The sequence below is a fragment of the Thalia democratica genome, chromosome 2, assembly GCF_965202585.1.
Source record: "Thalia democratica chromosome 2, ktThaDemo2.hap1.1, whole genome shotgun sequence".
Classification (NCBI taxonomy): Eukaryota; Metazoa; Chordata; class Thaliacea; order Salpida; family Salpidae; genus Thalia; species Thalia democratica.
The window spans coordinates 85,294,484-85,366,572 of record NC_139166.1 but is presented as its reverse complement, the minus strand read 5'-3'; the positions used below and the strand labels follow the sequence as shown (position 1 = coordinate 85,366,572).

Genomic DNA, 72,089 nt, shown 5'->3' with positions numbered 1-72,089 from the left:
AAACTTGCGATTTTTTAATAATTGTTTGCTTGTGGAGAAATTACGGTTTTACTTGTTTTAAAATTTAGTTGCCAATACAAGCTTTATAAAAATTAAATATTGTTTTGTGATTAAAAATATTTCTAAAGTATGTTTTAGCTAAATTGGTGAATGAAAAATCGTCTTCCGGTATTCTTACTATACAACTAAGGTTCAACTGTGCTAAGCTTAATAACTTTAAAATTAAACTTTAAAGTACTTAAAAAGTTTATAAGTAAACCAAAAATCTTATTTGTAAAAGTAGAAAATTACTAGATTTTTAGAACTTTTTAAAGTTTTAATTTTTACGAAGAATTAACCTTTTCATTTTATTTTGTCTCAAATAGTTTTATTTATTAGTTTTTATTAAGTTATTATTTTTCTATTAAGTTAGAATTAATACAAGAATTGTGTTTATTACAAAATAGATTGAAATATGCGTTGTTATAATAAGTAAAAGAAAAAGCTACAAAGTTTATGATTTATAATGCATTGTTTTTAGAATTCCAACTTTAAGCTAGATTAAAAGATTTCATTGTGTGAAAGGATTTTTTCTACGATTTTGACCGGTCGTAGGTTGTCTCGGATGCTGTTTCTGTTGGTTTTGCGGTAAAATCCATAATAAATTGAAGTTTAAGACAGCAATAGGTTTTTAGTGGCTATTTAAGAAATTTAATACTAAAAAATAATTAAAATGTTATACTTAAAAATAATTTAATTTTAATATTTTAGAAAGTATGTATTTCCTTTCGAAGGAATAAAAAAAAAACTGCAAGTATTAGCAGAATTGAGAGTTTTAGTAAAAATGAAAACATTTTTAACAAAAAACATTCTAATTTACTTTCAAATATAACATAATATGATTGAATTCTTTCAGAACGATTTAGCTTTTAATAACTACGTTTTAAATCAGATATCAAAAAGAATATATGTTAAATTAAACTTAAAAATTTGTAACAAACATATACTTCAATCCTAAACAAAAATTAAAACATATATTAACATCTAAGAAAACATCTAAAGAAAAAACTCAAATGAAGATTTAATAGTAGATTTAGTTACCAAGGGTTTTTTGATGAAAAAAGTTTGGTCTAAAAAACTGCAAGTTCCCGTTTTTTCGAAATAAATTAAAAAAAAATAAACAGTACTTACAAGCAACTAAAGTAACATTAAAATAAACCTTAAATAAGCATTAAATATAAAAAAAAGCTTAAATAATTAAAAGCCTTTATTTTTCAATTTTTTTTTGCGACTTTTTATTATATCAAATAGTACTTACAGTATTTAAAATTAAAGTCGCAAAAAATAAAAACATTTCTCAAGTGTTAAAAACTAGACAAGTACAATCTTTAAAGTATAAAACAAGTGTTCCATTAAAAGAAGACTTTGTATTTAAACTATTTTCTCCATTTATACATAAAGACAGTTAAATGAAGCATCATGAAGCGTATTTAAGGTGTTAACGCTACAATGTAACAAGTAATTCCCGACTTTTACATAAACCTTTTACAATGCGCTGGCTATATCCTTTACTATTTTGCCTTTTTATAAGCATATAGATTCAAGCATATCTTCGTAGAAAACAGTATTACAGATTTCAGTAACAAGTTGCATAAAGTAATGGAGTTTTCTTATTTATTAGCTTTTTGTTCATGATTTTAAACAAAATCCGTACTTTGTTTTACAATTAAAGTTTCTATGCAAAACTTTTGTTAGTTTTATTGTGATTATTTTGGTTAAAACTTAACACTTTTAATATGAGAAAAAATTATATTATTGTTTATTTTTAAGGCTTTTAAAAATTTCAAATGTAGTTTTTTTTTCATTTTGTAATGTAAGTTTGTTTTAGATTCTAGAAAAATAGAAATTATATTTTGTTTTAAAAATTCAAACAATTATTTTTAATCTAATAATTTATAAGCATGCATTTTTTTTTGTTTCATGAGCTCAAAGACTTAAAGACTTATTAAGTAGCTTTTTGTTCATAATTTTAAACAAAATGCATTTTTGTTTTACAACTAACGTTTTAACACAAAGCTTTTGATTTTCTATTAATATTAAACTTAAAAACACTTTTATCTAAAAAAGTTTTTGGATTATTATTTAACTTAAGGTCTTTCACAGTATCAAATGTAGTTTTGTTTCACATTTCGTTGTAGTTTTGTTAAAAATAAAAAGCTTTTTAACAAGTCAAACTATTATCAATAGTCTAATAGTTTTTAAGAAGCATACTTTTGTTTCATTAGCTCTAGGACAGCTAATAGACAGCTAGTTTTATTTTTAGTCTTTATGCAAATATAAGCTCATAACTTTAGTATACATTTAAAGCTATAAAAAATAAAAAATTAAAACTACAGTAGAACTAAGCTACAAAAATATAAATTAGGACATAATCCTTTTACAAAAACGGACTAAGTTCTTAAGTCAAAAAACTTCGCAGGCGGTTTTTCGTAGCTGTATACAGCAAAGCTACCAAAATATACAAAACTTAAATTATAGTAAACTCAACGTTAAGTGACAAATATGTACTTTAAAGATAAACGTAAAAGCTTAAAGATGTTTACAATTTTTGAACAAATAGCAAGTTTTTAATCAACTATTTTTTATAAATATTTGGCGTGTCAGGACATTAAGGTTCGCTCGATTAGTTTTAAGCTTTAAAGCCGATTTAAGCTTTAAAAATTGACCAGTATAGTTCTTGGTTACAAACGTTTTTAACAGTATATCGTAGCTAAAGTAGCACGATACCAATAAGCTTCCTTAATATACAAATAAATTGTATTTAATGAATACTAGTTTATTCCATTATTTTTTATCAAATAGTTTAGAAACATTCTAAACAAACTTTTTATTTTACGCTGCTATGTAGTATCAAAAATATGATATCTGAATTCAAAACTTTTTAAACATTTGTTTAAAATTTATTTAATACAAAAAACATTCTTTTAGTTGTACTTAATACAAAATTGAAGGTAAACTTTAGATCAAGTTTAAAACAAAAAAAAAACATTTTTTTAATTTATTCATAAAATTTTATATATCTTATTGTATTGTGGTCAGTAACTTCTTTAGTTTTTCTAAACAATTAAATACTTTTTTCATTTTAATATTTGTAGTACTTACAACACAAACTACTAAAAACAGTTTTAAGTTTGTGGCTATACTGCGCATTCTCATTTTGTTAAAATAAGTTTTAAATTAATAAGCATTTATAAAAATTTCTAAAAGTTTGCTAGGTGTTTGCTAAGTTTTTTTACTTTAAAACTTGGAATAAAAAACTTTAAGTACTTAAAAAGTTATAAATATACAAAAAAATTTAGATATAAGTATAGCAAAATTGTTATATTTTATTTATATACTTTTTCTAAGTTGGAGTTTTTATAAAAAAATGTTTTATTAAGCCTCTTATATTGGTTTATCTCAAATAATTACGACTGTAACCTTTATTATTTAAAAATGATACAGAAAATATGTTTTATTATTAACAAAAACCATGCATTGTTTTAAAAGTTAAAAAAAAAGCAACGATTGTTTATGTTTAAAAATGCTATATTTCTTATTTATTTTTAAGCTCCTAAGTTAGAGTTCTAACTAAAAGCTAGATAAAACTATCTTATTGTGTGAACACATTTTAGTTTTCAAACATGCATGAACTTTAATATTTGACTTCCATAAAACATACGACAATACATCTTTGTAGTAACAAAAATGACGAAACAGTTAAGCAAGCAAATACGAATAGTGAATGTCAATAAATGTTTACAATGGTTTCCAAAATATTTTACTGAATATTTGTTTAAAAATAAAATAGCGTGAGATAGTTCATTAATAAATAACTTTTTTGTAGAAAAGCACTAAAGGTTGACAAATTAAATAATAAATTTTAACATTTGTTAGTTTAAACATTATGTTTATAATTCTTTTTCGTTGTTAGTTTTATTTAAAATAATAGATTCAGGATAAAATTCAAATTATTTAATGAAAGATTTTAAATTCGTAAAAATAATAATATTTGATAAAACTTTATAAGTTTTGAAGAATAAAGTGTGTAGTAAATATTTTACTATAATTCTATTATAGTAAAATTACTATTAATATACTTATTACTATTAATTCTAAAAATAACATAAAAAATACAGATATTGTTGTGTTTAAGGTAGTTGTGAAACATAGGTCTTATTCAACAATCATGGAACGACTTATAACAACTTTCTGCATGTGTTTAGTACAAATGTAAAACAACTTATAATGTATTTGATATAAAAAATAACTTTCAAAACATTTTTTTTTTCCTGCAATAATATAATTCAAGCTATCTAAAAAGAAAACTTAAACTGAACTTGGTTATAGTTTGATGTTTTAATTATTAAACAAAATAATTAAACAGTATATTTATTCTTAAAGTTTTTTTTGCACTTAATTATGAAAATATATCAAATAGAAAACAAAAATAAAGCTTAGTTCAATATAGTTTACGAAGTAAGAATATTTTGTTCCGTATTTGTTACTTTTGAATCACAAAAAACTGAAACTTAATCTAAATGAGAAAATGAAACCGATTTTTAATACATAATCCAGCACTTATTTAAGATAGTTAATGCTATATTAGTAATTCAAATTTTGATATACACAGCAAGTTATCGACACAAAAAATAAAAAATTAAATCAATGCAAGTTTTTTGTGTTTCAAATTGTTTATTTTTCATTAATTACAGAAAAAGTTTACAAAACGTGATTTTTTTTCCTAATGAGAAAAACAAATTACTCGTGAAGTAAATAAAAAAAATGAACAGAAAATAAAGAAAAGTTTTTCAAAACACCGTGAACAATTAACTGCAGTGGCCTTTATTTACAAATCCATTAAAAAAACTATTTAGTGCGAGCAAGAAATGTTTATAAAACTTATAAAAATAACTTGCACTCATTAATATTTTAAAAAACAGTTATAAGTTATGTTGGTTATTGCTAGATTTAGGAATTGACCACAAAAAATAAATTTTATTTTCATACAGTAATATAACTTAAGCTATCAAAAAGAAAATTTTAACTAAATTTGGCTTAAGTTTAATGTTTAAAATAACAAAAAAAGTAATTCGAAATTTATTGTAGAACTTTGTTTGTACTTATTTATGCAAACAGACTAAATAAAACTTAGTTCGTTATAGTTTACGAAATAAGAATTATTTTTGTTCCGTTTTTATTGTTTGGTATTTTGCTATTTTTCATTCGCAAAAAACAAACTGCAACCTTAATAATTTCAAACGAGAAAACTAAACCGATTTTTATTACACAATCAACTTTTTAAAGATATTAAATACTATATTAGTAATTCGAATTTCGATAAACATAGCAAATTAGCGACAAAAAAACTAAGTTAAATCAGTGCATTTTTTTTGTAACAAATCGTTTTTTATTAATTACAGTAAAAGTTCACAAATTTTTTTTTTTCCTAATGAGTAAAACGATCAAAACTCATCAGTTATTTTTTCTAGCTTTAATTTTAACTTGAGTTGTGTTAGTATAAATATAAATTGACGCTTAAATTACATTTATAACATGATTTTTTATTTAAAACAAGAATAAAGTTTTAGTGGCTTTATAATCTGAACTAGGTAAAAAATATTTTTTAGTGTTTAAATTACTTTTTGATATATACTTTGTTTTTTTAAGTAGTATAATCTGTTCTAATAACAGAACAGTTTATTTAATTTGCTTCTCAACTGTTTAATGGTTCAATAGTTTAGCCTTAACTATAATTTTAGGTAAAAATTTAAGCTATTGGCAACTAATTTCTTCCTTAAAAAAAATAAAGGCAAACTCTCATTAAAAAAAGTTAAAAGTAAAACAACATAAAGCATTTAAAGTTATATAGTTTTTGATTAATTTGCTTAAATATTCTTTTGTTTAATTTTTTCTAGCTTTGTTATTTAGTACAACTGACTTTTAATAGTTTTGAATTATCTTTTTGAAAAACAACTATAACTTTTTTTTTAGTTTTTTTTTAGTTTTATTTAGTTTAAACCAAACCTTTTTAATTTCTTTTAGCATTTAAATTAAAGAAATAAGTGAAAAAAGAACGAATGCTACAGTAAAACAATTGTAAATTCTTACTCAATTATAGTCAAAATTAGCTTAAGACTTGTTTAGCTTTTAAAACAGTACGAATTGTCATTTGATAAAAGTTAGAAGTCTCTATACTGAATTACGAAATTTAAGCAATTTTAATTTTGTTAACAAATAATAAGTTAGTTTCAGTAACAAAATAGACGCGTACTGAATTAACATAGTGAGCAGAACACTACAGTTTCAAGCAGTTTAAGTAACCAAACAAAAGAAAATGTGCAACAAAGTAAGCTTGAAATGGACATTCTTTTTTTGACAGTCTAAACTAGCATTGCTTTTAAAATTTTATTTTAAAAAATATGAATCATTCTTCACTGTATCAGTTTCACTGAAACTAGCATAAAATAAGCAGCATTTTTACTGATAAACTAAAACTAGCACGTTTTTAACTTTTAAAAAATAAAACCTGGAGCATGTTTTTAATGCACCGGTTTTTTTTCTCTAAAAAGCATATCAGTTTTTCTGTTAAACGCACAATTTTACGTCATCACGTTAAAATAACTAACTTGGTGTTACCTCAGTCATTAGTTTGTTACGAAAACAAGTAAATTAACATGGTGTTTGGATGTAATTGCTTTTACGACATTTGTAGTAACCAGTATAGAAAGCAGATTTACTTATTTTTATTTTAGTTTGGCATTAAATTTTTATTTTGTATCCTTATTGCATCTTTTGTTAATTTGGAATATTACAGTCGCGTTTGTGGTTAAGCATTTAGTTTATAATTTCAAGTTTCTGTATTACCAATCTATTAAAATATTGATTTGAGTTTGTTTAAAAAATAATAGCTCAATACTTTTGATAGATAAGAAAGTACGTTATGTTTAAAAGAAAATACTAATATATGTATTCTGTTTTGATAGAAATAAGTTTAGCAAAATTTTATTTTTCAAGCAAGACATCATTTTAGTGATAATTGTTTTAAATTTTGATAGATAAAAACGTTTTGTTTTACAATAAGAATTTTAAAAAGTTCAAAACTAAAAAAGCAGTTATTGTTGGATTTGATCTTTTGAATTTATAAATAGCGTGCATTTTTGAACTAAGACAAAGTTTCTTCAAACTAGTTGTAATTGCAGAAATTTAGTCTTTTGTTAAAACTAAAAAAGGAAAACTGTTTTAGATAAACAAACTAATAAACATAAGCACATCAGTCGGTTATGATGTGATAAGACCATTACATGCTGACTATCTCACCGAGAGAAGCCATACAATAAGCAATACAGTATATGTAAACACATCTGTGCTTAGTTATGTAACTTCAGCCCATATACCAACACATTGAAATCTATACTAAGTTTAAAAAGATATATACAGCTGTTTTTTATTAGTTTTCGAAAAAGCTATTCAATAAATGAGCTGTTTTTTATATATCTAATAACTAAACCAGGTTTTTGTATAATAACCATGAAAAGGCACCAAAAAACAAAATTTATAACAGTCATCGGAATGATAACAACTATCGGATTTTGCTTCATTCAATCCAGCCTTTACTACTTAGAAACTTTTAACTTTATTAACAAACTCTACTTCGACGTAAGTTAAAAGTTTTTAAATTTAAATTTTTAATGTTTGTTGAAAAACTTATTTTAAAAGACAAACATTTTATATAACAAAATTTAAATAAGTTAAAAGCAAATTTATCTTATACTCATTATAACGATTAACAATTTTCTTAGTAAAAATTTTTTTATAGTAACTTTATAAACAATTAATTTTTAGCAGTCTATTTCTAAATATTATATTACATTTTTTTTCTAACAGGATGACTTTATTTTGGAAGGAAATGAAAACGTTAGTTACTAACCTAGTTTCATACAAAACACCTATTAGTTCAACATATACTTTAAACCTGTTTATACAAGTTTTTATAAAGCTTTTAAGGTTTAAAAAACACACAAACAGAATCAATTTTATAATTTATTAGAATGAGTTGCTGGTCATTATACTTGTAGTATCTTTAGAAAAACAGATGTTTATAGTTTTATTACGTATTTCTGCTAAGTAGTAAAGAGTAAACAACGTGCGTTATAAGCTGAAACAGCTTAACAGGGTGTAAAATTTGATTTTATTTACTTGATAAAACAACACTTATGTACGTGTGTACTATGCACAGACTTATAAATCAATAAGTTTTGTTGAAAGGTGGCTAAGCAAACATGCTTATCGCGAAAAAACAAATATTGCATTTGAAAATTAAGTTATGTTGTTTACCAAACCAGCATTTTGTTTACTATTTACATATAATGTTTATACAAAAGGATTTTAAAGGCAATGGTTTTTTTAATTTTTAAAGCTGATCAAAAAATAAATGGCGAAGACTATCCATAAAAATTTGAGTGGTTTAAGTAAATGAAAATAAACAAGCGTTTAGTATTTTGTATTAAAAAAACTACTGATTTTTATATAACATTGTGGTTTGTTTCATAGAAATAAATATTAAACAAATTAATATGTGGTTTGATTCTAAAGTTTTCTAATTTGATTATTACGTTTTATTGTAGTAGAAGATACTGACATAAACACAACTTATACGTTTAGTATTTTATATTTTATAAAATTTTATAATAAGATTTATTATGTAGTTTTTTTTTTAGGATTGGAACTTATATAAATATAGAAAACAAAATACTAAAATTTTACTTTTTTCAAGTACTGCAAGTACAATTGAACCCTAAGAAAAAGTAATACTTACAAAAAAACTTTACGTAAGAATATTAAATCTAAACACCAGAACAAACATTGTAATAAATAATCTTTTTTACTTAATTTTCTCCCGTTTGTATATTATCATTAAACAAACACATTTAAGCAGTAATAAAAAATATCTACTATTAAAAATGTTTACTATATAAAATATTACTATTACCTAATTTAAAAAAAAAACTTAAATTTACAAAAACATTTCAAAAGTAACGCTTTTTTTAATTTTCAAAAGTGATCAGAAAATTAATGGCGACGACTGTACACAAAGGTTTGAGTAAGTGAATGACAATAGATAAGAGTTAAGTTTTTAATGTTAAAAAAACTACTGATGTTTTTAAAACATTAAAGATTGCTCCATAAAAATAACTAGTAACACAGTTAATGTCTGTTTTTATTTCAAAATATTCTTATTTAATTGATATTTTTTATTATAAATGCAAAAAAAAAGACATTTTATAAATTTATTCGTAAAATAGTTTAGATCTTTAAACTTTGTGAAGTAAGGCTTCAGTAATAAGTATTTTTAAAGGTTGAAACTTGAAGAAAAAAAATATATATACACGTTAATTTTTCTTTTCTCAAGTATTGAAAGTGTAATAGAACAAACCGAAAAAGTAGTATTCTTATAAAAAAGATATTACGCAAGAATGTTACATCTACAAACCAGTATAAACATTGTAAACATCATTTTTGATCTTCCTTCCTCTATGTACACTAAAGTTAAAGCAAACACATTTAAGTAGTAACAAAACATTTCAATAAATACAACCTTATTTAATTGTTTACACAGTTTTTGAAAGCTATAAAAAATATTGAAAAGCCAAAAAGACAATTAGTAAAGGAAAAGAATAAAAAGACCTTTGAAGTTTAAAAAAAATATATGTTTAAAACTTTTTAAGTACAACTCATTTAAATGATAGATAATATTTAGATAACAGATGTTAACCCAATAAAGTACAGTTTTATCAACAAAATAATTTCAGATAATAGTTTATTGGTATCGTCCTTGGGGAAGCCCCGTTCATAATAAATTGGGGTCAGAATGTGGTGGCTGCATGGTTACTGACAGCAGAAGGAGGGTTTGTAACAATCTAACTTTAACTACATCATTTTTGACTCAAATAGCCAAAAATTGTTGCTGTTTCTAAAACGTGTACAAATTGTGTGTATAACATGATATGTAGTTTGCTAACAAGGCTTATTTTACATGTTTCAACCTAAATGATACTTGTATTTTAAACTATGAAGCTTCTTTTTTTACATGTCATAAAAATTTAAAATATTAATATAAACAAAGCTAATAAAGAATATTTTAAACTTAACTTTGAAAATTTTAAGCACATATTTTCAATATTTTTAAAATAATTTTAACAGATGGAAGATAAAGCAACTAAAGCTGTTGTATTTCACTACCAAGAACTAGACTCAAGAGATTTGCCAAGAAAACAAAGGTTATCATTAAGTTTAAACTAATATAGACAAATAACAAAACATATATCTTATTAGAAAACGCAGTTGGTGAATTTTACTTTGATATTTAATTATATGACTTTTTAAGTATAAAGTTGATTTTTCTTAAAAAAAACCGAAAACTGTGAGGATAAGATAAGTTTTTTCTCAAAAATAGTAAAAAAAATTTATTGTATAAATAAGTTGGATTTTAAAATATGATCTATTAGAATAAATTAACTTAAATCATTGCGCCTAATATAATCACAAATATTTTACAATTTTTTATACTAGTTTCATGTTGAAATAAGTCGTATTAATAATTGATGTATGCGTGTTTTAAAATGAATAACTTAAAAAAGTAACTTTTAGAAATTTAGACATAAAATTTGATTTCGCTATTATTACAATAAAACTATTTTTTAAAGGAATAAAAGTTTTTCATTCATTGTTTGTTAATTTAAACTTCACTCATTGTTACCTAAGGAATAGTTTTTAATTTTATTTGACTTGAATTGTATTTCAACAAAATAAAAAGAGAGAAACAGTTTAAATTTATGAAATTTAGATTAAAAAAAAATACCCATAGAAGACTTTTGTAAATGGCCTCAAAATAAATGAAACTTATGGTGATAGTGATTAACTTAGCATAATTTTAGGCGGGCAGACCAATACTACATATTTTATTCATTGGAAAGCCCAGCTTATGTGAAATATGAAAAAGGAAGCTTGAAAAATTACGACGAATACTTTAATTTAACTATGACCGTAAGGTTTCAATACTTTTTGTTGTTTTAGATCATTGATTTGTTTCAATTTTTATGTTAGAAAATAATACTTAAAAATACTTCTAGTAGTCTGTGCTTAACACTTCAACAAATCATGCATTTTGATACTTTTAATTGCAATTTTTATTTAAAAACATTTTTACTAAATTAACACTACAAAATTTAAAATATAAATTAAACTTTTTTTAATTCTCTTACTAACTTTGTACTTATCTTTCTAGAAGAGACGGAGATATATATTATCCCTACCACAATATGTACGATATCGCAATGCAAGTAAAACAGAAAAACAAAAGCTTAGAAGAAATAAGGAAAAATAAGAAAAATTTAGCCACATGGTTTGCAACCAACTGTGGATATACTGAAGGTGCTAAGAAGAGGTTTAATCTCGTGCAAGAACTGGTTGATATGGGACTAGATGTGGACCGTAGGTTGAACTTAAATTTTATCTAATAAATATTGGTTATTTAATTTTTTAGTTCTTTAGTAAAGTCACAATGTGTAATGTAGAGTATATAAGAGTTATTACAAAAAGTATAAAATATAAATAACTTCAAAATTCAAATTTTCTGTAGGGATACTAAAATTAATGTTTTGTAAATATTTAGTCATTATGATAAAAAAGCATTTTATTTACTAAACTTAACGATAAAATATTAACAATTTTAAGGGGATCATGTTTTCCTGACGCCCCTGTTGTGAGCCCACGTCAAGAATATATGGGGAAAGTAATGCTGGGTTTTATATCAAAGTATAAATTCTACCTCGCATTTGAAAATGCTCACATGTGCAAGGATTACATCACTGAAAAGTTGCACAAAAACTGTTTCTTAAGTGGGACTGTACCTATTATCTATGGTGCACGTAAGGTAGTTTTGTTGTTTGTATACCTTTGATAGGTTAAATTTCATTAAGCAAGCTTTTTAAAAAGGTTTCACGATAGTTTAAATACACATAGCACTATTAATGATCTACCGGGTCTAACCGGTTTCAAGTTAAGATCTGGCCAGTTATGGATACAATTTAAAAACTAATAAATTTAAAAAGGCAATACTCAGCCGAATCCGGTTACTGAATTTGGTAGTTTACCAATCACTATGCTTAATTATATTTGCTCAAGTTCATTTGAAAACTAAGCTTGAAGTTGTAAACATAACTAGAAATACTTATTGTGCTTATATTAAAACTTTGCAAAGTACTGAAGTAAATAAAAATTGTAGCAAGACTACGAAGCGGTGATTCCGAAGAAAAGCGCCATTTTCGTCGACGATTACGCCGACCTGGGACAATTGATCGACCACATCAAGTACCTGGACAAAAACGACACCGCCTACATGGAGTACTTGGAGTGGAGACTGGACGACCCGAAGAAGTTTTACGGGTACAACATGGCGACGGGGGAGTGCGAACTTTGCTTGAAGTTGACAAAGTCGTCAGGTGGGGAGGGGAAGAAGTTTGCGAACGGAAGAAGAGAACTGCCGACGAGTAAGATTGTCAAGTCGCTTGATGAGTGGATTTACAATGAAGAAGATGAAGAGTGTCTTCTGTGATCTTGTTGAGAAGTTGATAACAATCTTAACTGTTTAAAGTTGAATGTTGGTTAAGCTGTAAACTTCAGTTGAATTGAATTAGTTATAGTTTTGAAAACTTTTGTTTTCGGTTATATATAAACCAAAAATGTTCGTTTTAGTTTGTTTTACCTGTTAAGTGCTCAAAACGTTTCTACCAAAGTTATGCAAACAAGTTAAAACCATTTATTATTTTTCATTAATAAAGCAGTTTTAGAAAAATGAAGATTGAAATACCAAAAGCTAAAGAGATCTTATTAAATACTAAAGTTCGTATTTTCTATAAACACTTTTCATTACATAAAAATGCAATTGTTTAGTAAACATTGATTGTCAATTCGCTTGATGAATGGATTTACAATGGAGAAGATGAGGAGTGTCTTTTGTGATTTTGATGAGAATTTGATGACTATTTGAAGTTAAATTTTGCTTAACTGTAAACTTAAGTTAAATTGAAATATTTATTGTATTGAAAACTTTTGTTTTCGGTCATGTATGAACCAGCGTTTTAGATCAGCGTTTTAATTTGTTTTACCCAAAGCTGTTGTTTCGTATTCAAAATGTTTTCTACCAAAATTAAGCAAAAAAGTCAAATTATTTATTACTTTTCATTAATAAAACAGTTCTAGAAAAATGAAAATTGAAATACCAAAAGCTAAATATCTTTTTTTAAGGAATTAAGTGCGTATTTTTATAAACACTTTTCTTTTCATAAAAAATACAATTTTTTAGTAAACTTTATTCACGCAATGACTTTGAATTTTAAATAGTTTAAAGTTTTTGTTTTATGTTTATAACTAATTATTTTTTAAGTTAGCAGCCATTGATTGAGGTTCAATTATTTTGATAATAAACATTTCATCAAAAACCTTACAATATTAAAAACTGTTAGGTAAAAGATGTTGTTAAATACTCAAAAAGTTGTTTAAAAGTGTCGCAAATGTTCAAGTTTACCATACGCAGAAGTGTCTTATCAATCTTCGTTTTAAAAGTAAGTTTTTTAAAGCTTTTAAATTGCTAGCGAACATTCAACTATATTAGCTTTAATTTTTTTCTAAAGTAAAACTTTTTTTTTTTAAGTACTATATACAGTTCTGGTTATAATTTTAATTTGTTGAATACGTTTTTTAAAGCTGATACTAAACTTTTAAATAGATTAAAAACAAATAGAACACTTAGATGGTTTTTTAGTATTACATTCGTTTAATAACTAGTAAAATAACTAATATTTTTCTTTAGTCTTTAAATATACTTTCAATACATTTATAACATTTATACATAATATGTTTTTCTTTGACTTTTTGAAATTTTATGCATAATATTAAGTCTATATTATTGGTTTACTTATTTATAGCTAATGAAGTTTTTTTCATTTATATTCAGAAAATTTATTTTTTAATTTATTTTAATACCATGTTTTACTGTTTGTAAGTAAAAACCTTACAAAAAAAGTGTTTTTTTTTTCAGATAATTTTTTATAGTTATTTCGTTAAAAGTTTACGATACGTTAAAAAAAAAACTTAGTTTGTTTCTACTAAATATAGATTGTAGCTAAAGTCTTTATATTTCGCTTCAGACATATTTTTATGGCTTTTAACTTAAAAAAAAAATTTATATATAATATAACTTGTCTTACTTGAATTAAAAAAAAATAATACTCTGTTAAAATTAAAATTCTTGTTTGATGGTAATATGTTGATTATTCAATTAAAAGTGCAATTTTATGCAGTATTCTCACGGAATAAACTTTATTAAAACAATAATCTGAAATTAAAAAATTATTAACTTGATAATTTTAATTTATTAACCTAATTTAAATATATGCAACATCTATAATTTTAACTGTATGAATTATACTCGGTGTGTTTAAATTTGACTATTTTAAACTGGATTATTACAAACTTTACATTTTTAACTACGAAAACATACATAAGCTATCAAATGTTTTAAATAAAATAAACTAAGCAATACTGTAAAAACTAATATTTTATACCAGAAAACTAAACTATAAAAAGGCTTTTTAAACTAACAAGGCATTAACTTTTAATTAAAATAAGCTTTATTGCAATTCATTTATAACATAAAGTTCTCTTCTAATTCCAAACAATGAACAAACTCTACTTTTTTTAAAGAGCTTTGTTGTATAAATTGTTAGTAGGTTAGTATAACTAAACATTGAAAGTAGTACAATAGTTTTAGTATAGGTTTATTATAAAAATACTTAAAGAGGTTATTCTCCTTGAACTAGTACATAAAGTTGTTTATTAAACGTTAAAAAAGACGCTTAAAACATTTGATCTTAGGACTTGGTGCACGAAGAACCTTTCGTTTTTTGAGTCGCACACTACGGGCACACTACTTTTAACGTCTTGTCCAGTGCAGTCTTTGTTTATTTAAAACATTTTTGTAAAGAAAGTTTAGAAGAAAAAAAATCCTAATCTTTTTAATAAACTCATAAAGTAGCTATGAAAACAAAACAAAGCACTACAAATAACAAATTAATGTTAAAGAAAATCACATAATTGGGTGGTTTATTATGTGAACACTGAATAACATATTAATTTAAGTTTAAAATAAGCTATCTAAATTAATACCAGTTCAAATTTTCATTAACAAAAATTAAGCTGTTTTTGTATATATTTATAAGCACATCCATGATTCATACCATTAAAACTTACCTCGTTTTGATAAATTGTTACAATTAAACTAATGGTCTGTTTATCATTTAAATAGTCTGTTTAACCAAACAAAGTATAAGTTTAATATCTGGTCTTTATTAAAACATGATTTTTCGGACATTTTAAAACCTAAAAACAAATCTTTTCTCTTAACGTTAGTTGTTTTTATTATTAACTGAAATTGTTTTAATTTCTATAAAAGTTTTTCAGTACGATTAATAGTTGACTTGTCAAGTTATTTGTTTACAGATTCTTAATGCGCTTTAATTGAATGATTTTGTTCAAAATTCTGTGTAACTGAAACTAATAGTTAGTGACAAAAAACTGTAGTAAATTAAAAGGAAGCAAATCAACCTGTTTTTTTTTTTACTTATTTTAGTTACATAGTTTAGAGTAAATCATTAGTTAAAATGCTTTAAAACAGATTTTTTGTTGTAACAATTCTATAATTTTTAATGAAAATGACATGAAAACGATTTTCAGAAAAAAAGTAGAGACTAAGATAGTGTTTAAATTTTTGTTTTAGTATATCCATATTTAAGTAATTTGAAAAATATTATTCAAATTTTCTGTTCACAGATTATCCATTAAAGCAGAGTTCTGCAGCACAGTCGCCAGAATTTTTCAGTTATTTATTGCCCTCCTATAAGCTTTGTATGAAAGTTGATGTATGTCATATTCTAAGCGCTGACTGTCACTCAAGAGCTTGTATAAAAATCTGAAATGTCACAATTTGAATTGTATTAATTTGAACAATCACATAACTATTTCGACTACAACATATGGACTTCTGAAGAATTATAAAAAATATGTAAAAAAGTTTTTGAAGCTTTTGAACTTTAGTTTAGCTAATTTTTCAAAAAATTGCTTATGACAAACTTACAGCAATTAAGAAATAAAGCAGACCTTAAAACAAATATTTCAATGTTTAAGCTATTTGGGTTTTACTGTCGGCAGGCATTTGGTGGTCGCAGGCCATATTTCAAAAATAAAATAATTGCGGGCTGCAGTTGTAGTGTTTACTATCCGTAAAAGACCCAAAGTGTTTAGTAAACTTTTTTTTATCAGGTGACATTTTAGTGAAACTTAGCAAGTTTTACACGTAAGACGTTTATAAAGTTACTAATTTATGTATATGTACAGTTATAAAACTTATTTTTTTCTAAATCCTCTTTACGTATGTAATTAAATTATAATATTATGATTTTAAAATTTTATATTCATATGCAAAATTATGTATTTCTAATAATGAAAAACACAGTACTATTAAATTCTTTAAATAAGAGAAAAGAAACGTAAAACTTTTAATTTTTTGTTAGCGGTTGAAATAGAATTGTTATTACATTATTAAAAAAATAACTCAGTTGTTCTAGAGTTAGCTTAATTAACATTTTAGTTGAAAATTAGAAATTTTGAAGAACTCATTTTGTATGTTTTCAAGGTAATAAGTTCAACAAAATTATTACTCATTTGTGTAGATATTTTATATTTATCTCAATGGCTACAAAACTATTGTATTCTAAATCGGAGCTTTAATTTAAAATATATTATAAGTATTTCTTTTTAAATACATTTTAAAGTTATTGTCTGAATATAATTTATTCTGTAAAAATACCGCATAAAAACTTAATCGTCATTGAAAAATCTATATTTTACTAATAAATAAACATTGTTGGTTTTAACAGAATATGTCAAGTATTTTTAAATATAATTGAGCATTAAAACCTAGTTTCTATTATATTACGACTTTTTTAAAAGTTTTAAACCAAAAAAGTATAAGATGAAGCTAAAAAAACATTTTATACAAACAAACTAAAATTAAGAAAAAACTTTTTCGTATTTAAAAATGTATCATAAACTTTTAACAAAAGAAAAAAAAAAGACACTAACTTTATCTTTTTATATGGTATATAAGTTAAAATCAAGTAACAGAGGACATTAAAGAGAAGTTTTCATTTTCATAAAACAAGTTTTAGTATTATAGCTTTAAACTTTTCACATGAAATGAATAAAATAAAACAATAACATAAACTTGAAGTTATGTTGAAAAGTAACAGTGCAAAAATCACATAAAAAATATTTCCTATATAAATGTATTGAAAGTTTACTTAAATTAAAAAAAAACATAGATCTTTGAAAGTTGCTATTAAAAGAATGTAATACTAACAAAAGTCTAAAAAATCAACTTATTTTTTATTTAATTTATACCTTGTAAGAAGTTTGAATACCTTTAAAAAATATTAAAAAAAACATTAGCAAAATTATAACTAATAGTAAAAAAAGGTAGTTTAATATGTTTTTAATACGTTCTTAACATGATTGAATATTTGTTAGTGTTTTCAAGCTTTATAAAACAAAGTTTTATAGAAAAACTTTAAAAGAAATTTCTGCATAGTTAAAATTTCAAAAAATTTTCAACACATTTAAAATACTTTTTGAGTATTCACTTACACTAATTACGTAGAACATAAAAACAAAAACTGAATACTGCATAACATTTTTAAAACATACAGTGTTTTTCATTTGAAAATGTGCAAAGAAACTAATAAAATATAAGTTAATATTTTACTAATAAATAAAAGGAGTATAGAATTCTTCAAAAAATCAAAACAAGTTAAAATTTAGCAAGTTAAATGCAGTTTTAAATTTTGTAAAAAAGTTTTTTCAAATCGACAACCCTCAACCTTTATAATTAAATACTAAAGAAAGATTTTCTAGTTTGTTTTAATTAAAAAAAAATTAAAAAAAATTAGAAAAGTTTTACTTAAGAATAAAAAAAATGTTTGAAATTGTTTGTTTAATTTTGATAGAAGTCGTTTTAATAATAAACAGTTGAAAACTTTAAATAAAACAAACTAAAAAGAATATCTTAGGTTCATTAACAACCAAAGCATACATTTCAAAGTCTAATGTTAACTTATTCCAACTTAGCTTTACAGTTAACCAACATTTAACTTCTGATAGTTAATTTTATCATCAACTTCTCAACAACATCACAGAAGACACTAATGTAAAAACGAATTAGTTATGAACATAAATCAAAAACTTTAGACTGTTTAAAGTTTAAAATCAATGCGTAAACAATGTTCACTAAACAATTGCATTTTTTATGTAATGAAAAGTGTTTATAGAAAATACGCACTTTAGTATTTAATAAGATCTCTTTAGCTTTTGGTATTTTAATCTTCATTTTTCTAAAACTGCTTTATTAATGAAAAATAATAAATGGTTTTAACTTGTTTGCATAACTTTGGTAGAAAACGTTTTTAGCACTTAACAGGTAAAACAAACTAAAACGAACATCTTTGGTTTATATATAACCGAAAACAAAAGTTTTCAAAACTATAACTAATTCAATTCAACTGAAGTTTACAGCTTAACCAACATTCAACTTTAAACAGTTAAGATTGTTATCAACTTCTCAACAAGATCACAGAAGACACTCTTCATCTTCTTCATTGTAAACCCATTCATCAAGCGACTTGACAATCTTACTCGTCGGCAGTTCCCTCCTTCCGTTCGCAAACTTCTTCCCCTCCCCACCTGACAACTTTGTCAACTTCAAGCAAAGTTCGCACTCCCCCGTCGCCATGTTGTACCCGTAAAACTTCTTCGGGTCGTCCAGTCTCCACTCCAAGTATTCCATGTAGGCGGTGTCGTTTTTGTCCAGGTACCTGATGTGGGAGATCAATTGTCCCAGGTCGGCATAATCGTCGACGAATATGGCGCTTTTTTTCGGAATCACTGCTTCGTAGTCTTGCTGAATAATTTTACTTATTTAAGACAAAAGAATTCTATGCTTAGTTATTAACTTTATTTATACTTAGAACTGCAAGTTTACTGTTAAAAAAATTTCATATTTTTTAAAAATTTATCATAGTATTATGTGCATTAAAGCTGTTTAGAAATATATGTAAACAGCTTGCTAGAAAAAAAAACTAACCTATCAAACATTTATAAACAACAAAACTACCTTACGTGCACCATAGATGATAGGTACAGTCCCACTTAAGAAGCAGTTTTTGTGCAGTTTTTCAGTGATGTAATCCTTGCACATGTGAGTGTTTTCAAATGCCAGGTAAAATTTGTAATTTGATATAAAATCCAGCATTACTTTCCCCATGTATTCTTGACGTGGGCTCACAATAGGGGCTTCAGGAAAACATGATCCCCTTAAAATTTGTTTATTTAATTACAGTATACTGATTTAATCTCTTAATAAACATAGTTATCAAATGTTTCAGAGATTTACTTAAGTATTCTTTACCTAGGATATTTGTCAAGATCATCAATTATAGACAATTATAACAGATGTTCCTAACCCTGAATTTTCTAGTTCTTAACTACTTTTACTCGATATATTTATGACCTAAACTTTTTACTTTTTAGTAAAGGTTCCTACATTTATTAAACTTTTCTACCCAGTTGTCTTTAGAAAGTAAACCAACATATGATACTTTAATTTAAACTTTAGTTTTATTTTTTCATACTCCACTATTTAACTTCTCAACTTATCTTTAGTGACTTCTTTATTACGATTTTCACCTAAGTTTTTAGCGTTGAACTTTATGGCTCATTACTATCACTACTTAATTTAACTTTCGACCACACTGTAAACAACGCGTAGTACCTAATCTACCCCTTATTCTTAGGTCACTTAACCTTTTTAACTGTTCTGCATCACATTTCTGTAAAGACAGCCTGCGCATAATATTTTAATTGGCGAATAGTTGATAGTATTATCCGCAAAAAATACTCATCACAGCAAAAAACCTTTACAAAAGTGAACTCTTTAAATCTGTCCTAATTCCTTTCAGTTAACGCTGTGTAAATGATTTAGAGATTTTTTTTTTACTTTAAAAAGTTTTTAAGTTGAAAAGTCATACCTAAAAAGTACTTTTAAGTAAAGTCCTTAAAGCAAATTTTTATAGTGGGAGTATATAATATTTTGAACAAACTGGGAATTAATTCAATAAGTACTACTATTACAGTTTTTATACAATTTTAGCATCCAAACTATTGTTTTTAGACTAACCTACGATCCACATCTAGTCCCATATCAACCAGTTCTTGCACGAGATTAAACCTCTTCTTAGCACCTTCAGTGTATCCGCAGTTGGTTGCGAACCATGTGGCTAAATTTTTCTTATTTTTCATCAGTTCTTCAACACTTGTGTCTTTCTGTTTTACTTGCATTGCAATGGCGTACATAGTATTGTAAGGGAAAAACGTATCACCGTCCCTTCTGAGAACAATACTTGAACTTAAAATAAAACTTTGAATGTTATTTAGATATATACTAAATTATATATTTATATAAACAATTTTTTAAAAAGTATAACTTTTTTTAAAGCGGCTACATGACAACTCAAACTCTGACTATTCTAATTCTTTAAAAAAAATATTAGGCCACACATATCTAAAACTAGTGTAAATTCCAATGAATGAAATGTGATGTAGATTTAAATAACTAAAACAAAAGACAATAAATTACTACTATTAGTGTGAAACTTGTCGAAAATTGAACCGTCAGAGTTTTAATTATCATGCAAAAAAACAAAAAACAATACATAATTTCAACAATACCCTATAAAGGCAATAAAATATACATGAAAACAATAGTTAAAAAGATTTTGATTATAAATAATGTATTGATTGTTCAACTCAAGAGAGTTATAAAGAAAGATTATTCGGTGTACGTTTTGACGTTTTCGCAAAAATTTTTGCTTTCTTTATCGTTTAGAAAAATCAGTTATATTAAGATATTAAAATTTAAATCAACCTTAAGTGCTAAAAAAAAACGTTAGAACAATCCTTTTATAACGAGATACTCAAGTTTATATGTATTAAGGTTTAACTGATACTGTTAATAAAAACACTTTAACACGAACCTTGTCGTCATTGTCAAGTTAAAGTAGTTGTCGTAACTTTTAAAACTTCCCTTTTCTCTTTTTAAAAACGAGGGGCTTTCCATTGAGAGAAATCCATAATATTGATCTTGCCGCCTGCAAATTTTTGGAAAACTTTATTAAACAATGATAAAAGTGCGAATTAACTTTTCTACCTTTTACCTGGTTTCAGTGGGAAAAAATCCAACCTTATCAAATATTAATAAAATAGTAAAAAAACAAAAAGAAAATTGCTATAGAAAATTATCTAAAAACAAATTGAGATTTTGACCGAGTGTAAACTTTTTTGAAGGAAATATTTATTTATATTAGGAACGACTAAAACTTTGTTTTTTTTTTATTATTATTGATGATGTTGATTTTGGTGTCAGCAAATTTTTGCAAGATATAAATAGAAGCTTGCATAAGGATAGCTCAATTAAAATGTTTGGTGATTTTGAGAACTTACAGGAATTTCCAAGCATGTATTTACTTATATCAAAAACACTTAGCATTTTGCCTTTTTTTAGTTTTTTTATAATAAATGTTAACTTTGCGAAAATTAATAAAACTTTTATGATTTAGAGAAAAATCAACAATGTTGCATCATGTATTTAAACATAAATAGAGCATCTAGAATTTTGTGTTTGTCTTGTTTAGTTTTTATTACAAAAACCAAACTTTTTAGATATATAAAAAACTATTTGTAATTTCAAAACTTTAGCTTGGTTCATTTATCGTTTAATTTGAGTTTAAATTTGTTTAAACCAAATAAAGTTTTTCTGACCATTAAACCTAAAAAATCTAAAATAACTTTCACAGTTGCTCACAATTGCGGGCTTATTAAGCAAGTTTTATCATTAAAGAAAAATTTAATCAACAACTTTAATAAAATAGTTAAACACGGCACTTGTATTTAGATCCACTAGTCTTATAACCAGAACTACTAATTTTTTACATTCTAAATAAAGTACTTAAGTTTGTTTTTAAATTAGTAAGTTGCTTTTGAAGAGCTAGCTTCGTAATTACAATAAGTTTTACTCATTTCAAAAATTTGAAATACATTGACATTAGTCTTTCCATTTATAGTTTATATTTTTTTTACAATGGAAAACAACTGTATTGCAAACAATTTTTGCACTGCACTTTTTGCCCTAAAATCAATACTAATCTGATTTGACAACACACAAACAGAATAAAAATTTTTGGCTTTACTTTTGAAACAAAAAACTGTGACAGTATAATCCAATAAGCTTTTTTTAAGAACAGCTAAATCCAATTTGACTGCAATCTATATTAATTGTGGTATACGTATTAGAGTCAAGCTAATAAAAACATTATTTGTTTCGAGCTACAATATAGGTGGAATTAAATTTAGCTGTAATAAAAAAAACGCTTTATTTAGTAAAAAAAAAAACTTTTAAAGCTTAGGTCGTGTTGACAAAATTATTTTTTTAGATTCTTAAACGCTCTCTATAAAGTTACAATATTTTTACGGATTTATTAGTCAAAAGCTTACAAATTTAATATAAGTGTTACGTGCTACAAAATTTAAGTTTTACATACAATGAAACTTATTTTCAAAATGTATAATGTTATCTTATAGAAAATCTAATGACTTTAACACACTACAATCTAGTTTATTACAAACGGTCACAGATAACTTAAACTTTATATTTTTATGTACTCTATTAGGTTACGCTAATAAATTGAATTAAAATTACCTTTTTTCAGGTAGGTCTCGAGTTGTCAGTTCTTGATAATGAAACAAAACAGCTTTGGTTGCTGGATCATTTACCTAAAAAATAGTCAAATTAGTAAAAAATAACTAATTTAAAACTTTTTCGAATACTAAGAATTTAAAGTAAGTAAAACAAATTTAATCATAAAAAAAAAATACATTACATTCAAATCTATTTTCGTATTTGAGTTAGTAAGTCCAAACAAAAAAGTTAAACAAAAATAAGAAGCTTATTTCACTTGACTGTAACTAAATACGTTGTAAGAGCAAAGCCATAAAGTTTGTTAGTTTAATAAAAACTAAACATAAGTTATTTACTTAATACAACGTCCATTTTTAACAATTTAATTCTAGTTAAAATAAAAAATCCTCTAACCTTATATCTTTTATCGGTTACCACGCAACCTCCACATTCCGGTCCCAATTTCGTGTTTCTCGGACTTCCCCAAGGCTGATACCAGTAAAGTATTATCTGTAAAATTATATTCTTAAAAAAAAGAATACATGATTTGAAGATTTTTATTGGTACTTTTCATTTTGGTTAGAAGACTCACGAAATAATATTTGTGATCTAAACAAAAGTAAAATAATTTCATAAAGCAAGTAAAATTAAACCAATTATCCTGTGGCTAAAAACAAATATTTTTTATTTAATTTCAGAAAATTATCATAACAATTTTCAAAACTATATTTGCAAAAAAAGAGAAAACTAAGTTCAAACACTAACTTTTAACATTTTGAAAAAGTGTCAAAAGCTTACAACTAAACAAAATAAGCTTTTAATCTATATCAAACCCTTTATAAACACAAATAATATTAACTTTTATTTTGAAAAAATATCATATTGCTTATTTTTCCTCGTTACAGTTTTAAATGTCAGTATTCTAATTTATACACGGTGTTTATTGTTATCTTAGTATAAAACCAGTCATTCAAATCAAAAGTAAAAACAAAAATGACAACTTATTTTTAGATGCACAAAAGATTAAAATTCAAGTTTAACAATACTTTACATAGTAGTGATTAATTCATACTTTTATTTTCTAATAAATTTACGTAAGAATTTTTTCTAAAGACAGTAGTTCCAACTAAAGTTATTAAAATTTGTAACAAAACAGTCTAAAAAATGATTCTTTTTAACTTGGTAGTTTAAGCTTAAAACAAACTTGTGCTTATTACAATTATACTAATATTTTTTAGATTCTACTAAATAAATTTTTAAATAAATTATTCTTTTAAGTAAAAAAAACTACAGCACTTATTCTAAGTTTTAAAGGAGATTTCTTAGCAACAGAAAAACAGCTAACTTTACAACTATAAAGTCACTAATCAATTAATAATAATAAACTTAACCAAACTAAGATTTATTATACTTTATAACATAAATTTATTAAGTATATTACACATAGTTGTTTTATTTTAATAAAAACTGAATAATAAACAGGTATTCGTTTAACCTAGGGGTGGGCAGCTACGGCCCGCGGGCCAGATCCGGTCCGCAGAGTGAAAATGACCTGCCATCGACGGTTTTTTAAATTTCAATGGGATCCGGCCCACAAATGAAAATGACTGGACCGCGAGCGAAGTGACAGGCCCGCAATAGGTCAATATTACAAGTTTTTTTTAAGTTTGTATCATATTTTTACAAAACAAAATGTAAGAATTTGACTTCAAAAACATGCTAAAAAATTACCTTATTAATTAGTTTGTACTAACAAATACACCATTTTGTCCTAATATTTTTTTGTTGTTCTAACTTAGTTGGAATATCTTTTTGTAAAATTACCCTTTGCAAAGTGTTTTTTTAAGTACGATATTTTACATACGTACCTTAGTCAATTACAATGTTAATTCTATTTATAGACATTATTTAAACATATGACATGTCTCAATCTGCATCTTAAGTTATCAGACTTGAGAAAGCTTTTTAAATTATAAGGATTTAAAAAAGTGATCAACTGTATCCATAAAATTAGATTCCGGCCGGATCCGTATCTCAACTTAAAATTAGTTTCAAGTCGGATTCAAATCTAATAAGTCATTATTCGGCTGGATTCGGAAAATCACTAATTCTAAATGCTCCGGCCCGCAAAAGACTAAATTTTCCGGATCCGGCCCGTTGATTGAAAAATGTTGCCCACCCCTAGTTTAATCTATCATTAGTCATAAAACTTTGTTCTATGTAAACTATTACTTTCTAAACTATAAAAAAGTACTTAAACGTTAAAAAATGCAAAAGTAGAAATATTAATAATGAATTTAAAGATTAAATTCAATAAAGTCAAGATATTTTTACCCCTCTAAAAGGTTTACTTTTTTCTAATAAAAAAAAATGTTTTTTTTTTAACCTTTATTAAAATTATATATTAAACAACTAACAGTTTTATTTCCATAAACGTAAGAGTCCCCCTGTTAAAAAGATATTACTTATTTTATTTAAGAAAATTAGCATGATACTTTTGAAGATTATTAATTATTTTTAATTCATTTTAAAAATATTATAAAGTTTAAAGGTAAATAAAAAAAAATTTAGGGTTAATGTTCAAACTTAGGTATAATTTTTAGATATATTTTAGCAAAAAAAACAAATATTATACTGAAAACTCTAAATTTTCAAAATTAATTCTTTATACTTCGACTGAACTACATAAAAGTTTCACTACCAAGTATACAGCATTTGATGTTTATAATTTTGCACACCATTGAGATTATCACGTGTTTTATTTATTAATTTAACTTAGTTATTTAAATTTTTCAAGGTATACGCTCTGAACAGCAAATTTCATAAAATATTCAAGAAATATTTAAAAATCGTTACATTATAACAAAAAATCTTCACTGCTAAACTTTTGTCAATTTCTTATTGTCTGATTGAATGTCTTAAAAATATGAAAAACAATTCATAATTGTTTTTGATTAAAACAATATCCATGCTAAATTAAAGAAAATGTAATAATGAATGATGAACAGGTTTGTAATGAATAGCTACTGTATTATTCTATAAAAATAGTTTTTATATAAGAATCAACAGTTTTTAATGTTCATGACTATTTATCTTTCTTTTTTTTACAATGTTTGTCAAAGAACAAATATTGAAGTATAAAATACCTAAAAATCAAAAAAAAAATTTGTTATTTAAAAGTCATTGAAAAAGTCAATTAAGACTTTGAATACAAAATGCAGTAAAATCAATCATGCTATAAAACTCTATTACAAACTAAGCATTTGTTTTATCTAAGTAAAACTAGTATTATTTTTTAAATTTAACCATATTTAAAATAGTTATAAAGAATAGAAAAGATGTTTAAAATTAAGTTTATCTTTAAAAAACTAAGCCCATAACATTAAAAATCATTAGTAAAATTAAATTATTAATCATTTAACTGATTTTAATAGTTTGATTTGGCTATAGAAGCAAAAACAGTGTTATCTGTATTATTGTCAAATAACATGTTTTTTATCAGTATTGTTTAAAACACAAAGCTTCGTATAAAACACGTTAAATGAAGTCATGCTTAGTGAAAATTATTTTAAAGATTAATTAAACTACTGACTGTGAAATAAGAAACAAACTAGTAACAATATTAGTAGTTATTAATTTACGCGTGTTAGTAACTGAATTAGTCGTTAATTTGATTTTTTTACAATTAATCTCTACTTTTACCAGCTTGGACGCGGAAATCTTTTCACTTTTGCTCTCAGCCACTCTGTTTTGAGACTTGGTGGTTGATGTTGGGTGGATCAAAGAAGTCGAAAAATCATTCTGTAAAGTTTTCGGCAAGTGCCTCACGATTACGAAACGCATCAAGTATATAATACAAATTTCAGTAACAAAAAAGTAAGTCAAAATATGATATAAATTTCAGTAACAAAAAAGTCAGTCAAAATATGGTACAAATTTCAGTAACAAAAAAGTCAGTCAAAATATGGTACAATTTCAGCAACAAAAAAGTCAATCAAAACATGATAAATAAAATAAATTTGACTCACGTAATAGTAGCGTTGTTTTAAGAGATTGAAAGGCTTTTTGTAGTCGAGGTTCGTTTGCAGCAGCAGTATCACGAAAGTTGTCGCTATTCCAAGGATGAAGAAAGGTCTGAACTTGCGGATGCCTTTCATTAAGATTTATTTAGTCTAGAAAAAAAATCATTAACATTACTAGAAATTTTTATACAGTTGTAAATCTTTTCCAATGTATTTTGAATAACTTAGCACATTTAAAGCTTTTTAAGTACAGTTTGTTATTTTAAATTTTACATGTTAGTCCTTACAAAAAAAATTTCTATAAAAGTTAGTTATACAATTATTGTCAATTCAAAATTTTATTGCCAAAACAATGTTTCACTCGCTTGGACCTAGTCAAACGAGATCATCAGTTTATTAAAATCTGTAAAATTTTCTACAATAATATGCAATTGCTTAGCGAAACTTTAAATAAAAAAATAAACAAAAAGCTAAATAAAAATCTTAATAAAACCTATAGTTTAAAGTTATTAGTATAGGAAAATCACAATGTTATTAGGTTATTTTATCTTAAGCTTTGAAAAACGTAAGCTTCTTAATAATATTATAATCTTGAAACTCAAACAAATAAATAAGTATACTAACATTTAGCAGTCTTGTAAAATTTGTGAACATCTAGATAAGAAATCAACTCTTCAACTAAATGCTTAAAGCATTAGGTGAAATTACTTGCTAAAAAAAGTTTAATTGTGACGTAACTTCAAGATATGTTTATAAAATCTAATGGCGCTATGCATTTGAAAATTTGAAATTGGTTTAAATATTTGCTTGTACAAATTAAAATAGTGATGCACTTATCAAAAATTTTCTTAGGTTTTAAAACAAAGCTTTATAAAATATGAACATATTAATTCGTTCCTTTTATTTAAAGAAGTTCTCCTGTCAGCGTTCGCTACTTCCATCTCTTAATAGGTGCAGTTCATCCAGATTCTCTGCGGATTCCTAATTTGCCCGATGTGGTGTAAAGTTTTCCATTTAATGTTGTAATCAGTATTATGTGTTTTATCTTCCAAACATATTTGGACAGTTCGGTTCCGTTTTCCTTGTAAACTTTCATATCACTATTATGGCCATACCACCTTGTTTTAAACGTTCCTCCGTGCTCCCCTATATACTTGCAAGTTCTAGTAAACAAATCGGTTCAGAAGTTGAATTTTGTAATGCAGTAAATAAATGGTTGAATCAAAACATTGAAGAACGTAGCAAATTTGCAAGAAAACTGTTATTAAAAGTTCCTCTTAATCTTTTATCAGATCACCGTTTAAAATATCCCATAAATTTCTCTTAGTTATACAAATGTTGTTTATTTTGTTATTCTAGGTTATTCTAAACATAATGTATAACATCAATGTTATATTAAAACAAAGTTAAGATAAAACTTAAACAAAATAAACAACTACTAAGAAACATGAACAAACTGAATTTAGTTTGAGTTGTAATTGTACAAAAAACTTTCAATTTTCGTTTACACAGATTAGTGTTAATCTAGCTAGTAAAAAAGAAGTAGGCAGTAAAATTTAAACGAAGTATTTGTTAATAGATTAAAATATGTTTGAATACAAAGTTTATAAGAAAAATTGTGATAAATGTTGCTTTATACACCTCACCAAAAGTCGATACTTAACAAAAAGGTTTTCTAAAAAGTTTTTAAAATTTTTTTGTTTATACAATTGTTAAATGATTTACGAAAACATTGATATACCTAACAATACCGTTCGTTAAATTGACAATGGTTAAGAATTATTTTTTAGTTATTTTTTTTTCTTTCAGCTGTGAAAATATAATTGCCTAAACGACAAAATTCAACTAAAAAATGTTAAAATTTAGTCGGAAACTTTCATGTTTTTTATTTTCACACTTTCAACAAAAAAAATATTTTATAAAAGTTCAACAAAAAACTAAAACACTTGCATAGTTGTTTGAGTAGCAATTACTAGTTGTTCTTTTATCAAAAAAAAAAGTAATTTGATAAATGTTTGTTCTCATACACACTTATACGAATACAATTTATATCTGCCTAATGTAAACAAAGAAGTTAAACAACTTAAAATAAATGAAAATATTTCATATACTTAACTTTAAAAATGGTAAACTTTTTTAGCAACAAAATCTTAATTTATGATTTGCTAAAGTTCAACTGTGTAAAAGAACCTTTTGTTTATACCGCTTGCTCAAAAAATATCAAAAGTTATTATTACTAAAAGATGTAACGAAAGGTTTAACTTAAATATTTTTTGGTCAATTTTTAAAACAACAAACATTTATTATGAGTTTTAGTGTACTTTTAAATAATTAATAATTCATTTTTAAGTCAAATTATACAAAAATATAACGCGGAAAATGTCTCATAAAAGTAATGCTTAACCATTTTTTTTAACTATAACTTTGGGTGTACCTTTATAAATTTTCAACTTTAAGTATACTTTAAAACGTGCTATTGAAAACTGTATAAAATGAAAACAAACAAATTTTTTTTAAGTACGTTTTAAAATTCCTTTAAACTTTTAATATCAGCTTTTTTCTGTAATATTTTTTGAGACTTTCAAAACAAAGTGCACGCAAAAGTATAGTTTATAAAAAAAATTTTGCTTAGTCATCGACTTACAAAATCCTTGCTGTTACAACTAACAAATTTGCCAATTGTACGTATATAAAAAAATTGCAAAATCAGTTTTTTTTTATTAAAACAAACCTTTTTAAACTATTTTTAAATTAGAAAAATTTACGGAAAAACTCTAATAAAAAATAGTGATTATTTTAAGTTGATTAAATTAACGCTTTTTTAACACATTTCGTTTTCTAAGCTTGAATATTTAAGTAACTAAAATGTTCAATAATATATTTAAAAAATCACAATAGCTGTTGTTCAGTCACCTAGCTTTTTAAACTAAAATTGCTTTTGAAAAAGTATGATAAAAGTAATAGTTCTACAAAAAAAAGAGAGTATCACTTCTTTATATAACCTTTTCACGATATTTTTCACCTTTGGAACTTTTCACGGAAATTCAAACTACACTTATCAAAAACTTGTCATTAACAGTGTTTCGCAGTTTTTTACTTTGTTTGAAAAGAAAAACTAAATAATAAGTTTGTTTTTCTGCATAAAATCTTATACTTTTTTTATTTAATTTCAATACTATAAATGACTAAATTTCAACAGATTATCAACAAAACGAAGTAATTAAGAGCTGTTTTGCTTTACAAACCGTCCTACTCTTTAAAAAATTTCTTGTATTTTTTTTAAAGTCTGAAAATATTAAAGCTACTTAACAATTAATTTCTGTAAAAACTCTATTTTTTTCAGAGTATTTTAATAAAATAATGTATAAAGAACTATCTGTAGAACCTAGTTGTCTATTATTTATCTAAAAGTAAAAAAAGAAAATTAACATTGAAAGCACATAAACTGATTTTTAGTTTCAAATAACTGCTTTTAAATAAAAAACACTTTAGCGGATGCTTAAATAAAATCTAAAAACAAAAACTAACAAGGTTAAACCTATATAAACTTTTTTTGTTTTTTATATGAATGTACAATTTAATGAATGTAAAATAAAAAAGATTTAGTTGAATAAATTTTCTTTTAGTTTCAATAACATAAAATAATAATTTTTTGTAGCATGATTAAAAAGAGTTTTCATTACTACGTTTATATTTGATTACTACAAAAGAATCCATGAATATATTTTCAACATAGACAAACATACTAAACCAAAGGTAATTCATAACATTTATATTAAATATTTTTCGTTGTATCTACCAGCTTAATAAATTTTACGACTAATCTACATCTTTTCTTTCAATTAGAACATTTAAAGGTTGAATAAAAACAATGTATTTAAGGTGTTAAATGTTTGTATCTGAATTTTTTATAATTAAAGTTCTTTAATCATTAACTACAGCAACTGTAGCCTAATATTATGTACATAAAAACCAAAGCTTATCTACATCACTGTAAATTTTGTATTACACAATATATTGACACATATAAAATAGCAAACAGTCGTTATAAACGGTAAAACACGCGATTATGTAAAATAAACAGTAGAATTTTTTCTAAGCATTAGATAAAATTTAAACCTTTTGGTCTAACTTTGAGGTTATTATTGATATAAGTTACTGCTTGTAACTAATGTTAATTTAATCAATAAATCCTTACTAATTCTATCAAACTCGTTTTTTGTTGAAAAACATTGATTTTTTAGGTTTTATCGATTTCTTATTAAACATTAACAACTTATTTATTACCAACACAAACTAGAAACAAAAACTAATGTTTTATCAAAGCTGATGTGTTGTGTAGTCAACTATTTAGACAAATACTTACTATTAGCATTACTGGTAGTATACACATTCACTGTTTGCTTTACTGTTATGTAAAAAGCATGTGCTTTTGAAAAACGTTATAATATGTGTTACAGAACTTTTGTTTAAACTTAAACATTTAATTTTTAATTTTGAAAATTAATTAATCTGTTAAAAGGTAGAAAGAAAAAAATGTTTTATGTAACTGAAAATTCTATAATAAAGGAAATTAAGTAAGAAAAAATGAACGCATAATTGTATAAAATTTATAGCGAAAAACTAGCACTGAAATAAAAAACTTATCAAAAACTATATTGAGATTTAGTCTATATATTTTTAGTGTTATTATTAACGTTTAGTTAGAATCAGCATATATACTTTTATAAATTATAAAAAACAATAACTTTTTTCAGTTATTTTTTGTACAACAATAGAATTTCAAGTCAGCAGTATAAACAATCTTTAACAATGAGTGTAAAGCAACAAACAACAAGTTTGGTTTAATAGCTGTTTTAAATGTTATAATTTAAGAGACATGCTCTACAACGAATTGTGATTTTGTAAGTATTTGTGTCTTTTTTATTATTAACATATAAGTTATAATTCATCTTACTAGCAAGCTTATATTATAACTGAACTAATTTTTATTTATTAACATAACAAACTCTTATTAGTCTAGAAGAACTTTTCAATTAACTATCACTTGAAGTCTATTTACACAAAAAGATACAGCAAAAAATTAAACTTTAAGCAAAAATTTATTTTATAAAATAACTTCATCAAACAAAGCAGTTAATTTAACATTTTGTATAATATTTTTTCTACCAACTTTATATCAGAAAACAGCGTGTTAGTATTTCAGCTAAATGTGTTGAAATTGAATTAAACAGCTGTAAATAAAGAAAAGTTACACCAGCTTTGAAAGTCACACACATTTACTAACAAAGTTTGACATTCTTATACATGTGTTTTGTATGACTTTGTTTACATAGAGCGACGTTTATTTGTTTAGACTGTAAGTTAACTTTTTTAGAATATATTAAACAGTTTTACAAATATTTATTTTTTAGGTTAAAACTTTAAAAGTAAAGCCAGTTTTAACACATAACCGTAATAGTTGTATAAGATTATAGAATAAGTAAGTATAGAAATTAGAAACTATTTTCAACTATACCTAACTTTTTTAAATCATCAGACTATCTACAACCTAGAAAAAATAAAACTTTCAAAATCAACGAACACTGTTTCAGTATTACAATCTTAAAAGAGTTGTTGGTATGTTTTTTGTTTTTGGTTATTGTCTTCAGACTTACTTGGTTTTACAGTTTGCAACAGTAAAAAATAAATTTAATTAATTTTTTAGTATTTGTACTAGGAAAACAGAAATATAATCAATTATTTGTTTAAACGATTAGTTTCAATGTAGAGTAAAGCAAAAAAGTGTTCACTGAATAACACCAAACAAAATGAAATTATATTATAAACACGATTAATTTCAGGATAATTTATTTAGGGTATTAAAGTTAAAAAAAAGAGCATAATAAAATGACGACATATTACTTCCGATCGGCCGGCACTTTAGACTTTTTGGTCAAAATAAAAAAATAAAAATACAGTTTCAAAGCTAAGCATGTTTTTGCGCCTCTGTTTAAAGTATTCTGAACAAAAACATAACAAATAACTTTTAAACACAAAAAAAAACTCTAGTCCTAATGTGTTTACACTTTACAACATTATTATTAAGTACAAAAAAGTTGTTTTCTCAACCATTTTTTCATTTACATAAAAAATAATTCCTAATGGAAGTCGTAAATAAAAAATAATCTTGAGTTGATTCAACAACAAACTCGATTTTATACAGTTATAATAAAAACGCAAGTAATAACTACTAAAAAAATGTTTGTTTTAAAATTATCTTTTTAAAGCTAAAAAGAAAAGAAAGCTTTAACTTTTAAGCGAACTATGTGTTTCTGACAATTAAAATTGAAAAGTAAATATAGTAAAAAACAGCAAAGCTAAGATGTGTTTATTAAACTGTTTAGTATAAAATTAGTTTAAGCTTACAAAAGCTTAATAGTGACAAACACAATAAAAAAAATAATTATAAGGATCATTTGACGTTTGTTTATAAAAATTAAAAAAATTAGTGCTTTATTCATTTTTCATGTGTAAACTTCAAAACTTTTGATAAAACTTTAGTTGAAAAAAGTCAATTTAAATGTAATTCTAATAACTTAATATAACTTGCTAAGTTTATAAACACTAACAAAAATTACGAATTTCAATAAAATCAATTAAGATGTATAAATAATCATAGAACATATCAAGTTTAACCAAAAATCCCAAGTTTTTGTTCAGTAGCTAAAAATAAAAGATATGGTCAAAAAAAATAACTCGTTACTCTATGGTTGAAAATATGTTAAAAATCAGCACCACCGTCGAAAAAAAAAGCTTATTTGAAGAAATAAAGTCGCGCGAAAAAACAGCTACGTAAGCAGAGTGTTACGTCATAGACACGGTGAAAAGCTGCTGTGTTCTGTTTCAGAAAAATTAGCAGTTATCACTTTTAAAATTTTTTTAGCTAAAGTTTAACTTGAACGTACTGAGTTACTTAAAACACTGATGACACTGTACTGTCAAACTAAAACAAACAGAAAATATAAACCAAGATAATAAACCAGGTTGTGTTACAAAAAAAATGTACAAAGGTCATAATACAAAATAAGAAACCGTTTTTTGTAAGTATTTACAATAATTTAGACTTTTCCAACATGTCTAAAATTTACTTATATTAACTATATCTCAACTTAACTCTTTACATCGTAAAAGTTTGTACTCTAAGCTTATTTTGAACTTACTTCAAAATATTTACTATATTTAAAAAAAAGTTTTACTACAAATGAAAAGTAGCTTTTGAAACAATAACACAAAATTATAGCTATTGAAACAAAAAGCTATTGAAATTATGGCAATTGACAATCTCTTGTTGAACAAAGCTTTTGAGCTAAAATAATCTGTTTTACAAACCTACTTGCTTTATAAATTTCGATTTTCTTGTCCTCAAAAATTTCTCAACCTTAAATATTGTTTTTAAACGGAATTTCAAGAGAAAAAATCTACTTGTGTTTACACAATAGTTACTATTAATAACTAAAATTTAATTGATTGTTAAAATGTTCTATGATTACTCACTATAGCTAAAGATTTTAGACACTTTAGACACTACTAGCAAAACAATTAACTTTGCAAAAGTAAAGTTTATAATTTAAAATACATTATAACACAAAAAATTACGTGTTTTACAACTTGTTTTTTTAATTTGTATTATTTTGAACGATGAACGAAATTAAACTAAAGGCTAAACAGCTATAACATTTTAAAACAAACTTTAGTCTTACTTAGTTCACTTTTTTATTTTTTTTACCATTAATATAACTAGCAAAAAACAAGTTGAATAAATTGAACTTAATAACCACCTAATTTAAATTTTGCTAAAAAGGCTCTTTGAACGCTTTTCATAAACTTATTCTATTAAAGATTACTTTTAGTAATTTCGAAAAAACACCTGAACTACAAAAACATCTATAGCTAGTTACATCATTTTAGCATTTAGCTTAATAGTTTAAAAAACAATAGAAACATTTTTATGCTAACTTTTCATTGGACTAATATTTTTTTTTCTAAAATGTTTTTGTTTAAGAAATTTTTATCTAATCCTTTTAAAGATTTCAAGAACAAGATAAAAAATGTAAGCTCTAAACATTAAAACTTTTGTACTTTTAGCTTAAGATTTAAATAGAAATGAAAAATAAAATGATAATTTAACTTAACTTTATCTAACAATTTTGTATTTAGTAAATAGTAACATTTAAAAAATAGCTCAAACTTTTATAAAACAACAAAGTAACATGTCTTTTGGTCTGTTTGTATTTCAAATAGACATTTGGAGCAGGATTTAACTCTTAAATTTATTGTTTGTTTAAATGTTGAATTTGCACTTTTAAACTTGGCAGAGAGTAAATTTCTACTCAATTTACGAGCTGAGTGCGTTGCCAGTACAAAAATTAAATAAACAATATAAAAAGTTCTACTTTCGAAGCATTTATTTAATTAAATTAAGAATGTATTTTAAATAATCAGAAATAAAATATTCCAAGCTAAACTTTTTTGTAACAGATTTAAAAAATGTTTTAAAATAATCAATAAACTACTCGTAAAACTAAAATATAACTTTGTGATAAAAATAATTCCTGTCAGATTCGACAAAAAGCAGAGTTTTTTTGAATTTATTCAACTATCCAATCAAATAAATTTATTTAATAGAACAGAATTTTAAAATAACATTCATTCTAAGCAAAAAAAAAAACAAAAACAATTTATACTAGTAGATAAAATTAAAGTTAATAAGCTTAATAAATATTTACTTCAAAATAACTAACTAGTCACACCGAAACAAAAAACCTTTAAAAGTTTTGAACAAGAGCCCTACTTCCGCCTGCTGTTGAAAAAAAGGCAAGCTATCAAACTAAAACAATGAAAAACTGTGACAAACTTTAAACAATGCAACGCTTGCAATGCTATGATCGCTTGTAAAAAAAAACTAGATGTTTGTTTGGTTGTTTAAATTTCCTGGATAGTTTAAATAAAAAAATTTATTACTGCCTAGATAAGTTTGTCGAAAAATTATTACAAAAAAATTGTGATATGGTCTTACTGAAAATTAATGATAATCTGTTTCTTATGCGTAACTGTTCAGCCCTTTATAGGTCAAGTGTTCAAAAACTTGAACATGATTAAAAATTTACTGTTGTTAGTAAAATATTCAAAAGCCATTGAACACTTGTTAATATTAAGATATTTTCAATATACTGATGCAAACATATGTTTCATACAGCAGTTAATTTCAAACGTAGTTGCTTCAAATTTTAAATTAAACTGAACTAAACATAAAACTAGTTTAAATAACTAAGGGAACTTTTAGTTTAGATAACTGTCTTTATACAGTTAAAAGTTTTGAAGATAATTTAAATCAATTACAAAATATATAGAAACGGTTTATTTTAAAACACAATCTTGTTGTCATCCAAACAAAACTACGTTACAAAACAAGTTTTACTTAAACTTGATGTTTTTTTTTTTTTTAAAAGAATATTTTTTTTTTCATCAGCTGTAAAACGTTGCTGTTAGAAATTTAACACCCAAACAAAGTATCTTAAACAAATATTTAAAAACAAACAAAATTTTAAAAACAAACAGTTTATTTTTTTGTTAAATAGTGACAAGCAGTCAAACAGCACCGTTTATTTTCCAATAGCAAAGTTTTATATGAATTATTTATTAGAACCATGTTTTTTTTCAAAGTCTTTTGTACTTTGAGATATAATGGAAAAATATGCCTGTGCGTGTGTTGTAGGTTTTTTTCTCATTTTAAACAAAAAATTCAAGTCCTTAATGCTTACAAAAGGAAAATCTAAATTTTATTTTAACAAGTAATAAATTAAAATAATCACAAAATAAAAAATCAAATCTAGCCGCTTAATTTATTTTATTTAATTGCTGTTGTTTAAAACGAAGCAAAAAATATCGAAGGGAGGTATTAAATAATCTTTTATTGAATTTAATAAAGTGTAACAACCTTTATTTAAATATATGCTATAACAGATCATTAATAATTTTATTTTTAAAACTTTCAAAACTTATTATAACTAAAAAAGCAGCTTTTAATAGGGCATGACTAGTCTTTTGTAGTTAAACATATTAAAAAGCTTCTAAGAGTTCATTAAATGAGTCGTTCTTAAATTTTAAATAATATTTGCGTTCAGAATAAATAAGTAAGAAAAAAAATATTAGGTTATTTATTATAAATCATAAAAAAACAAATTACTTTTTAAGTTATTGTTTTCTTAATAGTCTTACTGTGGTATAATTCTCATTAATGTTACCAAATAGTTTGAAAAATCTAAAAATTCTACCAAATTAAGAATTGAAAATAAAACTAAAAGCTGAATACTAACTGTTTAAACTATTTTCGACTACTCATATATAATTTATGAGCATAATTAAGCTATTTCCATGCACGCTACTGTGTAGAGATGCTAAATTTAGTAAACACTTTCTACAACAGATTTTTATTATTAGAATTACAATTTTTAATGATACAAAGTAATTAAACTTAAGATTTACACAAATTTGCCAATTTTCTACATGAAAAATGAAATATAACAACTTATTTAATAAAAGTTAATGCTGTAATTTCATTTTCAAAATATAACCCAATTTCATTACAAACACACCTTTAGTTCACGATTCTGTTAACAACTGTGCTATATTACAGCAAAAAATAATGAATTTAGTACAATACAGGGCAAACAAAAGCCCTAAAATGGTTCAATAAAGCTTTTCGAAAATCAGTACCTTTTATTTACTTTGTTAATCGCATACCTTTTGAGGTTTCACATTTAGTTACATTCTAGAAATAAAACGCCAACTTGTCGAATGTTTACTAACTTATTGTTTTCTATTAGTATTCGGGGCGAATTTATAATACTCGAACCAAGGTTTCAAAACGTCATAAGTAAGTGCTATGAAAAAAAATAGACTAAGATACTATTAGCATTATATGAGAATTATTTAAAAAATTAATTATTCTTTTTACATAGTATTTACCTAACATGAAATTGTCAGTGGCTTTTTGTTATTGAGATTTTAATAGTTTGCGGAAATTGACACTTTAAGTATGCTTAACAACAAAGTGTTTTTAAACCGTCAGCAAATTTTATTCTTTGTTATAACGTTAACGTATTTAAGTATTACTTTAATGCTTAAATCAGTATTGAAGTTCAGGTAAAGTGTAAAACAAAACCAGAATAAATTAAACAAAGTTAGAATAAATTTTTGATACCTTTAAAAGTGTATGGTAACAAAAGCAAGAATAATTTTTAACTAAAATCCAAAATGCTAAAACACAATTGGACAAGTTAAAAGAAAAGTTAAAAGAATTTAAAAATGGAATACAGTTTTTATTTTTAACTATTTTTTAATTGTTTATAACTTTCTTTAAACTAAACAATGCAAATTAGCTTTGCAATAAGGAAGAAACGTTACTTTTACAATCATTAATAACTTACAACGGAAAAGATTGTTATCAAAAGGAAAGTTCGTTTTCTCACTGCCAATGTTTAAACACACCTCACGTTTCAAACAAAATCATGTACATTTAATAATTTCAGGGAAACAAAAACAAGTTAAACAAACATCAACGCTTGCACGATTAGCTATAAACACTTTGAAAATAAGTTAAATTATACTAACACTTAAAGTGTTCGTTCCACTTGTGGGGTTTATGTTGAGACTTTGTGCTTTTTTGACTTTTATACTAGTATTGAAAATCTAAAGTCGTAATTTAAAAATAACGTATAAATTAAACTGACAAATTTTTTTATTGTTGAATTTTGCTACTCGAAAGTATTCTTTTAGTTTGTTTAATCTCAAAAAAAACTAAATGAATCTAGCAATCCTTATCAGTAAGAAATTTATAAAGAACAGACACCGTTTGTATTTTGTTCTATTTGTAGATACTAAGATAAGTCTTGTTTTGCATTCAGTTACTATATAAACTAAACAAAAAACTGATAAATTATGTTAAGGTGGCATGAAAATCTGACACTTTTTCATAAGTTGCACTGTTGATTTAATTTTTAAGAAAAACGCATTGAAAGCTTAATAAAACAATCAAACGTAAAAGTATATATCTACTCTAGTACAAATAGAAACTATTAAGTTGTTAAACAAAAACTTAAACTAAAAGCCTCTAATGTAATAGCTTATTTTTCTGTTTAAAGATTATTTTATTGAGCCATATAAGTGTATTCGATTTTGGCTTTGTTTAAAGTAAACTGAAATTATAAAAAAAAAGATTTTATTTGCTTAAAAATTAATAAATACTATTAAATGATTGACGAAAGATTAAGTTTCTAAATATTATTCCATTTAAGCGTTTTAGTTTAAAAAAAGTCAATTATTTTATTTTCAAAATTTATCAGTTCACTAAAAAAGTTTTAAATAATACTTAGCAAACTTTAAATACGTCTATGTGAGAATACAAGTTGATAAAACGAACCTAGCTAACTATTTAAGCGTTTTACAGCAAAAAATGATTTTACTTTTATTATATATTATAACGATAAACACATAAACACAGTTCATAAATTGTTATAATCCAACTGTAAACGACGACATAAAAGTAATACCTTACTTGTTTTCCAACAAATGTAATATATATAATGTCGTGTTCTAAAGACGTAAATGTTATTCCATTTCTATGCATGTGTTTTGATAAAATAAGTTTTTATTGTAAAAGTAAACGACATCAAGTAAACATTTAATTAAAGTTCGTTATTGTGTTAAAAAGAGCTGATATTCACAGTTAAATTGAATTAAATATTTTAGAAAATTATACAACTAAGCAAAAAGCTAAACTATAAAAAAACTTAAACATTTAGTTTTTCTCAACAAAACAAAAACCTTAAAACTAAGACTTTTCTGTTTCCTGTTGCAATAAGTTTTGCGTTGTTAAAAATAAAACTGTATATATTTAATCTGTTTAGTTAAGAAATTGAATGAAAAAAAAAACAGACTAGGATTTTAAATTAAAAATACAATCAAAACACTGCAATAAAATAAAGATAAATGAAAAAATTCAAATGTTGTTAATTTAACTCACACTAAATTATTACTACGACTTGTTCATTTTGTGGCTGTTATATTGAAAAACTAGCCTGCTTAAATAGCAAATGGTTAAATTATTTGATATGATCGTATAAGTTTTAAAATTTTATGTAAACTTTAGTTAATAAAAACACACTAAAGTTTGCTAAACATTATTAGAAGTTGTGATAAATATTAGCTGATACCTAACAGTGGGGTATTTTCGGTGGAAAAAGCAAATACTTGAAATCTAAAAAACTAACTTAATTAATACTAAAAAAAATAACTATTGTAATTAAAATAGTAACGTTTGTAAACTTAATCAAATTTAAATTACGCTAGAAATACATTTTGATCTTAAAAGAAAAAACAGAAAATTTCAAAGTAGTTTTAAACAATAAAATGCTTTTTACTAAACATAAACTTATTAAAATTATCGAAAGTGTTTCAAGTAAACACTACTCTAATTTGACAGTAAGTAAAGTGCATAATTTAAATTGCAAGATATTTAAAATCGGTATGACAAACACAAGTCTGTTTTAACACAGTTCATAATAATGTTATTTATTTTGACTACAAACAGCACCGTTTAACATTCCTTTAATATTTATTTCTAGTTCAATAAAAATGTTTATTGTCGAACTGTGTTTATTATATAAATAAATTAAAGGACAAAATTAAAGTGATCAGAAAGATAAAGTTATGACCTGTTTAGTAAATTAAAATTAAAGGCGGTTTTTTGACTGTCTTTTTAACAGTCTTTAATTAACACAATCTTTAAAAATTAGGTTTATAAATAATGATAAATAAGAATGCACAACAAACATTTCAATGCTGCAAAATTTAATAAAGAGTTTCAACGTAAGTTTAAGATTTCAAAATTTTTGTAGTTGTACTAAACACAATGTTCTATCGCATTCACATACAAAAAGTAAAACTCTTTTTAGAAAGCTCATTAGTTAGACTTCATTGTGATAAACGCTTATAATAACAAACAGTTTTAAAACTTTACGACATCCTTAAGATTATGTGCTTATATAAACAATTACTTAATGAGTTAATGGTACGTATGTGACTTAGTTTAACAATGCAAAGAAAAATATAAAAACTGTTCACATGGCCTACTTAACCTTTTCTCATAGACATTTTACTGATATTACTGATAAAAGGAAAAATAACTGGAGAGAACTAAAACTACATACTGAACTCATTTTATTTTTTTTGTTAAGATTATTATTATCATAAAAAACTTTAAAGCTTGTTTTACAAATTTTATAAACTAAAAGTATTTTTTTCTTAATGAAGATAAACTGTAAGCTGTTTAATGAAAATTTACATATAAAAAAGTTTTTGATGAAGAATTAAATAAATCTAAATTACAAACTTCAAAATTAAAAAACCACAGAAGGGAAAAAAGTCATTTTGCAAAGCAAAACTTAAACAAGTACTGTTGATAGTTTAACAAGGTTGAACCATAATTAATAACTATCGTAGATTAATTAAATTTTTTAATTCATAAATCGAAATTAACAGCTTTATAATATAGTTAAATGGTAATTTTCAAATTATTTAATACATTAAATAAAACACTTTGTTTTGTAATAGAAAACAATAAATGTAAATTTTGGCACAATCAAAACATTTCTGACTCTTAACCTTTTTTATCAACTAATAACAGTTATACTAAACAATTTTAAATTGGCAGCTAGTTTTGAAAAACACAATTATAAAATTTCAAAAATTTTTGAAATTATTATGTACTCAATAAAAATATACTGTTTATGATTATAAAGTGCTAGTTTTACAAAGGTAGATAACAAAAAGAGGTTTATAAAGTTATCGTTTTTTTTACATTCATTTTAACTTTCATCGTTTTAATTTCAGCACACTTATGCCAACAATTAAAAAAGTTTGAAAGATTTTTTAAACAACAATTTTATTGCTTTCACAAAACAAACTGTTACATTAATTTATAATACTTTGTACAACAACTTAGTGTGTTTTGTTACTGTGTTAACGAAAAGCTTTAAAAGTTATTGTTATTTTTCTTTATGTTCTTGATTCTATTTTCTTTTGTTTTTGACTGTTCTTTTTTTATTTTAAATGTTTTAATGTCAGTAATATGATGTCAACATGTTAAAGAAGTTAAAAAAAAAAGTCTTTTTATTGTTTTCACAAAACAAATTGTTACTTCAGTTTATATAGTACTGTACAAGAACATAGTGTATTTTGTTACTTGAGTTTTTGTCTTCAATGTTTTAAATTTGAATGCAAATGTAAAGATTTCAAACTTCTTTAGATATTTCGGAAACATAATTTTTTTATCATAACTAAATTCAATTTTAAAATTGGGAAATGAAGTAGAAAATATATCACAAATAAAAAGGTTACATAAGGTTAAAAAAAGGCTTGTTTGATTTTACTTTTTAAACTTTTTCTAAACCTTTAGTTTTCTTAAAGAAGTTATGTTTTACGATAAAGGATTTTTAAAAATCAACTTCTTAAGATTTAAGAAAATCCTTTTTCGTAAAACAAAACTTTAAGTTATTCAAAATGTCACACTTAGATTCAAAGTTTACTAACTATATTTCTGGAACCGATCGTATGAAGTTGTTTTGATTAAATATAGCTTTAAAAACTATATTTTAAACATTGTAGCTCTAGATTTTTATCCTTATAAAAAGTTTTTCAACTTATTTTAGTCTATTTTCCAAGTATAAAATTAAATTAATGGTGTAACTACAAAGTATTGATTTTTGTAATATTTTTATGCAGTTTTCTTAAAGCAAATTATTTTAGTTATATACTTTTGTTTTAAATAACATATTTTTTTTTTCAACTATACGTTTAAGAGTGTAATAAACTTTATTCTAAAACAGTTCTAAAACAATCAAAGTAGTTTAGCAAGCTGTTTAAATTCATCTAAAAAAATGTTTTATTTCATTTCTATATCCAAATCCTTATATTCACATAATTATACGTTTTTATTTAAATACTACGAACAAAGTTACTTAGTTTAAAACTTTAAATATGTTATTAGTATTTATGCAGCTTTAAACTCTGTTTAGTGAAATTCAGTGTGTTTTATCTGAAAACTTTTTAATCATTTATTTTATTTTATTCTATTTTAATTAGCTAAAAATTAGATAAATAAGTGTTATTAAAACATAAAAAATTTTTTTTAACTTTGTCCGAAAAATAGTAAATACCAAATAATTAACATATAAAATCGTTATTCATAAACTTTCAATTACAATTAACCTCAATTTTCATTTTAATGAGCTTTTTTGAAATAAATCTGGAACTAAGCACAAAAACTTTTTAAGCTAAAATTAATTGAATAGAGAAACCTATGATTAAACCAATCTTGTTTAAACACAAAACTTACCTTCTATCTCACATGTACAAAAAAAAAACTTTTGAAAGAAAATACTAAAAATAAGAACTTTTAGTGAAAAAAAGTAGTTTTGAAGTAATACATACTTATGAAAGTTTGCAAATTTAACCAAGTTACCAACATACAGTAATATTAAAGTAACAGCTAATAGTAAACTAATTTTCAAAAAATGTAACTAAATGAGAATTCCATTAAGTGTTAATATATTTTAAATTTAATTAGTTTTAATTATTGTTTCACATAATTAACAAAACAAGTTCACAAATTTAAATAACTTCTAACTAATTTTACATAGTTAACAAAGCAAATTTTAAAGCACTATTAGCTGATAACTAGCTTTACATAATTAACAAAGCAACTTTAAAATTATAATAATTGATAACTAATTTTTCATAGTTTAAAAATCAAGTCTTTGAAAACTAATAATTAGTTTAAATAAGTAAGTTTTAGACTACAAACAAAGTTATAGTGTTTAATTACAGTGGTTAAAATTATTAGCAATTAAGTTTATGAAAACTAAATTGTATTTCATAAATAAAAACTGTTCTCGATGTTTACTTACTTACAAATTATATTTTCAAAGCTCTAATTTACGCTAATATTGTATTGTTTCAAAGAAGCGCTCAAAATATTTTGTCCTAGGACCTGTAGTACGAAGGAACCTTTTAGTTATCGAGTTGTACACCACTTAAATACATTTTAACGCCATTGTCCAGGACAAGATAACAAAACAATGATTTTAAAGAAAATTCAAAACTTTTTTAGCTAATAACTTTTTGTTTAATTATACTAGCCTTTTTAAGTTGTATTAATACTTTAATAACTAAATTTTAATTATTACAATAAAAGAGCATTTAAATATACACAAATTTCTTTTAGAATAAAATATTTTAGAAATTATCATGTTTTATTTTGAAATATGAAAACAAATACAAAGTTTAACAGAATTAACTTAAAACCTAGACTTGAACTTAAATGTTTAAATAGTAGATATTAAAACTAACTAAAAAAATTATTTGTTTTCATTTATATAATTTCGAACCTTAACTTTTTAAGTTGCTTGACTGTTATATTATTATATATAATAGTATAATGTTTTTACTTAAATGTTAAAAAACACTGCTTTGAAATAAACCTTAATAAACTATTTAAAAAAATTTATAAAATTATAAACTAAAATCAAAACAGAGCTTACCTTAAGTAGTAATTAAAAGTAAAACGACTCAAACTAAAATATATTCACATCAAGTTAAAAATAAAACTTTCTATACAAAACAACTCTTGTTAAAAATTTTTTGCTAAAAGGTTTTTATTTCATACAAATGAGTCATGACTAAATCAAACATAAACACAACAAATTTGAAAACGCAATTGCAAACTAATATAACTAGCAAAAAAAGTTCTTAGTTACACAGTTTTGATTAAAACAAAACACTATTTTAAAACATCTACTTGTCATTCGCTTCTGCTTACAGAATGAAAAGTATTGAACAAAGTTGTGGAAAACTGTTTGGAACGCTTATTCAATACACGATTATTTTTCTACACTTCCTTATTGAATGCTTTAAGGTGTACGGATAGCTAAACACTGTTTGAATTAAAAAAATTGCAACTTGGTTTCTAAAATTTGAAATTTTGCGTTAATTGATTTTAGTAAAAGCGTAGTTGAAATGTTTTTTTGAAAAATTTACATAAGTAAACTTACATTTATCAAAACGAAATTTAATCAATTGTACTTACACAAGTGTTTATACTTTTTTCGTAGGAAAATTTACTATAAAAGTTTACCTATCAATAAAAACTATCTTAGGTATATAGAGTTAAAAAGTAAAACTTTTAAATCTCAACAAAGTTATAATCAAGTTTTGTCTATTTATATCTTTATCAATACTTGTTTATTAATGGTATTGTGCACTAACTAAATAAATGTTTAATTTTTGATAGAGTAAATTTACTTTGAATACTTTTATACAAACGTTTTCTTTATATGCAAACCAAGTTTATTCCTAATTTTTAACCTCTAGCTTTAGTATCATTAGTTGTAAACTAAGAACAATGAAAAAATAAATTTAATTCAATAGAATCAAAACAAGTTTACGACAGATTATTTTTGTTCATTGCACGACAATAATTAAATGTTAAGTATATTGTCTATTTATAAATTAATTACAACTTTGTTTTAGTTCAACATAAATAGTTTGCTAATATTCACGTTTTAAATCAAAATTTTGCCTTTTTTTTTCATACACAATGTTTAACTTATTTCGAAACTTAATAAATTCTCTAGATTCTAGAAATATTTAATTAAAAAGCATAAGTTTTTTTATATAATAAATTCCAAGAACTATTTTTTTTATTATGGAAACATCTTTTGAACACACTTTCATTAAACTTGTCATTCCTTCATTGGATAATCATTGTATTTAATTAAACACATGACTTATTTTATTGTTTTTCGATTATATTTAAAGCTCATATACAATGTCCATCAATTTATAAAAACTCCGTTATTTACTGTCATATACTTTAAACTTTAATCTTAAGTAAATACTTACTACGGAACTCATCATGTTTAAATTTGTATAATTTTAAAAGTTAGTTTTTTTATGAAAACCAAAAAAAAAAAAAATTGCCTCACACGTACACAGCTCCGAAAGTACCGACTTATGTAAATATTTATTTTTTGACAACTACTTAAACCTTATGAAGATGGAGTATATTACAAGGCCACTAGAATCCGGAAAATGTGCTAAAGTAAATGTACTCAGTATGCTTAATTAATAACGAAGTTTTACGGAGATAAATATATTTTTGAAAAAACTCCGATCAAACAGTTAGTTTTATTTATGGTAATTTTTTGTTCCCAAATTAAGCTCCTTTTAATTTTTTTTTGTTTTTACGGTTGAATTATATCGACTAAAAAGTTTGTTTGTTGACATTTTTTTTAACAAAAAGTGCTTAAAATCCATGTATAATTAGTTTCAATAGTTTATGCACTAAAAATCTAATTTATAAAGTTTCAACAGTGCTTTCGTTTTAAACTTAATTAAAAAGAAATTAATTGTTTACTTTTTATTAAAACTGCACAATCCAGCATGATTTATTGGTATATTTACAGTTTCCACCAAAACTTTTATTTTTTTTATCTATTAGTTTATATTGTTTTTTTTTTTTATTTTACACTATCGTTGTTACTCCGAAACCTTGGTCTGTAAGCGGATCTCGTATTTGATAGAAATTGATCGCGGGTTGGAACTGAGCAGTTCCCGTTTTTACTACAGTGTACAGACCTCTAAATATTTCAAAAGAAAAACAACAAATAATTTTTAAAAATATTCTAAATTTCATAGGAAACTTTCTATATATTTTTTTCGTTTTTTCAAATAAAATAGAACACTGAGCTTTAAACTTACAGACCTTCAGGGAGACGTTTATATTTACTTTATGACTAATTTTAACTCCAATAAAGAAGTCGGCTGCATTTGTAAGGTTTTGGAAATTTTTCCATTCAGAATATTATGCAAATGAGGTAAAGCAATAATACAGAACTAAATGATTAATGTACTTTAATTTTTATTTGTTTTTGTTTTTAACAATTTGTATAATATATTTTAGGTTACATGACAATTCAAATTCGGACAACTCAAATTTCGACAATTCAAATTCTTAAAAAAATGTTTAAAAGACTATATCTCAATAAGTAATATAAATTTTAAAAAAATAAAAAAACTAGATATGTAGATCTTGTTAATATCTACAAGCTACTTTTTTCTTTTTTGCAAAATTCTTAGTATTTTTTAAGATACTTTAAATCTACTAAAAATAACTATGTTTTTTACTTTATTTAAGCCATATCTCAAAAGATATTTAATGTTTTCAAAAAGAAAAAATGACTTATAGATATTAATAGGACCTACATGTTTATTTTTTACATTTGACAAATATAAATTACTTTTTTAGTAATGGCCCTTTCAATTTTTTTTGAAGAATTTTAATTGTCGGAATTTGAATTGTCCGAATTTGAATAGTCGTGCACCCTATATTTTATACCATTGTCTCTAATAAACCTTAAACAATTATAAAAAATAAATACAAATAAAAATTTATCAATCAAAACTTAAAATCTAAATAACTAAAATGTTAGTGAGTCAGAAGCTTTTCGATTTGCAGCTGACAGTATTAAATAGGAAAATTTTGAAGCAAAGTTATTTTAGTTTATGATATTTGTAAAAAAAGGCTGACTTTGTGACATAATTTACAATAAAGTTAAACAAAACTATTTTCTATTAAATTTCAGACCTTTAATAACCAGATGTTACTCAATTTTTTTACTCTTGTAAATGCTTTATAAGAGTAATTACGTATTGAACACAATTTTGAATATGGCGAATACTACACAAAATGCTGCATCGTAATTAAATGTTTAATAAAATTAATCAACAATTTTTTTCTTTGTTGGGAATTAACCTAATGCGAGGTTCAGAAATGACCATTAAACTTAACTGTTTATTTAAATTCATGAATGCTAATAGTAATTATAGTTTACTATAAAACTTGTATTACACAACCTTTCGAAAAAAATATATAAAATGAATTTTCCGATCACTAATAAAGTCAAAAGATCTGGTTTAAAAAACGACTAAATAAAAACCTTCATCAATATTAAAACAAATACTTGAAGGTATATAAGTAAGTTATTTTTATTTTGGTTTTTGATTTTTCAGTTTGCTAGTCAACTTTAAGCCTTAATTTACAAGATTAAATAAAATTCACTATCATTCAACAAGGTTTTCAGAGACAAATTACTATATCCCTAGAGTAGTTTTTATGGTTCTAAAAACTTATCCTATATTGGATGTAAAGTATGGGAAGAAATTCCAAGAAACCTAAAAGATCAGAGCTACCTTGGAGCTTTTCAATCTGGACTATTTTGTTTTTACTTAAAAATCAATCAGATAGAATTCAAACTTAATTTTCTCTATATCTTTTAACAACTAAGATAAGTTGTTGGTATTTTTATATCTGTAATCTATTTTTGGGCTGGTTGATGGTGGTTTGACTTGGTGTGGGCAGAGATGGCTTGGTTTTGTTTTTTTTAAATTTGTTATTTAGGTTATTGTTTTATCTCTATTAAAAATGTGGCTAAAGATAGGTTAGTTTAGTTTTTATTTTACTTAACTTAGTCCTGGATAAGATGTTAAAAGGTATATGTGGTGTGCAACTTGATTACTGAAAGGTTTTTTGTCCTTGTGTGCACTATGTCCTAAGACCAATTATTTGAGCTTCTTTTTTGTCAATCAATAAACTTATATCAATTTATGAGCTAGATGAATAGATTTTTTTTACAGAGGTATAATACTATATTTAACTATCTTTAATAGTTTTAAAATTATTTATTTGTTAAATTGTCAACAATGTTATTAATAAAAACAACTGTTGAGTCCACTGTACAAGTAATGAAATTTTCTAAGTATGTAGAGTATTATATTAAAGCATATTTTGTTTTTGTCTTTAGTATGATTTTTTTTGACTAATATAATTTTTGTGTCTCTTGATCCATTATCAAGTTAACTCTAAAAGTTAAGTTTTACTTTTTAACTTGTTTTTATGTAATGTTATTGGATATTTATCAAGTTTTCTTTAAAATTTATTTATACATTAAATAGTATGATTTCTTTTTAAGATCGCCCAAAGTTTTTTTTACATTATTTATAGTTATGAGAATTAGCAATCATATATGAGTTAAAACATATAAAAGAAGTACTAAATATACTTTTTAAATAAATTTAAGCACATAAAAAGAAAATTTACAGATTTTTTTAAAGTATAGTATGACTTACAGTTTTTGTTTTATACTCATGTTTCTTATTGTTTATATATTTAAAAATGAGATATATGTTTAAGTTTTTCACTGCATTTTCACAACTTCTCCCTTTTTATGTTATTATGGAACTTTATGTTGCATTTTTCGTGGTTGTTCTTGTAAAAAGAGCAACAAGAAAAATTTGAACATACATGATCGTAAAAATTTAAATCTAGGGGAGGAGACAGTGTGTTGCCCATGGTAGACTATGGTTTACACTGTAAATATTGGCAGAAATGGGTATAAAAAAGAGGTATAAAATTAATTATTTAAAAGAAATTATTTAGTTTTGAGTTAATTTAAATAATAATTATTATAAATTGAAAAAAAGTATACAACAATATTGATTTTTCATAGATCTCAAGTTTCTTCAAACTACTCAAAAATTAATGTTATAAAATGTATGGTGTTAGGCTCGATGACCGAAAGGTCTTTCTCCAAACAATCCATTGATTATAGTCGTGAGCGTTCACATTTTTCTTTTTTTTTTGTTGATAACCTGTATGCACAAAAGGACACTTTTGCAGAAAGGGTCAATTTTTCTCAAAAGAGAACTTTCATACAAAGACACTTTTGTAAGGGTTGATTAATATATATGTTTTTTTTATAATTTTTACTAAATAGTTTTTATTTTTTTCTACCACTGTTACTCCTAACCCTTACTGTAGGTTGCTAACTTTTTTTTCCATTTTAGTTTTTTATTAAACAGTTTTATATAAATATTTTATATATGCAAAAGTGACCCTTTGTGAAAAAATGTACCTTTGTGCAGAAGTATTTTCGTGCATAAGTTTCCCTTGTGCAAAAATGTCTTTGTGCATGTTTTTTATTTATTTAATAGTTGGCAAACATGTTTACTGTACACTAGGAACATAAATTAAACTAGTCTGTAACAATAAAAATTTACAAAATAAATTAATTTTGTTTTTTAACTTTTAACTGTTTTTACAATAATATTAATTATAATTTGCACTTCAGTTTAGTTTAATTTCTGTAAAATATTTTGCTAAACTTATTTAAACCAAAATATTAAAAAAAATTGAATGGTCAAGCTAGTTTTTGCTGTACACTAATTATATTGTAAAAAAATAGTGTGAAATTTTTTTTAAAAGTTTTAAGTAAAGCAATTGACAGTGTGAGTTTTGCTTAACAAACTGTGATATAAGAAGGTTTTGTTTTTTGTTGGTAAAATTTTACTTTGCTCAAAAAAATTTTTGAGATTTAAAGGGCGTGTATCACTGTGACCTTCATTGTTTAAAATATACATTAATGATTTACAGAATTACCTTAGTAGACTATTTTTTTTGTTAAACATCATAATAAAAAATAAAACATGCAAGACAGTACAAACTTTAATGTTAAATGAAGATAAAAAAAATTACTGAAGTTTATACAAAGTATTAAATTAAATAAAAATTACTGCTTTGCTGTAATTTTTAACACAAGATATCTAAAACAGCAAAGATAATTTTATCATGGTTGCAACACACTCAGGATAACTCAGGGTGGTTTAATTTTTTGAAAATAGCATGGTAACTCAGTATAACTCAGACTAGTTTGATATAAATAAAAAAATCAAAATAACTTAGGCCAAATTTTTCTAGAACTGTACGAGATTTCGTCAATTTGGTTTCAATATTTTGTAGTTTTATAAGCAAATTTGTTGAACAACTTGCTTTTATTGATTTTGAAAAGTTAAAAAAAAAGTTAAATGTTTGGAAAACTCAGGATGACTTATAACATTTTTTGACTTATAAAGTGGCAACACTGTTTATAACCTGTTTATATTTTAAGATAAGTTCATGTATAAAGGGAAAATTTAAAACTAAATAAATTTTGTTACCTTTTTTTACAATTGTGATGTGACCATAAGGTTGAAATTAAAAGGTAATTATCAAGATTTACAAAAATATCACTTATTTGTTTAAAAGTTGTTTAGATTAGTTGATATATGGTTTTAATTTTTAAGGTGTTAATAAGATAGAAAGAGTTGTTTGTTGTAGAACTAAATAAAAAATAGCTAATACTTTTAAAAAGTGCAAATTTTGTATTAAGAAATTTGTGTCTTTTGAAAATAACTTATTATACTCCTAAATTTTGAACTCTTACATCTTAAAAACTATCTTAAATACTAAAAAAACAAAAGAGCAACTGAAAGTTTAGTTGTTTTTTTAATTAAGACCTTAAAGTTATTTACTTGTTACATCTTTAATTGAAGAAATATTATAATGATTATTTATATTCATAAAAAAGTTTTTGAGTTGTTTAAAGCTTCTTTTTCCTTATGATTCTGGTACTACTAATACAGGTAATTTTATCAATTACTTCTATAACTTTGTATATTGTTTTTTTTTAACTTTTTTATTTTTAAATTGTGGTACTACTAACTTAAGATCCAATTAAGTAATTTACTTCATCATTGAATTTATTTTGTATGAAAACAAATAGAATGAAAGTTTTAACTATTTTAGATTTATCTTTTCAAAGTATAATTAGTTTAAAAATTTACAAATTCTTCATGGAGTCATTTGGGAAGTGTCTGGTTACAAGGTGAGATAACTAACTGTTGTTTTTGATTATTAACTTTTTAAACAAATTAAACTTTAAAATTAAAATGTAAATCAAAAATTCCGTTGTGGTATTCAATTTGACATCAAAGCTTTATTTTTAGCTGTTTTACTACACTTAATGCTTAACATTTAATCATAAATGATTTTTTTGCATAAAAAAGGATGAAAACAAGTTTAGACAATTTAAAATTAATGTTTATTATAAATTAAATTGTCATTGGTAGTTGAATACGTTAATTGAAGATACTATTATTTGAAGTGCACTTTACGTCTACTAAGCCATAAAACATTTGTTTTTATAAAATAAATAAAAATTTTGTTTAAATAAAACTAGTTAAAAGTTATACTTTAACGTTAATTTTATATGCAAGCAATTAAAATATTTTTTACAATTTTTGATACTTTTTTATTAAAATATTTTATTAAGAACTGGACAAAAAATACTAACTCTTGTTTCTTAATGCTGTGTTATCTATCTTACTTTTGATATGTTTGTTACAAACTTTATAGAAAATTTATAATTTTTTAAGATTGACAATATTTGCTAATAATGACAATAAGTATGTGATCAAATATATATTTTAGTATTTTTAGTTTCTTAAAAAATGTTTTATAAAAATGTACAAAAATAACTTTAAACAATTTTTTAGAAGTGTAAATAAACCAAGCTTGTTAAAAAAAATCACTTTGAATTGTTTAAAAAGTCTCAACTTTTGTGATAAAATTAGTTTTGTTGTGGATAAAGTTTTTTAAGCAGGTTTTTTTTTAAACTTTTTTTAAAACTTTGTATTTGATATACTTTTCGGTATTTGATACAATACAACTTTTTATAATAGAATAGGTATTTCATTTTATTTTTTAGAGTTGAAAAACTGAAGACTTTTTGTTTTTACAATATGTTTTTAAAAGTTAAGTTAGTTTATAAAGTTGTTAAAATAAACACTAATTATTTAATAAAACAGTTATTTATGACATTTTTAACAGGAGAATTCACTTGTGTGCGGCCCACAGACTTCATTCAATACACCTGACTGATGAGGAAAACAAAAAGTTGTATGGAAAGTGCAACTGGCCGAACGGACATGGGCACAATTATATGTTAGTTTCACAAAGTTATTTACTAGCCCTCTTTTATTTATATGGCTGGCCTTTGTTAAGTTTATTAACTTGAAGCTAAGCATTTGGTTTTATTGTTTCAAGTATTCAAAGAGTATTTGCAAAATTTGTTTACTTTGCTTGCTTTTTAATTTTAAAGTTAAAAGATTATTATAAGTTATTTAAAACATTTAAAGAAAAGTTAAAGAAAAGTTATTTAAAATATTTGTTCTGACTAGATATATAATAAACTTGTAGAGTTATTTTCATATTTAATTTGTAAAATTTTTTAGTCAGTAATGTTGTATATAAATGTTAAGTAAGAGTTTATAATTTTTAAACTAACCATTTTGCGATTTACATCTTTACTATTTATATGCATTATTGCTTATTTTTAACTAATATTTTCTTACTTTTATTTTCTCCAAAACTTAGTTTATGTTATTTTCTTTTGCCAATAATTTGTTATGGAATTTTCATAAATGGTATTTACACAAGACTTTTTCACTTTTGATTCTTCAAAGCTTTTTTCATATATTTTTAATCTTTAAAAAAAACAGAATAAAAGTAACAGTCGAAGGCAATATAGACCCAAAAACTGGAATGGTTATAAATCTTGTTACTTTGAAGAAGTTCATGCAAGTGAGGGGATTAAATATAAATTATTTGTTTTCCATGTACGTAACTTATTAAGTTTTTTGACAGTGAAGCTAAATACAAGTTTTTTTTTTATATTTTGCGTTTTTAACCTTATTATTTTTAACTATTTAGCACAAGTTATTTTATTGCAAAACTTTTATAACTAGTCCACTACAGGCATAAAAACAAAAAATAATAGACTGCTTTTAATGGGAGTTTTAACTAAACGTATTGGTTTTATATCATAACATCATTTTAATTTTTTGTATTATTTTAGCACTCTATGCTATTATCTTTTTAAAAGTTGTTTTTGTTTTTTCTTAGAGTTAATAAGTAAAGTCTTTAACAATTTTTTAATCATAGGCTGTTATTTATTATGAACTATAATAATGTTATTTTATATCGTACAATTTTTTCTTAGACCACAATAGTTTTTTTTTCAAAAGTAAAGTATAAAAATTGTTCAGCTATTGACATTATAAGCTTTTCGTTGTCTATTGACAATGATTAAACTAATCTCTCTACAAAAAGTTATACTTTAAGCAAAAACACCTGTATAGCTTATTTATTAAAATCTATCTTTGTTGAAACTAATTTGCAACCTTTGATTAAAACATAAAAGCCCTACATAGATTTGTTGGTCCAAAATTTTGTTATCAAGTGAAATAATCAGTTTTAAAGTCATGAAAATCTGTCAGTACCCAGTAGATAATGAAGTACATTATTTAACTGCTAAAACTATTATGTTTTTTAGTTGATTTCATTAGTGATATTAATATTAAAACTTGTTTTAAAAACTATCAACAGTTAGCCTGTGTTAACAATATACAATTTCTTTTGTATTTTTCTATAACAGTAAAACACATATAAAACACTGACTTAATCATGCAAATAAATCTGTATGTTTTTTGTTACTGTATATCCGAATTTTGTAAGTTTTATCTAGTTAAAAACTAGTATTAAAATTATTATGAACACAAAATGAAACTGAACTATTTACATTGTTGTTGTTATAAACAGTTTTATTCTAGCTTGAAGTGCCACTAGCTTGTCAAATAGCTATAATTTCAGTATTGAATATTGTATAATATAAATTAATCTGACTTACAATATTATTCTTCCTTTACAATAAAAACATTTGAAGCCAATTAATTTCAAAACAATATATACAAAAGAGACACTCAATGCAAAAAATAAATATATTTCATGCTGTTTAGGTGGAATATGTTTAGTTTTTGCATTGAGTTTCTCCTTTGTATATACTATTTAAAAATTAATACTAAAAATGTTTGTATTGTTATAAAAAATTTCACAAAAAAAAAACAATAATATAGTCTTGTTACATGATAACTTAAAAAATACATTTGTTACTAGTTTATAAACTTTACAAATATGTGTAATTATAAATTTCAAATTTGTTATTTTCTAAAGGAAAGAGTCATGGACTTGATGGACCACCGCAACCTGGACAAGGACGTGGAGTTCTTTCAAAACGGGGGAAATCCCTCAACTGTGGAAAACATCTGCGTGTTCGTGTGGCGGCAACTGTCTGATGTTTTGAGGGGGGAGGGGTTCGTGCTGAAGAAGGTGAAGATACACGAGACAGAAAACTGCTCGGCCGTGTACAAGGGAGGCGTCTGATTGGTTGAATTTTGTAATGGCTCTGTTAGAGTGTTGTGTCTGTAAAGTTTTTAATTTGGACGTGATTAACTCTTATTTTTAAGTTTTGTATCAAAAAATGTTGTCAAAGAATATAATAAATTAAGTTATGTTTTTAAATAAATTGTTATAATAGTTTAAATTAAATTGCAAATTGTTTGGCTATGTATAAAAATGGTGTTTGGTTGGTTGCTGTTTGTCGCGTGGCTTTTTTGTTTAGTGGGTTGTGATTGGTTGTTTTGTGTATGAGTTTCTCTTGAAACACATGTGGCTGATTTTAATTTTTGGTATGTATTTATAAACATAGAAATCACATGTATTAGCATACATAACTTTTGTTAAAAAAGTAAAGAAATTAAATTCTAGAAATTTATTCGAATAAAATAAATTTTAAAAGTGTCAATTATTTGCAAATGTTGCAGTTTTTTCTAAATGTGTATACAATTTTCTTAAGTACTGACTAAATTTTAAAAAATTTTTATATTTTAAGTTTTTAATTTTTGACTTCAAAGTATATTTATAGAAAATTTTACCTTATAAAAACAATTTATTTCTCAGAAATAAAAAAATTTTATGAAAAATAATAAACAAAGTTTAAAAAAATATCAAGTGCCAGATTAATATTTCGTTTTTTCTTTCAATTATGTGCGTATTAGGTTTAGTATTTTTGCCGCAGTTAAAGTTTTTTTTTTTGCTGTACTGAAAATTTAACTGTGCCTTGTAAATTTAATAAAAATAGTTTTAACATGTTTTTTATTTCTAATATATTTAGTGTTTTTCGTGGTGTTTTTTAGCAGTGCAATATTTTAAAATCATTATGTAAAAATTCTGTGTTTACTTTGTTTTTATTTTTTTAGTTTGTATATTTCTCTGGTCAAAATTTAGTAACAATTTTAATTAACATTTGAAAAAAAACTTAAGTACTAAAGTTTGGATGCCGCTGAAATTTTTTTTATAAATAAGCCAATAAAATTGTGTATATCTCGTTAGTTTAATCACCTTTAGATATGCTTTAAATACGTAAACATCCAGAATAGATATATAAAAAAATAGTTTAATATTTACTTGTAAAATTTATGTGCATCGCAATCTATAAATATTTTCAGTTTCAACACGTTTTATCATTCTATTACAAAATATAATATGTTTTACCTTTTTTTCTCTGTACATTTTAAAACTAAAAACAATGTAGTTATAACGTGTTTGTTTTGAGAAAAATGATTCATATATCTTTACATGTGTCTATTTAACAACTTGTTTTTCTTATAAAGACTTGTTTAGTCATATTTTAAAACAAAAATATTTATTTTTGCAACGTTTAAAAAGTATACTATGAGCCTTTTTAAAATTAATAAGTTTTTACTTGATTTAGTATATACAGGGTTGCCACAAAACTTGGAATCGTAGAAAATTCTAGAACTTGAGAAATTTTGGAAAAAAAAGTGGAAAAAACTAGAATTTTGAACAAAAATAAATATAAAACCTGTTATTGTAAACAATTTTTATATTTATTTAAAAATTTTATGTCATCATCAATTTTTTATATTAAAAGACACAGCCAAAGTAGCTTTACAGTATCTTTTCAATGTTGTTTAACTACACTACGCAGTTTTTACCTTAAACTTAACTTTAAACTAAAAATAGTCCCAAAAATGTGTACTTTTGAAAAATCTGGAAGAAATTCAGTAAATCTGGAAGAAATTTCTCAAAAACCAATGGCAATCCTAAATCTAATTTCTCTTTTAGCAACACCAATATTATCTTGCTGTTTATATTAGGTTTATAAATAATATGTTCCATATATATTTAGTGAATACATAATGTAATTTTTATCAAGTAGTGAAAAAATATTATTTTAATAGTGATAACGTTTATAGGTTAAGAGCTAACATTGTACAAAAAACTTAAAGGTAATATAGTTTTAAAAGTTGGTACCTTTGATTTTGTAAACTTTTATTTCACATTTAACAAAAAACAATCATTGAGTAAAATTATAAAACTTGTCTTATGACAAGTAACTTTTTTGAACAGAAGTTTTTCTACAAAGTTTTCTTTGATAAAAGAAACAAACTTGCTATGAATGATAAAAATTTTGTTGTTAAATCAGAGGTCGGCAATTTTTTATAAGCCTGGGGCCAGTTTTTTACAAAAAATTGTTTGCTGCCTGTATGAAAAATATTTGTCGTAATCGGCATAAAAACACTATTTTACAACAAATATATGATAGTAGACCACTAGAAATGAGTAGTTGTTAAATTAACAATCTTAATTGTGAGCTTTCACAACAAAAACTTTTGTTATTAATGTATTTAATCAGGTACGTTTTGAGCAAAAAATACTTCGCAGGTTTTATTTTGAGGGCAGCAGGTAAAAATTAAATTATAAAATAGCAAAAGCTTTGTACTTTTACAAATAAGAACCCTCATCAAAACTGTTTGGTAGGCTTTTTACTTAAACCATTTAGTTTTTAATATTAAACCAAATCATTTTTATTGAAAACAAATATAACCTTTTAAATATAGTGGAATTTAAAGTTCACATGAACCATTAATTTTAAGTTTAAAAGATTGAAATTAAATGAGAGAGTAAAAAGAGCATTTTAATTTAACATATAAATACCATGTTTTCTTTTCAAAACTGCTTAGTAGTTTGGTCGAGATGTTACTATATTGAGTTCTAAGCGCAATATACTGTGACATGTTGTGGGTTCGAATCCCTAGTCGTCGGTGGTTGATAGTAGGGTAAGGTAGTTGTTATATGTAATATTAATCGAGATATAGCTATTTGACGAAGACCATGACCTAGTATGTCGTTTTTGTTTATGTTAGAATGAAATTGGTTTTAGTTCTTATGAGTTGCAAATTCGATAATTGAAAGGTTTTTTTGTACACCAGGTCCTTGGTCTAAATTTTTTGAGCGCTTTTTGTCGTACAATAAACAATATTACTTTTTCCATTTAATTGTTTTGCTTTTAATATAGAAACTAATAACTTTTAATTTAAATAATCTAATCTATCAAAAGTTGATAAAGTTATACAAAAAACAATCATAAGTTTTAAATGTAGAAGTTAAGTGAGAGAATAAAAAGAGCTTTATAACTTCACTTCACATATAAATACTCTATGTTCTCATCACAACTGCTTAGTAGTTTGGTCGAGATGTTAATACATCGGCTGCTGAGTACGATATACAGATGTGTCGTGGGTTCGAATCCCCGAACTGAGAGATGACCGTGACGGGGTAAAGTAGTCGAATAAAATCATACTACTTAATCAGTAAATCAGTAAAATCAGTAAATCCAAATATTAAGTAGGGTAAAACTACTTGTCGATCATCATGACTTAGTATGTCGTTTTTGTTTTAAAACAAAGGTTTGTTTAATTTACATACAGTATATATTTTTTTTGAAAGTATGATAAAACATTTTTTTTGGCTTAATTGCTATCCAAAAAACGACTATTTATAAGGTTTATTTAATATAAATTGGAAAACATTTTTTTTTAATATATAGTAAAGAAAAATTATAAATAGATTCAAAAATTTAAATTACCATAAAAAAATATATACTTTCTTTGACACTTATAATTTAAATCAAAACATAAATTCAAAATCTAAATCAAAAAATTAAAGAGAAAAAAAAGAGCTTTGCAACTAAACATATAAATTCCCTGTTTTCTTTTTAAATTACTACGTAGTTTGGTAGTTTTGTCGATATGTTACTACATTGGCTGTTGAGAGCGAAAACGAAATGTCGTGGGTTCGAATCCCCTCCCACTTCGAGAAAGCAATCACTCACTATTAATTTCTTGCCGATTCATCACAACTTGTATGTCGTTCTTTTACAATAGTTTGTACAATTATGAAGTATTTTATACTGAAACTTTACTAAAATTATACTCATGTTTTTAAGTTTTTATTTTGAAATCTAGTTTTTAACTGTCTTAACAAAAAAATTGTAGGTTAAATATTTTTAACAAACCACTATATTTGAAAGGACTTTATCATTAAAAAAAAGTGTGAAAATATTTTAAATAGAGATTTTTTCTGTTTAGTATCTTTGGTGATGAAACAAATTACTATTTTATTAAATAAATTTCAGGCATCAAATTATAATATAACTGAATAAACAAGAGGAAAAATTTAAATTTCAAAAGATAGAAATTAAATGAGAGAATAAAAAGAGCTTTGTAATTTAACAGATAAATACTAAATTTTCTCATCACAACTGCTTGGTAGTTTGGTCGAGATGTTACTACATGGCTACTGAGCACGATATACTGATATGTCGTGGGTTCGAATCCCTTCCTATCAGGGGATAAGTAATTATATGCCCCTTACGATGCCGGCTACAAAGAAGGGTAAAATATATTGTTAGCGAGGTTAACAATTAATAACGCTCCATTAATTACTTGCCGATTCATCATGACTTGTATATCGTTTTTTTTAAAGAAGCTTTTTTTCTTATATAATACTGAATCTTTACTAAAATTACATTAAAATTTTTAAGTTTTTTTTTAAACTTAACTTATTCATTTCCCTAACAAGTTTTTAATAAGTCTACGTAGTTTTATTAGGTCATTAGATGGTACAGATTTTAGTTTTTAATAAAGTTTATTTAAAAAATTTTATTTGTATTTTAACAATTTAAGTAGTTTTAATTTTTCTTACTAAACAAAATGGTTAAACTTGAAAGTTAATGTTACATTTCAAAAAATAGTAATAAACAAAACAAACATTTGCATTACTTACTAAATTGAAATGTGCCTGCATTTAAATTAAAAATAATACGTTTATATATATTTACAATAAGATACACAAGACACACATTTTCAAAAACACTAAATATATTTCAAGCAATTCTCTTCAGTAGTTTCGTTCTCATTAGTAGAGTACAATGCTAACAAAAAATAAGATTTTACACACTTATATAATAACCAAGTAATCATAAAGTAATCAAGAGATAAATAAAAAACAAAAACAATCAGTAAAAGTTAAAACCAAATAAGTCCATTTTCGTTATAATTAATATACAGTAAAACCAAACAAAAATAAAGTGAACAATTCTTATAAATTGTTACGAAAATAAAGAAACAGTATAGTCAAAATCTTTTTGCTTGTATAAAACAGGTTTCCTTAACAAAATACAAATGGCTTCTAACTTAATCAAATCAAAAACATTACTACAAATTTTAATAATTTTGAATCTATCCATATTATAATTGTTTGCACAAGTTGGATTATAAATTAAATGTTCTGAAATAGATGACCGTTTAGATGCGTTTAAAACATTAACCGGAATATCATCTTTCTTATCTGACAGGCAAAAGTTCTCTACACATTTTGGTATGTGTTCTTTTATTCTCTTTCTTAGATGTCTAGTTGTTAATCCAATATGACTTGCTGTACAACAGCAAATGTACTGGTAGACTACCATACTTTTATTTAATTTTGATACTGGATCCTTACCACCTGGTGTTATTAGTGGTTTAGAGGTAAAAACAATTCTAGGGTTCGCTGCGTAGTAAGTATTTCTTACCAGGGGCGTCGCGTGGGGTGGCACACTGGAGCTGCAGTCCCACCTATAAAAAAAAAGAAGAAAAAAGAAAATTTTCCTTTATTTCAGTTTTCCTGCTTTTTTCATTAAACTTAACGATAATTTGTTAGTTTATCAAATTCTACATTCAATTTTCAAATATTCGTTAAATGGCTGGCGCTGCAAGCTAAAACTGTGTCCGCTGCATTTTAAACATATACAAATTTCCTATACAAAAAGTTGTTGAAAAGCTTATTTTTAGAGCTGCATTCAATGCAGCGCTGTGTGAATTAAACTGAATATAAAGAATATAGTGAATATGAATATGCTGTTAAATAGTTTTTCAACATTATACAATGAAAAATCTACTAAATCTAAACAACTTGAATACAGTAAAAGCAAAGTTTAGTTTTTTAGGTGAAAGTTGCAACATCAAAACCCAGTGGTCAACACATATACAAAAATACTATATAAGCCAAAAGTTCTAACAAGTTTTTAAAGGACATTATTAAAAAAATTTTAAAACTCAATAAATTTGTGTGTGTTTTATTGATAATTCTTTAAAAAATGGTCATTAAATTTGTTGTTTCATATATCATAATTTTTTATTCCAGATTACCTTAAAGTAAAAGAAAACAAAGGCTAACTATCTTATTTACATAAAATTATTTAATTTTTTTAAATATAGATAATTTTGTTTTTTGATAATTTTTAGTATTGAAATAAGCAATATGTAGCTAACAAGTTACATGCAAGTTTTAAATGTAACTGCCTTGTGATAAAATTTGTGTAAAAAATAAAAGTTTTCAAGTTGATATCTACAACCTAAAGTTTTCTTAACTTAGTGTAAAAATTTTTAGAACAAGATTTTGATGAAAGATATTAAAAATAATATTTTAAACTCAAAAAATTAAAAAATTAAAAAAATCTTAATTACTTTGCTAAAAAACTTTGTTAACAATAGCTGAAAATAAAGGAAAAGGTATGATATAGAGAAATAGTTTTTTTTTAATAAAATTCCTTACATAAAGAACCTGTTGTTGCCTTAGTTTTATTTTAAGCATTTACTTGATTCTGATCAAAAAAAATTAAAAGAACTCTGATACCACTCAATGATTTCTGTATGGTTTGACATGAACTTTTAATTGATATTAAAGCATTTATAAAATTAGTTTATACAGCTTGAGCTTATTTTGTAGACTTTTAAGAAAACTATAAATTGTTTTGAATTACTCTTTGAATTGAATTTTGACATATAGTTAATTAAAGTTAGAGAGCACCAAAATTTTTTAATCAGAGGGAAGTACAAACTGACTTACAAAATCAAACTATTTTTTTATCTCCAATTTGACTTTTTAGGCAAATACATAAAAGTTTTTAGATAAACTTGCTTACACAACAAAAGACAATTCTCATAGTTAAACTTATATCAACCTGTATTAAAACTAACAAGTTTCATCTATTTATTTTAAATGAAAAAGTTATTTAAGGTATAAAGTTAATAGAAAGTTTGTTAAGGACATAGGGGGTCTATCATTTTTTATAACAAAAGTTAGCATTAGATATTATATGAAAGCCTTGCTTATATATTACAAGATACTTTTCATATTGAAAAAAAAATTATTAGCTTTGAAATATCAGTACCGTGTAAAAATTTTCACAAATACTTCAACATAATGAATTTTTTAGGTTGTTTTAAAAAATATTAACATGCAAACTACAAATTATAGTGAATGGACTGTGGATCAGCTTAAACGCTTTGATATAAATGCTTTGTCTAAAGTTGAAAAACTTAAGTTAAAAAACAGCAGACCAACACCAGATATTTCAATACCCAAGAGTGTACATCAAGAGGTTTGAATTTTATTATATGACTAAGCTAAAAGTTTGAACTATATGAAAAAATTTAATTATATTTTATATATGTGTTTGTTACTTAAAAAAAAAAATTTTATGAGGAAAAGTTTATTATGTTTACAAAGACTATTGCAGTTTTAACTAAAATGTTAGCTTTATAACTTAAAGTCTTTAGAGCTAAGATATATTTGAAACATTGTTTCATCCTATAATAATTTTAGCTGAGATTTAATCAAAGGAGAAATTTTTAGATCTTTTTTATATATTTACTTTTTAGGTATTTATTGTTTTATCAATATCAGTTTTTGTAACAACTATAGCACTCAAATAATGAGAATGAAAAGTTTTTTTCTATCAGTAGAGTGTGTAAATTTATTTTAATTTTCTATAAAAAGATATATATTTTTTTGTATTTTTGATTAATATTTATCGTTGATAAGTATTAAAGTTTATATGTTACTTTAAAACTTTTAATTTTTATAGTTTGCAAATAGTGAACTACTAAAAATATATTACTTTATTTTTAATTCTCTGTACTGAATGCTAATTTTGACTAAACTTTATATATTTTTTTTCAGATATATTATATGTTTTTAGTTTGTATTTCATTAATTAGATGCTAATGCTTATAGGTTATTTTACAAATTTTAGTTTTGTTTATCAACAAATTGTGAACTATCACATAGATTTTGCTTTGTTTGTTAATTTTGTATACTAAAACTAATTCTGACTTAACTTCAATTATGTTTTTGATAAAAGTTATTTGTTTTAGATAATTATTTGTGGATTCTAGATATAAATTTTTAAAGGTTATTTTACAACTTGTAGTTGTTTAGTTTGCAAACAAAGACCTTTTAAACAAATTTTGCTTTATTTGTTTATTATCTATAATGAAAGCTAATTCTGAATAAATTTTGCTTTTTAGTTTTGTGAGTAATTTTAAATTATATATGTTCTAAAACGTAAGTAGAATTTTATTTAATATTTTAGTGTGTAAAACTATTTTAAGAAAAAAGTCAATTTTTTTTACTGCTGTAATATTTATAACTTTATCAAGACCTTTGTGTTGCATTGTAAAAGTTTTAAAAGAAAATTCCTTCCAGTGTGATTTTTTTTTTCAGTTGTAATGTTATTTTTTACAAGTAAAAAATAATTAAGTAACTCAAAAGAAACAAAGTTACTGTTTAAAGCAATTTGTTTTTAGTTGCTTCAAAAGTTTCTTTACTTTTTGAGTTAACTTTATAATCTACAAAAAAGTTATTAATGGTATTTTTTGATCCTTAATTTTATTTTGCTAAACATATTTTCTTTTTTTTTGTTTTTAAAACCATTGATGCTTAAATAGTTAAATTCGTAGTTTTCAAATCTTTTTTAAAGTTGTATTGTAAGAAGTTATTTAAACATGAAAAATAATTAATTTTCTAATCTGTAAAAAAAAAACTTATTTTGCTCTTATAATTAAGTTATGTTAATACATACAAACTTTTTATCAATGTATGATATATTGTAAATTTATGTACTGTATTATGATAAAAATTTTTAGCAACATAGTAATCTGTTTCCTTCATAAAGTACTTTTTAACAAATTTCTCGTATATTGGAAATTAAGTATAAAAGTATAAAATATATATTTTTAAGTATATCATGTTTTTTTTATATTCATAACAAGAAGCGTTTAAGCTAATATCTTAAAGACTTATAGCTTAAAAACTTCCCTATTTATCTCTAACTCCTTGAGTTTTATTTTAATGTTTCAAATTAGGGGATTTTTTAAGTTGGCAACTCAATCTGCAGCACCCCCTAACAAAGATACCACGCGACGCCACTGTTTCTTACTAATTGTCCAACTTTCTTTTCTAACATCTCGAGCTTTTATTAATAAATGGAATTTTCAAAGTAACTACACATTTTTCCGGTCCTATTTTCTCTATTCTATCCAAATTTTTCACATGTAAATGAATTGTTTTGTTAACTAACTCTTGTGGGTAACCGTTTTTGTTTAATAGAGTTTTGATTTGTTTTTGAAAAAGTGTGTCTTGTGTATCTTATTGTAATTAACTGGTCACTTATGTTTATATATTTGCTTTTTTTATTTAAGCATTTTTGTTCAAGTTTTAAAACAAATTACTTAAAAAAAACTTTACTCATCAAATTATGATGAATTGAAAACAAACGAGAATTATGAATTTAAAATTTTTAAAGATTGAAAATAAGTGAGATATAAAAAAAGATTTTTAGCCTAACATATAAAACCACTATTTTCTTTTTACAACTGCTTAGTAGTTTGGTTGAGATGTTACTGTATTAGTTTCTAGGCAATATGTACTGACACATTGTGGGATCGAATTTTACGATGGTGACTTTAAATGGAAAATTATATGACAAGTTCGGTAGAAATATTTAAGCTCCACTAACTACTTGCCGATTCATCACAATTTGTTTATCGTTTTTTTTTTTTTTCAATAGACACTTTTAATTATTTTAATTGCTTTATTGTAATGTAAATCTTTGCTTAAACTGTATTCAAGCTTTTAAACTTTTAGTTTTAAGCCTTATAATTATAGAATGAATATGCTAAATTATTTTTCTTGACTTATTGTATAGTACAGATTACTAGTTATAACATAAATTTGATGTAATTTTACATTTTTAATTGAAGTTTTCAAATAGTTTTAATTTTTTTTTACCTAACAAAATGGTTAAAAGCTCAAAAAATAAAATAGTTAAGAAACCAAAACTAGAGAAAAAAATAGGAGTTTTTTTTTATAAGTAAGCTGTTTATTTTGTGATGACAATTTTTTATTACTTTTATAATTAACTAGTTTTTTTTTTATATTTCTTGTTGTATAAAGAGTCCTTAGTTACAAAAAATTGTATATATTACATACAATTTACTTAAGACTTATTGTAAACAATGTTGTCGTTAAGTTATGCAACAAAGAAACCGGGATTCTTTAAATTTAATCTTGCGCAAAACAAGAAATTTTAGAAAAAGTTATAATTTACTAATCATTATACTCAAAAATTCTGAATAAGCTTTATTTAACTTTAACTAGACATAAAATATGCTCAAATTAGATCAAATAACTAATACGTTTATTAAAATAAAATCATCTTATACCATGTAAAACTTTATAATTTCTAATATATAAGCTAAAAAAGCTTTATATTAAAGCTAATAAACTAATTAAGCTTTTACAGTGCATTTCATAAAAAATAAGTGAGTTGTAAAATTTTACTGAGTACTTATTATCTAATATAACAGCAAATAAAACAATTAAAAAAAACAAGTTTTTCATACAACATTAAATTTTTTTAGATAAACTCAAAACATAAAGGTTTACGTTGTAAAATATTAAATGGCTTAACTCATTAAATTAATCTAGTCCGTATTGCTTTAGAGAAACATAAAGCTTTTTTATTTCAACTTTATAACTTACTATTGAAAACATTTTTACAAAAAATATTTAAAGGCATTAAACCAAACATAGGACACAAAATACTTTTTTTTTATTTTTCAAACTTTTCTTTTATCCTTTTTCTTAATACACACGATTTTTCTTTCGAGCACTTCCCACCTCGTTTCAAGTAGTCGAAAATGGACTTTTCGTTACCTGGCACGTACAGCTTCTTCTCCAGTATGTTTATTATTTCCATGCCGCTTAATTTCTTCTCTCGCTGAAAGTTCTTGTTGGTTGTTGCGTTTTCAAGGCGTATGAATAGCTTTGTGAGCGATTTTCTATTCGAACAGTTATCAGGTTTTTCTGAGTTACTAACTTCTCTACTGCAATAAAATTTTTATTTTAGTTTATTATAATGTTGATTAACTTGTATATGCGCATCAAAGCCTAAACCACTAAAAAATATCCGTATGGTAACGGAAAAAAAGTTTTGTAAAAACATACAGAAAGTAAATGTATAAAATATAAATTATTAATAAAACTCCAACAAAAGAAATCACCTAACTTAGAAAAGTTTTGCATTTGAACAGAAACGAAAACTTAGTATAAAGAAGAGAGTTTTGACAAGACAGAAGGCGCTCAAATTTTTATAAATATATGCCTGTGTTATAACTAAGTTTTTTATACTAACTTATTTGTTCTTGAGAAAATAATCTTTTTCGTTAGTGTACTTTCAAAAGAAAACATGTTTTTAAGTCCATTCTTCTTACAGAAGGAGTGGTTTGCAATCATATAGTTTGTATCAGTCACTACCTGTATTAAGTTGTTTTACGTAATGATATACGTTTTTCTTAACAGTTTTTTCTTATCAGTGTGTTTTGTAGTATAATGATGCATCATTAAAACAACAGTTGAGAAATAAAGTCTAGTCAAATAGCTTGAAAGTTGTAAAAAGTAGTAAACAGATTTTGAACTTTAAAAACTAGTATAATTATCTATATTATGGCATTAGAAAAAAATCGAAAATTTACAGAATACATACTCCAGATAAAAAATTGCTTATTTATAAAAAGATCCATAGCAATTAGTTGAAAAATCGTAACTCAACAAAGTAAATAAACCAAACAATTTTCTTACACTTAATAACTCTCTTTTCAGTCCATATTTTGCAAACAACTTGTTTAAAACGTATATCGCGTATGAACATATTTCTTCATCCTCATCAGCTTGGAAAGAAAACCCTGCGATATTAATTGAATTAATTTACATTGAACTCTGTACAAATGATTACTAGAAAAATAACAATAAAAATTGACTTTTATTCGGTTTGTTGTTAAACTAGTTTTATATCGAAAACTAGATAAGTTGTTTCTAATCAAGTGTATTATAAAAAAGTATGTTTATTTCTACTTTTATTTCATTGTGAAAGTAAAATGTTTTATATAATTAAGTAGCTAGTATAAAAAAAAAGTCTTTTTTTTAAATAAGAGTCCAGCTAGTTACCCTCGACCGTGGAGTGGAAAAACAGAAAGTCTTCTGTCACTGGTTTTTTAGTTTTAATCATATCAAGCTCGTACTCAAAGCTGTCATCCTCACAAATTTCATCTCCACAGTTTTGAACCTTTTTATAATTTTTCATTGCTTTCTGTCGCTTTTTCATGTTTAAGTTTGGAATATCGTTCCGATACAAGATATCCCCTCCCATACAAGTCTGTTATTGAAAAAAGGTGATTTTTGCAGAAAAAAAAACTATATGAAAAAAAGCTTGTTTTGTTTGCTTTAAATCTTATAAAAATTTTAATCTTTGTTAATCTAATTTTTCTTCTCATACTTAAATTATTAGACAGTTTACAATTCGGACAAAGTGTATGACAGTTACTAAACTTAAAGTTACAAAAAATATATGTTTATGAAGTATACTAACGCTTTTTATGATTATTTTTGGTTTTCCAGCCAGCACTGGACAATTTTCAGATGTGAAAAAATCACATAAATCTTCAAAATTCACAAAATCGTCCACAGTTTTTATCTTTCCTTTATCAGCTCCGTGTGAAATGATTGCACAAACAAGGCAATCCTGATCTATGCCTGAAGTTTCTACTTCTTTTGAGACTGAAAAACGTAAACACACTAATATTACCGTACGAATTTTTGTTTTGATACAATTTAAGTTTATATAGTTGTCAATTTTTTTATAGAAAAAAGAGTTTTTTTGCTAATAAAAGGTGTAATTTAAGGAATAATTTAAGAAGTTAAAACAGTTTTTTTAAACCATCCTTATCATTCAAACAGTGCTAAATACAAAGTCTTCAGAAATTGTAACTAATTTGACCTCCTGGAATGACTTCAGGAATAAAAAATCTAAAGTTAATAGCGTATAATAATCAACTATAATCTCAATAAACGTAAAAAAATTATTGAAAATTGTAAAAAAATATGGTTTTAATAAATCTTTAACGATGAAGCGGTAACATTAACGCTAAAAAAAAACATTCACTGAAAAATTTGAAAATAAAAATGGATTTAATGAACTTAAAAATATCAAAAAATCTAGAAAACTTTATCAACATTATAAAAAGCAGGTCGTAAGAGCTGTGCTTCTAAAAGACGAAAATATGTTTTCTAGTGTAAAACCATAGGTTTGCATTTTATATTTATATGTTTTTTTGTTTTATTTAAAATGTTATAAACCTTCCATCAAACACAGTCTGTAGGCTTAATCACCTAGCTTTTGTTTTTTTAATTGACGCGTTTACAATAAAAGTTGTTTGTTGTGTTTGTTTTGTTAAATATCTTTTAATATACTTTTTCGAGAAAGTGTTTTATAAATAGGAAGTAATTTTCCGACGTTGTTTGCAATAGATTTTGTAGAATGGAGGGTTAAATCCAATACATTTAAATAGTCATAATATTAACTTTTTTTAAGCCACAAAAATGATAAGTAACTACATATTTTATTGATAAGGATGAGCTTCGAACTTGAGTGGTAAGAAATTATAAACCTAAGTAGAAACCTGTTGTTTTTGTATTTATATACCAACATTTTACTCATACTTAGTAGTTTTTGTATTTAGATTATAACACAAGTGTTATAGTTTTAAAAGTTAATAATTAAAATTAAAAAATTTGCTTAAAAATTTCAAAGCTCTTTATATCTAATAATTAACGATTTATTCAATTGAGTTGATAATCACAATTATGTTTTTTCTATTCTGATATTTTCGATGTTTTACTAAACATTGTCTTCAGTGTAAAACTTTGTGAAAGAACATATTCTAAATTTTTATTGTATTTGTGCATACTTTCTTTATCAAAACGTAGCGATGCACTTAAAAATTTTTTTAGCGTATCTACTTTGCACTAAGTTTAGTATACTGAGTTTGAAAATAAAATTTTGCAAAGTGAAAAATTAAAAAAGGTTTAAAAATATACTTTTAAGAAACTATGTTTATTCTTTTGAATAGTTATACTAATTCATAATATAAATCGTACCATTAACAAGTGGTAGGTAATAAACAACATTTCACTATAAAACAAAATATTCTTTTGAATTACTTAACAAATCTCAAGTTATTTCAAACCAACCATACGCCAAGGCTTCAAATGTCTGAACGGCAGTCAAGTTTTCAAAAAACAAAACATCTTCTTTACTGAAACCCATTTTGTGAGCAAGTTGCTCTAAGTACCTTACATCTTGAAACATGAAAGAATCTGTATTCCAACCATTTTCGTCATTTGTTGTTCTCTGTTAATTGAACAAAAATAAAACAATTAGTTGTTTTTTCACTATACTATTTTAATTATTTTTATAAGCCTTACATTTGAGTTAAATTAGTTTGATTGAAGCAATTTTAAAGTATTTTGAAGATAAAATTTAATTTGTTGATCCAAAAGTTTAAACGTCAAAAGAAAGTATTACTAACACTGTAACAAAAAATTACAAAAGTTCCTCTTTTCTTATGGTTCATTTCGTAATACGATTCAGTAAACATGTTTAATAATAAATTTCTGAAAGTAACTTATACTTTTATAGTTTTAACTTTTTTTTTAAACAATATTAACTTTCCAAAGTTATTTGGAATCAAAAAAAATCTTAAATAAAAACCAAATCATTAACCTATCTAAGCCTATAAAGATTTTTGTTTACTATTTAAAAAAAAAAACTGTTTTTTAGGTAGCCTTGCTGTAAGTTACAACTTTGTTTTATAAACGAAAAAAATAAGTCAGAGTACTAATTCTTACTAAAAACTTTGTACAGAACTATGATTTATTTAACCCAGCTTTAAACTGTTTTATACTCGAGTATTTTTAATAATTGTTTGATAATTGTTTTAAACTTGTTGATTAATAATCAAAAAAATGTTTGTAGAATTCATCTCAAAATTGTTTAACTGTAAATAAAAACCGTATGCATATGCTCAAACTAATATCTGTTAATCGTTTTTTTATCTGAAATAAACTTGGTTTGAAATTGAAAAATATTACTAAGATACTTTATAATAAAACACCAGTTTAATATACCTTTTCTTGTATTTTAGATTTGTAATATGTAGTTGACTGTTCAAAGCTACAGCAAAATTTTAGTTGAAATTACGAGCAAAACTTTTGCTTGATGAATTTTTAACAACCTTATTTATTATTTATTAAACAAAAACGTAGTTCTATAACTTACTTATTCTAGTTAAAAATTAAGAGCTATTTCAAGTTTAAATACATTATGCTTTTTAACAGATAGTAAACTGGTTAACATTGCAAAAAAAAGTAAACCTAAAAACAAATAAAAGTTGGTAACACAAATTTAATTAACTTAAGAATGTTTGTTATAATAAATTTCTACAGCTTAAAAAATAGGATTAATATTTATTTAATAGCATGCTAACAAAAAAACACTTCTATAAGTATTTAAAATTAATCTTAAGTGATCTTGAATAGATTATCCCGGTTTGTTTTTGATTGTTTATTGTCCATATATTAATATTAACTGACATTAAATAAATCTTTTTATTTATTTTTTTGAACTTAACTGTATTTTTTATGTATTATAATTACAAGTTGTTATCTATGTAACGAATAGCATTAATTATGGGATATATTGTACACTCAATTTATTTATTACAATGACTAACAGATTATTATTACAGAATAAAGCTCGAACACTTGTAAGCTGTTTTTTTTAAATAAACTTGTCATAAGATTCATTATTAGAACTAAAAATTTAAAAAGTAAAATATTTTTATCTACAGTTATGCTAACATTAAAATAATTTTTATTGTTCAACCTATGTTTTAAACTAGGGTTGAACGAATTACAGTTCACAACTAGGTCCGACCCGCCAAAAGAACCGGCTAGTAAATTGCTTTTTTTTGTTACAAAACTTAACCGAAACAAATTTGAGAAATATTTTTGTTGAATTGTTAACTATATGTTATTATGTAAGTTGTGAGTAAATTAAGGTTAACGATTCTACAATAATTTTACTTTTGCTTACTAAATACTTCATTTCTATATTTAGTTTTGATGTTTTTCTTTTACGAAAATAATTAGCTTAAATTAACAAAAACAAATCTGGTTAACTTATTAAAGTACTGTCTATTAATTGTATTAATTTTTTTAACAATATATGTTAATATTAATAACTTCTCACACTAATTATATATTATTTTAATATTTTTAAATAAAATATCCGTACAAAGTTGTTCATAAATAAACTTAATGTTTAATGACATTTTATACGCGATTCGAGAAAACACAGTAAATAAATCAAAAATAACTTAAGTTTTTGGTCAAACTGTAAGCTTTTTCTATAGAAGTTTTTGGTTTAAACAACTCAAATAAGAATGTGATATATTGTTGTCTTTTTTTAAACACTAAACTTTTAACAGCTAAAATGTATCGGGTTTTATTTACACAACATTTGCTTAAAACTATGTTTTATATTACTTGCTTAATAACAAATACGACAAACTTTTAAGGTTTTTATTTAGCATGTTTGTGTATTTGTTAAATACTCTAGAACAAGAAAAAAATGTATACACTATGTGTGTTGTCTACTGTTATGACTTTATTATCAATATACAAAGAA

The 72,089-nt window shown here is 24.2% G+C and overlaps 3 protein-coding genes across 3 annotated transcripts; 2 read left to right on the top strand and 1 right to left on the bottom strand.

Moving 5' to 3' along the window:
• The first annotated feature begins 7,548 nt into the window (after positions 1–7,548).
• LOC145829055 (alpha-(1,3)-fucosyltransferase fut-5-like) lies at positions 7,549–12,634 on the top strand. The gene is made up of 7 exons (XM_082936793.1): positions 7,549–7,677; positions 7,906–7,935; positions 9,831–9,926; positions 10,945–11,069; positions 11,306–11,515; positions 11,755–11,953; positions 12,305–12,634. The coding sequence occupies exons 1-7, from the start codon at positions 7,549–7,551 to the stop codon at positions 12,632–12,634; spliced, it is 1,119 nt and encodes a 372-aa protein (XP_082792919.1).
• Positions 12,635–18,760: 6,126 nt separating this feature from the next.
• Positions 18,761–27,078, bottom strand: LOC145829054 (alpha-(1,3)-fucosyltransferase fut-5-like). Its single transcript, XM_082936791.1, has 8 exons — positions 26,950–27,078; positions 25,339–25,368; positions 23,336–23,431; positions 22,943–23,016; positions 21,222–21,335; positions 20,366–20,575; positions 19,304–19,502; positions 18,761–19,090 (listed from the first exon to the last, which is right to left on the bottom strand). The coding sequence occupies exons 1-8, from the start codon at positions 27,076–27,078 to the stop codon at positions 18,761–18,763; spliced, it is 1,182 nt and encodes a 393-aa protein (XP_082792917.1).
• Positions 27,079–51,731: 24,653 nt separating this feature from the next.
• On the top strand, positions 51,732–55,608 carry LOC145829378 (6-pyruvoyl tetrahydrobiopterin synthase-like). Its single transcript, XM_082937148.1, has 4 exons — positions 51,732–51,803; positions 52,808–52,921; positions 53,479–53,560; positions 54,989–55,608. The coding sequence occupies exons 1-4, from the start codon at positions 51,772–51,774 to the stop codon at positions 55,196–55,198; spliced, it is 438 nt and encodes a 145-aa protein (XP_082793274.1). The 5' UTR covers positions 51,732–51,771; the 3' UTR covers positions 55,199–55,608.
• The last annotated feature ends 16,481 nt before the right edge of the window (positions 55,609–72,089 follow it).

Bases quoted from the DNA above. Each gene is read 5' to 3' on its own strand.
- LOC145829054 (XM_082936791.1), bottom strand. From the start codon at position 27,078: ATGAAAGGCATCCGCAAGTTCAGACCTTTCTTCATCCTTGGAATAGCG. The intron at 19,503-20,365 runs GTTAGTCTAAAA...ACAAATTTTAAG, and splicing joins GGACTAGATGTGGATCGTAG to GGGATCATGTTTTCCTGAAG. The intron at 19,091-19,303 runs GTAGTTTTGTTG...AAAATTATTCAG, and splicing joins TCATCTATGGTGCACGTAAG to CAAGACTACGAAGCAGTGAT.
- LOC145829055 (XM_082936793.1), top strand. From the start codon at position 7,549: ATGAAAAGGCACCAAAAAACAAAATTTATAACAGTCATCGGAATGATA. The intron at 7,936-9,830 runs GTTAGTTACTAA...AAATAATTTCAG, and splicing joins TTTTGGAAGGAAATGAAAAC to ATAATAGTTTATTGGTATCG. The intron at 11,070-11,305 runs GTTTCAATACTT...TTATCTTTCTAG, and splicing joins AATTTAACTATGACCGTAAG to AAGAGACGGAGATATATATT.
- LOC145829378 (XM_082937148.1), top strand. From the start codon at position 51,772: ATGGAGTCATTTGGGAAGTGTCTGGTTACAAG. The intron at 51,804-52,807 runs GTGAGATAACTA...CATTTTTAACAG, and splicing joins GGGAAGTGTCTGGTTACAAG to GAGAATTCACTTGTGTGCGG. The intron at 53,561-54,988 runs GTGAGGGGATTA...TATTTTCTAAAG, and splicing joins CTTTGAAGAAGTTCATGCAA to GAAAGAGTCATGGACTTGAT.